This window comes from Triticum aestivum, chromosome 3B (assembly GCF_018294505.1).
Source record: "Triticum aestivum cultivar Chinese Spring chromosome 3B, IWGSC CS RefSeq v2.1, whole genome shotgun sequence".
Lineage (NCBI taxonomy): Eukaryota > Viridiplantae > Streptophyta > Magnoliopsida > Poales > Poaceae > Triticum > Triticum aestivum.
Window position 1 is genome coordinate 234271997 of NC_057801.1, and position 71281 is coordinate 234343277.

A 71281-nucleotide genomic window follows, 5' to 3' on the forward strand; every position below is an offset into this window, starting at 1 on the left:
CGGACGTGATGCCTATATACATGATCATACCTAGATAACCTCATAACTACGCTCGATTCTATCAATTGCTCAACAGTAATTTGTTCACCCGCCGTAGAATTCTTATGCTCTTGAGAGAAGCCACTAGTGAAACCTATGGCCCCCGGGTCTATTCTCATCATATCAATCTCCATCACTTTATTTACTTGCTTTGCCTTTACTTTTTACTTTGCATCTATCTATCAAAAATACCAAAAATATTATCTCTATCAGATCTCACTCTCGTAAGTAACCGTGAAGGGATTGACACCCCCTAAGCGTTGGTTGCGAGTTGCTATCGTGTTGTGCAGGTACGAGGGACTTGCGCATGACCTCCTACTAGATTGATACCTTGGTTCTCAAAAACTGAGGGAAATACTTACGCTATTGTGCTGCATCATCCTCTCATCTTCGGGGAAAACCAACGCAAGCTCGAGACGTAGCAGCGGCCAGGCGCGTCGTTCAAACGGCCGCCTCTGGAGGGCGTCAGCATGGCAGCGACAACAGCTGCGTGGCTACCGTCACGGGATCAGCACTGGTGGCTGGGCCAGGTCGGCCTCGGGCTGCGCGCGGCGACCAGCTGACCGTGTGCGACCGCTTGCGGACTTGCGTGGGGATTGGCCAGAAGGATTTGGAGGATCCGGGTAGGCCCACACCCCCGTGTCCGCTTTTGGCGTCTCGCCCAATGCCACAGACGGATGGGCTAGCTGGGCCCGCTGCTTCCCCCGCTTCGGTGCAGCTTTCCAGGTGGAGGCCGCGAGATGGGCGCCAGCGTTCGAGACAGATCTCTACAGGAGTGGAGAACATTGTGGATTGGTCGCAAGGAAGCGACAAGGACCGTGTCTGTTCGATCCAGGTGGGGTCGGTGCTGCTTGACCTGTCGGGAGAGGTGTTGTCCAATCAGGATGGTGGGCCACCAGTGGGGCCTTCCCGGCCTTGGGATTTCTTTATGGTGAGCCTATCGGAGGATGGGGCTATGCATGGGGATGAGACGTACCCATGCACGCCAGCACGTGAGGCTGTGGACGTGTTTGAACCGGTCAGAGCGTTGGCTGAGGCTCAGCCCATTGTCGTGGGTGATCAGCGGATCGAATCGGTTCCATGCACACCAGTGGCGCAGGCGTTTGTGTACCCGGCGCAGGCTAATGTGGACGTGCTTTGCATGGAGTTGCAGCGATCGCTTTCGCCCATTCTGCCAAGGCCGGAGAGTCGGGCTCCTGCCGCCAAGGGTGGCAAACCAGCAAAAAAGAGGAAACTGGACATGGCACCGGCGCGGAGAAGTGCTAGGATTGCGAAGCATGTGACCACCAAGCAGCAGCAAGTCCTCATCCGCAAGTTGTGCCTTGCGCATGAGGGGGAGGTGATCTCTGAGAAAGCCCTTCGGATGTACGTTGATCTATTCTCCCGCCCCCTCTCGGGCGCTCATATTGCCGCTGTGTTGGCGCTGTTTGGTTGGGAGTCGCCGTCTTTGCCGCTTATGGAGGAGGCAGCGGAGGCTGCAGTGTGGATCGCCCACGTGTGGGTTGGGTGGCTTGGTAGTGTGTGATCAATGAATGCACAGCCTCTCAATATGATTGTGTACAATGTTGTGACCGGTCAGCGGAAGAAGCCATTTAAAAGAACAACTCCGGCCCCGTCCAATTTGGACCGAATACTCGACCGCTCATGTCAGATACATGGCACCCCCGAAAAGCCAGCTAACCACACCAACAGAGATTGTTGGGTATTCAAGCAGGCAGGCAAGTTAATTGCCGAAAACAATGACAAGGGGCTGCATAGCGACGACGAGGAAGAGACCCGGCCGCCGAACAGTAGAGGACAGAAGGGTTTCCCCCCACAAGTGCGGACGGTAAACATGATATATGCAACCCATATACCCAAGAGGGAGCGGAAGCGTGCACTAAGGGACGTATATGCGATGGAGCCAGTCGCCCCGAAGTTCAATCCATGGTCCTCTTGCCTGATCACCTTCGATCGAAGAGACCATCCGACTAGCATCCGCCATGGCGGATTCGCCGCATTGGTCTTAGACCCAATCGTCGATGGATTTCACCTCACGAGAGTCCTGATGGACGGCGGCAGTAGCCTGAACCTGCTTTATCAGGATACAGTGCGCAAGATGGGCATAGACCCCTCAAGGATTAAACCTACAAAGACGACCTTCAAAGGCGTCATACCAGGCGTTGAGGCCAATTGTACAGGCTCAGTCACACTGGAAGTGGTCTTCGGATCCCCGAACAATTTCCGGAGCGAGGAGTTAATCTTCGACATAGTCCCGTTCCGCAGCGGCTATCACGCTCTGCTCGGACGAACCGCGTTTGCAAAGTTCAACGCGGTGCCGCATTATGCATACCTCAAGCTCAAGATGCCAGGCCCTCGTGGAGTCATCACGGTCAATGGAAATACGGAACGCTCCCTCCAAACGGAGGAACATACAGCGGCTCTCGCGGCAGAAGTATAGAACAGCCTTCTAAGGCAATTTTCGAGTCCGGCCGTTAAACGGCCGGACACGGCCAAACGTGCCCGGAGCAACATCAACCAAGACCACCTAGCACGTTCCGAGCATGCGTAGCAATGCGGCCCCGACCCCAGCCCTCGCATGATTGCAAGACCAACCCTCCGCGTATATCATTATGCTCTGGAGATACCATGGGCCTAGGGGGAGGGGCATGACCACAACAGACCCAGAGTGCGGCTCGACCACACCAGGGGCTCACAAGTGTGTCACTCTTTTTTTTTTCTTTGTATACACAGGACTCCGTTCACCAGAGGCCCTGTCCGGCGGCGAACCCGCCGAACTCACGATGCAACAGCCAGGGAGGGAAAAAGGCTACGACGAACACTTAGGTGGTATCCATTACGAGCATTAAATTCGATTATATGCACCAGTCCGCAGCCCACCCCTGGAGGGGGACATGTTTATTTAGTCCAATCCCTTGCTTACCGCACTATTTGTATCCTTCCGCACTCATAGCAGAATTTCTTGAATAAATAATGCAGCACTTTTTGCATGTAATTGCATTACTTTACATACATGTTCACTAATGACATCTTGCACCCATACATTTTGGTATGGCCGAATACACCAGGGGCTTATGTTCCCCGCATTATGGTGTGATAAGTCCGAACACTTTCACAAGTGCGGCACCCCGAACTTATAGCATTATATGAATCGGCTCCGAATCATGTATTGGGTCAATAGTTGGGTTTGCCCGGCTCCCACGTTTTGGTGCCTTACGTTCCGTTCTGTCGGCTAAGGTGGCACTGGGAGAACCACTGCGATTGCGCCCCGGTTGAGTTGGGCGAGCGCCTCAGTGGAGAAAGCTAAAACTGACTGGCATGATAAGGCGAGAGACCGGTCGCTTTTCGAGAGGTCTTTTCGGGTCCCTAAAGACTTATGCCGCTTCGAGCGAAGTACCGGATAATGTCCGAGAAAGGCATGGATAGCGCCCCGAATTCGGTCTTCTGAATACTAGGGGCTTCGCCGAAATTTAAAATTATAGAATTCTATGGCTTAGTGAGAGTGTTCAAGCATTATAAGTCCGGTTGCCTTGTTCGTTGTGTTGAGCGCCTCCCTAGATGGACCCAAAAATGGGAACAAGAGTGCTCAAGTTTATCCCGAACACCCCAGCACTCGTGGCTTGGGGGCTGAAGCCGACGACTTGCCATCTCTCAGATTTTATAAATGGCCGCACAGAAGGTAATATTTTAAATCAAACAAGCGTTGCTTCGCGCATATGAACAAAGTTTTCAGCGCACAGGATAATACATAGCGAGTCTACTCAATAATTACATCTCTGGGGCACTCATCCGCAATCTTGCGGGCACCCTTCAGGACAGTCTTATAGTACATCTCGGGCGTACGATACTCCTTGCCCGCTGGCGGCGCGTCAGTGATGAGCTTCGCCGCATCCAGCTTGCCCCAGTGCACCTTTGCGCGGGCAAGGGCACGGCGAGCACCTTCAATACAGGCGGAGCGCTTGATGACCTCCACCCAGGGGCACGCATCCACCAGCCGCCGCACGAGGCTGAAGTAGCTCCCAGGCATGACCTGTCCAGGCCACAGCCAGACTATGAGGCCCTTCATGGCCTCCTCAACTACCTTGTGGAGCTCGACCAGCTGCTTCAGCTGGTCGCTAGGGGGCACCGGATGGCCGGCCTCAGCGTACTGAGACCAGAAGACCTTTTCCGTTGAGCTCCCCTCCTCGCCACGGTAGAATGCGGCGGCATCGGACACACTGCGAGGCAGATCTGCAAACGCCCCTGGAGAGCTCCGAATTCGGGTAAGTGTCAGGTAGTTTACATTAACATGCTTGCTTTGCATGAAAAATGCCTTACCCGCTGCTATTTTCTTCATATCCTCAACCTCCTGAAGGGCCTTGCGGGCCTCGGCCTTGGTGGACTTGGCACTTTCGAGAGCCGAGGCGAGCTCGGACTCTCGAGTCTTTGAGTCGCGCTCTAAACTCCCATGCTTCTCCATGAGAGCCTGGAGCTCTTGCCGCACCGCCGCCACCCGCGCCTCCTGCTTCTCTCGCTCTGCCCATTCCGCGGCCGCATTGCATTCGGCCGCGGACACAGCCTCCTTTAGGGTTGCCACCTCGTTCGTGGCCCCTGCAGTACCCACGTTATCCTTGTTAGTTTTATTGCAACCGAAATCCTTTTCTGTAAGGTAAATATTTAAAGTGGCGCTACTCACCTTCTTTGTCCTCGAGCTGCCTCTTGGCACAGCCGAGCTCTCGCTCGGACCGTTCGAGATCTTGCTTCAATGCACCGACCTCCGCAGTCAGTGCGGCAGAGGTCAGCAGCGCAGCCTGCAAACCCATATTGACATAATTTATTAGCAACCCTGCGTATATCGTTTTAGATCCTTAGTCCGGCTTTTCTTTCCGAACACCGAACCGAGCATCAGGGGCTATTGTCTATGCGGTATTACATTACATAATTTCAACTTCTTACCTCAAAGCCCGTTAGAAGGCTACTGCAGGCTTCGGTCAGCCCACTCTTGGCAAGCTGAACCTTCTGAATCACCGCACTCATGATGGTGCGGTGTTCTTCCTCAATGGAGGCGCCTTGGAGCGCCTCCAACAAGTTGTCCGGCGCCTCCGGTTGGACGGGGGCCGCCGGTGTCACGGTCTTGCCCTTCTTACGAAGGGGCCGCCTGTCGGACTCTGGAACCACTACAGGTTCCGTCATAGAGTCCGGCGCAAAGTCTGGGAGGCTGCCTTGTGGCGCCTCCGGAGCCTCCTCCTGATGGGTCCTTTCTCGGGACCCCACCTCGGCGTCCTCAGCGGCGCGAGGGGTGGAGGCAGTCGGGATGGAATCTACATCCGACGGAGCCAACGACCCGCTCGACGAAGCGGGGAGATCATCATCGGCCGGACTACAAGCAGTATGCGGCATTAGAAGGACACTATGTGACATAGAAAGAAATTATAAATTACTCAGGAATCCGGATACTTACGATCTCGCCGGAGGCCTGGCCCTTGAAGGCCACTCTTCTTCGCCAACGTTGGCATTGGTGGAACTGTCCGGGGGAATAGTTCTTCCCCTCTTGGACCCTTCGACCTCCCCTGTTGGGGAGGCCTTCCTCTTTCTCTCTCCCTCTTCTGGGAGAGAGTCTTCTTCCTCCTCCTCGTCTTCGGGGGAGGAATCCGCCTCGGAGTCGTCGGACACCTGAAAACGGGAACTCTTTCGAGTACCCGTGGCCACCTTCTTGGCCTTCTTCTCCGACACCACGTATGGTGCCGGAACTAGCAGCCCCGCTAAACGGGCGTCCACTGGGTCCTCTGGCATGGGAGCCGGGCAGATGAGCTGCTCGGCCTTCTTCATCCAGTCCCGTCAAAGGAAAAGGGGGATTGAAACCCGCTTAGGGTCGAACTATTAACAACAAGTGTCCCGTAAAGGGGTAGAATCACTTACCTCGTCAGCTGGACGCTGCGAGTGAAAATCCCGATCTTTCGTCACGGATGTGGGGGCTTCGGCGCCCTTAAATAGCACCCTCCAAGTGCCTTCGTACGTCGTGTCGAAGAGCTCGCTCAACGCCTGGTGTTGTTCCGGATCGAACTCCCATAGATTGAATGCCCGTTCTTGGCATGGGAGAATCCGGCGGACGAGCATGACTTGGACCACGTTAACAAGCCTGAGCTTCTTGTTCACCAGCTTCTGGATACAGGCTTGGAGTCCCGTCAGCTCCTTCGAATTACCCCACAGCAAGCCCTTCTCTTTCCAGGAGGTGAGCTGCGTAGGGATACCAGATCTGAACTCGGGGGCCGCCGCCCACATAGGGTCGCGCGGCTCGGTGATATAGAACCACCCTGACTGCCACCCCTTGACGGATTCCACGAAGGCCCCTTCGAACCAGAGGACGTTGGGCATCTTGCCCAACATGGCGCCTCCGCACTCCGCTTGAGTGCCCTTCACTACCTTCGGCTTGACATTTAAGGTCTTGAGCCACAAGCCGAAGTGGGGCTGGATGCAGAGGAAGGCCTCGCACACGACGATAAACGCCGAGATGTTGAGGATGAAGTTTGGCGCCAGATCATGGAAATCCAGGCCGTAGTAGAACATGAGCCCCCGGACAAAGGGGTGAAGTGGAAAGCCCAGTCCGCGGAGGAAGTGGGGAAGGAAAACGACCCTCTCATGGGGCCTGGGGGTGGGGATGAGCTGCCCCTCGTCGGGCAGCCAGTGCGCGATGTCGCCGGAAAGGTATCCGGCGCTGCGCAGCTTTGTGATGTGCTCCTCCTTAACGGTGGAGGCCAACCACTTGCCTCCCGCTCCGGACATGGTCGGAGAGGGTTGAGACGAGATGCGCGAACTTGGGCGCTGGAGCTCGAGTGCGCGGAGATGGATAAGCAAAGGAGGAAGAAGGCGTAGGTGAGAAGGTGAATCCTATCCCTTATATATAGGCGGACGAAGACTATATGTCCCCACACTGCGTGGTAAAACTCGCTTATCTCCCAAGCGCCACCATCAATGGCGCGGTTGGGTTACCCACGTCCGTATTGATGAGAATCCCGGAATAAGGGGAACACGATCTCTGCTTCGACAAGACGTGCCAAGGAAACCGCTTCGCTAAACGCGCTGAGGTGGTTTAATAATAAAAAACGATTCAAGTAAAGGCTTGGTAGTGGTGTGACGTTATGCCGCAAAATACATCAGCAGATTGAACTTGTGTACATTTTATTCTCTCTACGGTGGAATGTGGAATTTATTTTGCAGAGCCGGACACTATCCTGGTGTTCACAATCTTCTATGGATTATTTGGAGGAGGAACCCGCCTTGCAATGCCGAACATTATGCACGCCGGACTCATCGTCATTGAAGCCAGGTTCAGGGGCTACTGAGGGAGTCCTGGACTAGGGGGTGTCCGGACAGCCGGACTATCATCGTCCGCCGGACTCCAAGACTACGAAGATACAAGATTGAAGACTCCGTCCCGTGTCCGGATGGGACTTTCCTTGGCGTGGAAGGCAAGCTTGGCAATACGGATATGTAGATCTCCTACCATTGTAACCGACTCTGTGTAACCCTAGCCCTCTTCGGTGTCTATATAAACCGGAGGGCTTTAGTCCGTAGGACATAACCTCCATTACAACAATCATACCATAGGCTAGCTTCTAGGGTTTAGCCTCCTTGATCTCGTGGTAGATCCACTCTTGTACTACCCATATCATCAATATTAATCGAGCAGGACGTAGGGTTTTACCTCCATCAAGAGGGCCCAAACCTGGGTAAAACATCGTGTCCCTTGCCTCCTGTTACCATCCGCCTAGACGCACAGTTCGGGACCCCCTACCCGAGATCCGCCGGTTTTGACACCGACAGTGTGTTTGCAAGAAACGAAGTTGCAAGAGGTTTCCCTATCAGTTGTACAATAGTGCCTTGGCAATAAATTTGGGCAATTTTTCTACCTGCCGGCGGCTGGGACTCGTGGAGGAATTTTGGTGGCTTGGGATGACTCGATTACCCAACTTTCAAACCCGCACTATACAGATAACACACTTACGGCGATAGTCAAGACAGGTGGTGATCAGGAGTGGTGGCTCACATGTGTATACGGCCCTAATGATGAGAGCGAAAAGGTGGACTTCCTTCAGGAATTGGTGGATATCAGAGACCTGCATGCTAGTCCGTGGCTTGTGGCCGGCGACTTTAACTTGCTAGTCAACCAGGAGGACAAAAGCAACACGCTGATTAACCGCAGAATGATGGGTAGATTTCGGGCTAAGCTAAATATGCTTGAGTTGAAGGAGTTGTACCTGAATGGTAGGTGCTATACGTGGTCGAATGAGCGGCAGCATGCAACACTTGAGAAGATCGACCATGTGTTCATGTCTAACGAATGGGATGAGGCTTTTTCCCTCGTGTTTCCTCTCGGCATTGGGTACCGCCATCTCGGACCACTGCCTGTTGGTGCTGGACATGAACATGGAGGTGCACATGCGCAGGAGATTCAAGTTCGAATCATTTTGGGTAAAGGCGAAGGGTTTCATGGATACTGTGCAAACTGCGTGGAACTCGGTTCCGGTGGTGTCAAATGCTTGCCTCACGTTGCACGATAAGTTGAAAGCCATGGCCCGGGCTCTCCAGAGGTGGAGTGACAAATGGATTGGCAATGTGAAGCTGAAAATTCGCATTCCTTTGGAGGTGATTAATCGCCTGGATATCGCCATGGATGATTGCCAACTTTCTGAGGCCGAGCTGCGGTTACGTAAGTGCCTGAAAAGGAAGCTGCTGGGCTTGTGCTCTCTTGATCGCTCTATTGCTTGGTAGAGGTCGAGGTTGCTGCAGCTGCGATAGGGGGATGGCAATACCAGGTTGTTCCACCAACAAGCAAGTCATCGGCAGAGAAAGAACACCATCAGGATGGTGCGGCACAATGGGAACATCTTCTCGGGCCAGGATAGTGTGGCGACTGCGGTGGACGACTACTATAGCGAGATCTTTGGCTCCTGTGAGACGAGGAGGCACGCGCTAAACTTGGAGGCCCTTGGTTTGCCACAGTTGGACCTTGCGCATCTCGAGGAGCCCTTTTCCATGGAGGAAGTAGATAAGGTGATTAAGTCAATGCCTCCAGATAAAGCACCGGGGCCGGATGGATTCACGAGCCGTTTCTATGCCACTTGTTGGCATATCATAAGGGAGGACTTCATGGCAGCAATGACATGCCTTTACAATGGTGATGTGAGAGGGTTGGCGACAATCAATAAATCCCTTGTGTCCCTTTTACCGAAGAAGGAGGGTGCTTTAGATGTGGGAGATTTCAGGCCCATTAGCTTGGTCCATGGGGCAGTCAAGATCTTCGAGAAGGTGCTTGCCTCCAGGCTCGTGCTGGAGCTGCCAAACTTGGTTGGAAATCATCAAAGCGCTTTTTTCAGAGGTAGATCACTGCACGATAATTTCATGCTAGTCCAAAGCATGGCCAGGCGCTTGCATGCGTTGAAGAACCCTACTGTGCTCTTGAAGCTAGACATCTCCAAAGCTTTCGACTCTGTTCAATGGCCCTTTCTGCTGGAAGTCATGGAGCAGCTACGCTTTGGCGCCAAGTGGAGATCATGGGTGTGTGGAATCCTAGCTATGTCCACTACACGCATCATGGGGAATGGTGACCCGGGTGGAACTATATACAACTGTAAGGGCTTGCAGCAGGGTGATCCCGTCTCACCAATGCTTTTCATTCTCACTATGGAGCCACTGCACCGGCTCTTTGAGTGGGCTGCCCAGCGTGGGTTCTTGCAGCCGTTGGCGGCATCAGGGATGAAGAAGAAGATCTCAATCTTTGCGGATGATGTCGTCTTGTTTACCAAGCCGGAGCCTATGGACCTCGCTATCTGCAAATGCATTTTTGACCTATTTGGAGAGTCTTCGGGTTTGCACATTAACATGAACAAATCGGCTGCGCTACCGATACGATGTTCGGAGCAGAGCATTGCTTTTGCGAGTCAACAGCTGGGGTGTCCAGTTGGATCTTTCCCTGTGAAGTACCTTGGGTTGCCCCTGTCTCTAAGAGAACAATCAGTGGCTCGGCTTCAGGGCCTGGTGGATCAGATGGCAAACTGTTTGCCAAGGTGGAAGGCGGCCCTCATGCCGAAGAGTGGTAGGCTTACTTTGGTGCTTTCGGTCCTGTGTGCTATGCCCATCCATGCAATGATGGCTTTGGACCTTCCTTCCAAAACACTGACGACCATGAACAAGATTTGTCGAGGATTTCTTTGGTGCCGGAGAGTGGAGGCTAATGGAGGAAACTGTGCGGTGGCTTGGGAGACCGTGTGTACCCCAAAATGGGCAGGAGGGCTAGGTGTGCCTAACTTGAGGTGGATGAACATAGCCATGCAGGCCAAATGGCCATGGTTGCAAAGGACGGATAGGAGTAGACCCTGGAGTGAATTCAAAATCAAAGTTCCATTTGAGGCGATGCAAATCTTTCAATCGGCTACTAGGTGCAGGGCAAGCAACGGGATGAACACATTATTTTGGGAAGATCGATGGCTAGACGGGATGAGGATTCAGGAGCTTGCACCAGCGGTGTATGACTTGGTGCCACGCCGGATTAGGCAGATGTGTATGCTTGGCCAAGTGGGGATGGACGGGTCCTGGGCAGCTTGCCTTGGTCCCAGCATATCTATGGTGGCACTGCAACAGTTCCTACAGCTATGGCAGCGGGTCCAGGCATGGGAACCAGTGGAGAGTGTCTCGGACAGGATAGTTTGGTCTTGGGAGCCGACGGGACAATTCTCTATGAGATCTACGTACGCAGCGAAGTTCTGGGGAAGGGAGGTCATTCCCTCCGTGGAGTTAACGTGGAAATTGAGAGCCCCGTCTCAATGCAAATTCTTCACATGGCTGGCCCTGCAAAACAGATGTTGGACGTCGGACCGGCTAGCTAGGAGGGGGCTGCCACATCAGGTCAATTGCCCTTTGTGTGACCAAGAGGAGGAAACCATTGATCAAGTGTTTCTAACATGTGTTTTCGCTCGTGAGATTTGGGTGGCGATTTGTATGGCTCTGGGAAAGCCAGAGTGGGCACCATCTACGCAGGATGCTCTCAAGCCGTGGGTTTGTGACAAGCAAGTGGCTGCCAATGTGGCAAGGAAGGATCTGCACGCTATACTGCTTCTAACATTGTGGGAGTTGTGGAAGCATAGAAACGCGATTGTCTTTGATGGTGCTTCGCCATCAGCGAGTCAACTGATCAAGAAAATTGTGAACGAGGGTAGAAGCTGGTCGATGGCTGGACTCTTCAAAGGCAATGTTGAGGCTGTGTTTGCAGGCTTAGCTAGGTGGACGAGTGGGGAGTAGTAGTCTAGTTAGCGTGTGCGGTCGTGCGCGATCGTGCGTGAGGTGGAGTTGTACATGGTGTTTGTCACACCTTTGTATATGACTGCTCAAGGCTTTCTATGCCTTTTCCTTCTTTAATATATGATATGCACACTCGTGCATATTCGAGAGAAAAATAGTAACATCAATATCTTCTATCTCAGCAGGTGCAACATCATTCATAATTTCTTGATATAAAGTAAAGGGAGTTGCACTCACACTAGCACCCACATCACATAAGCCATGATCACAATGATCTCCTATTTTAATAGAAACAACAGGCATGCCAATAATAGGTCTATGTTTATCTTTAGTATCAGGTCTAGCAATTCTAGCAGCTTCATCATAGAAATAAATAACATGTCCATCAATATTATCAACCAAGAGATCTTTAACCGTAGCAATACTAGGTTCAACTTTAATTTGTTTAGGGGGTGTAGGTGTTTTAGTATAACTCTTACGAACCACAGCTGAAGCTTTAGCATGATCCTTTATCCTAACAGGAAAAGGTGGTTTCTCAATGTAAGCAGTAGGAATATTAGGATCAACATTATAAGTAACAGTTTCATCTTCAACTCTAATAGGCTCTACTAATTTCACTTTCAATGGGTGGATGATATTAAAACCACTTCTCCTTAGGGAGATCAACATGAGTAGCAAATGATTCACAGAAAGAAGCTACCATCTCAGCGTCAAGTCCATATTTAGTGCTAAATTCACGAAAAGCATCGGTATCCATGAAAGATTTAACACAATAAAACTTAAGGTTTATACCTGACTCATTACCTTCGTCGAGTTCCCAATCTTCAGAGTTGCGTTTAATTCTTTCCAATAAATCCCATTTGAATTCAATATTCTTCTTCATAAAAGAACCAGTACAAGAAGTATCGAGCATGGGTTGATCATTACGAGAAAGTCGAGCATAAAAATTCTGAATAATAATTTCTCTTGAGAGCTCATGATTGGGGCATGAATATAACATTGACTTAAGCCTCCCCCAAGCTTGAGCCATACTTTATCCTTCACGAGGCCAAAATTATAAATATAATTCCGATCATGATGAACCAGATGCATAGGATAAAATTCTGATGAAATTCCAATTTCAGTCGGTTGTAGTTCCAAGATCCAATATCATCACCCAGCCTATACCATGTCAATGCCTTTCCGTTAAAATATAAAATGAAGACCTTCTTCTTGACATCATCCTCGAGCAAACCTGCAAGCTTAAATAATCCACAAACTTCATCTACATAGATTAGATGCATATCAGGATGTAGTGTTCCATCTCCTGCATAAGGATTAACTAGCGGTTTCTCTATCATACCCGAAGGAATTTCATAATAAATATTTTCAGTACATTCAGTAGGTTGAGGAGAAACATCTTGCACTACCAGTCGAGGTGAAGATACCGCGAACAATCCCCTCAAATGATTATTTTCCACAGTGACAAGTGACAGTAAATTTCAACACGTAATATAAATGATTCCTTACCAAATTCCTCTCACCAAAGGCGCTTCACTCCCCGGCAACGGCGCCAGAAAAGAGTCTTGATGACCCACTAGTATATGGGATCTATCATAGTCCTTTCGATAAGTAAGAGTGTTGAACCCAACGAGGAGCAGAAGGAAATGACAAGCGGTTTTCAGCAAGGTATTCTCTGCAAGCACTGAAATTCTCGGTACCAGATAGTTGTGTGATAAGATAATTCGTAATGGGTAACAAGTAACAAAAGTAACTAAGGTGCAGCATGGTGTCCCAATCCTTTTTGTAGCAAAGGACAAGCCTGGATGAACTCTTATATAAAGCAAAGCGCTCCCGAGGACACATGGGAATTATTGTCAAGTTAGTTTTCATCATGCTCATATGATTCACGTTCGTTACTTTGATAATTTGATATGTGGGTGGACCGGTGCTTGGGTGTTGTCCTTACTTGGACAAGACTCCTACTTATGATTAACCACTCTCGCAAGCATCCGCAACTACGAAGGAAGAATTAACATAAATCTAACCATAACATGAAAGATATGGATCCAAATCATCCTCTTACGAAGCAACGCATAAACTAGGGTTTAAGCTTCTATCACTCTCGCAACCCAACATCTACTTATTACTTCCCAATGCCTTCCCCTATGCCCAAATCATGGTGAAGTGTCATGTAGTCGACGTTCACATAACACCACTAGAGGAAAGACAACATACATCTCATCAAAATATCGAACGAATACCAAATTCACATGATTACTTATAACAAGACTTCTCACGTGTCCTCAAGAACAAACGTAACTACTCACAAAGCATATTCATGTTCATAATCAGAGGGGTATTAAATAGCATTAAATATCTGAGCATATGATCTTCCACCGAATAAACCGACTAGTATCAACTACAAGGAGTAATCAACACTACTAGCAACCCACAGGTACCAATCTGAGGTTTTGAGACAAAGATTGGATACAAGAGATGAACTAGGGTTTGAGAGGAGATGGTGTTGGTGAAGATGTTGATGGAGATTAACCCCCTCTCGATGAGCGGATTGTTGGTGATGACGATGGCTTCGATTTCCCCCTCCGGGAGGGAAGTTTACCCGGCAGAACAGCTCCGCCGGAGTCCTAGATTGGTTATGCCCAAGTTTCGCCTCGAGACGGCGGCACTTCGTCCCGAAAGCTCCCTTCTATTTTTTTCCAGGTCAAAACCCTCCATATAGCAGAAGATGGGCACCAGAGGCCTGCTAGAGGGCCCACAAGCCATAGGGGTGCGCCCAAGGGGTAGGGCGCGCCCCCGAAGCTTGTGGCCTCCTGGTGGGTCCCCTCTGGTATTTTCTTTGCTCAGTATTTTTTATATATTCCAAAACAATTCTCCATAAATTTTCAGGACTTTTGGAGTTGTGCAGAATGGGCCTCTCATATTTGCTCCTTTCCGGTCCAGAATTCCAGCTACCGGCATTCTCCCTCTTTGTGTAAACCTTCTAAAATAGGAGAGAAAAGGCATAAGTATTGTACAATAATGTGTAATAACAACCCATAATGCAATAAATATCAATATAAAAGCATGATGAAAAATGGACGTATCAGGCGCCTCGACAGAGCGGGGGAAATCCTCCCCCTTATTATCGGCAGGGCAGGCTTCGGCGGAGCCGGTGATGTCCTCTGCCTCGTTGTTGGCGGGGCGAGGCCTCGGCGAAGCAGGGCCTCACCAAAGCAGGCGAAGTCCTCCGCCTCGGTGCCGGTAGTGCAGGGCCTCGGCGGAGCCAACGATGTCCTCCGCCTCGTTGTTGGCGGGGCAGGGCCTCGACGGAGCAGGGCCTCACCAAAGCCGGCGAAGTCCTCCACCTCGGTGTCAGCGGGGTGGGGCCTCGACAGAGCCGGCATTGTCCTCCGCCTCGTCGTCAATCTCGCCAAATAGCGCCTCGCCCGCTTCATCACCCTCTTTGTAGGTTGTCGCAACCTCCGCCACCCGCACGCGGTACCGCCAGCACGCGAGGCGGCTCTCGCGGGCGGAGCGGTACGACTTCAGCAGCACCTCCTGCTTCGCTTGCTCCACGGTGGTTCGCTCCTCCGCCTGCAGGTGCTCCTGGAGGACATGGTGGTTGTAGGTGGCGTCGGCCTGCACCTCCCAAAACTACTCCTCACGCTTCTGCCTCACCATATCCATGTATTGGGCACGGGCCTCGCCGATGGTCATGGTGCAATGCACCGGCGGGGATGGCGTGGAGGAGGGGGTTGGCGCCGGATCGTTGACTACCACATTCTCCATTGGGACGTCGTCGCCCTCTGGTTGCCTGCCGGCCAGCTTCAGCATACTTGGCATATCCAACAAGCCCATCTAAGCAAATTAGGAAAGTAAGGAGCCACCGGCTTCAGCATACTTGGCATACCACGAGCAGCCAGCCACCAAACATAGTTATTGGGCGCCGCCTCCCCGCTGGACGTCGTAATCAACCGCGACATCAAGGGAGCCGGGAAGATCGTCCCCCATGGCCCAGGTACTCCACAGCTCATTGGCTCAATCGTCCTCCATCACCTATGTTGGGAAACGTAGTAGAAAACAAAAAAATTGCCCTACGAGCACCCATGAACAATTTGAAGATGCATATAAGGTTTGGACCAACAATCATTACTGATCTAGAGTGCACCGAAAGTAGACGAGTTGGTGTAGTTCGTACTTGGAATCCCACGAACAGTCAATGACGATCCCATGGACTGCCCTCAAATGATCCCTCGAACGGAAGGTCGAAAGCATGACCTCTCTACTCGGTTGCAAGTGTACGGTCTTCACCATCCGGTAGCGCTTTGCCGTCCAGAGCTAATCGTCACCTGAGAATTAGAGGGAGGAGATTAGAACTACACTAAGCTTCTAGTTATGAGGATTATAGGAACTAGGCCTACCTCTAATTAGTCAACTAGGACCAACTAGAACTAGAAGTAGATAAACTAGATGAGGCTCCAAAACTTGTGTATTCAAAAGTGCCCAAAACCTCTAGTATGTATAGGTTCGAGGAGGGAAGAGGGGGCATAACAAGAGAGGAAACCTACCCCTTAGGCATGACAAGGAGGGGATTCCCACTCCATTTCGGCCTCCCCTTGGCCTCCAAAAAGGCTAAGGGGTGGTGTCTCCCTTATTGGGCCCTTTTGGCCCAATTATCCTTCCACCAGTCGGTATTTTACGACCCGTTGATATTAAACTAAATATAAAATCCTTCTAACAATTACTAGAGTCTTTTATATATAAATTTATCATCACTGGAAATATTGTCCGCCTATATATTATTTGTCGGGAATACCTAGTATTGCTTGATAAACTCCAAAACCCTTCCGGTGATCCTGAAACACTTCCGGTTCCTCTTGGAACTATTGCAAATATTAATGAAACAACTCCACAAATAAATCCTCGATACTCTCATCCTACTAACATAGTAGATCGTGATTACCATAAGCTTGTGACCCCATAGGTTTGGTAATACATAGACATGAACGAAACACCTTCGCTCAATGACCGATACCGGAACCGTGGACGTCCACATCGATCCCTATGATTACTCGAATAACATTCGGTGAACCTTTGGTTATCATGTGATGTTCCCTTTGCTTCGCAATACTTTACAAAACCCGAGGTGTGTCGGTATCCTCTTGACTCATACACATGCTCACTATACCGTCATTCTCATTGCCGGTTTTGTTCTTCTTTCTTGTTGAACTGTTCCGGCATCCCCGTGAAGAGTCACCTATGTATGGCTAGACGATGATAGATGTCGTCACACTGAGAGGGCCCTAAGAATATATCTCCATTGTCGGAGGAACAAATCCCACTCTCGAGCTATCTACTCTCTTGTCAAACTTTTTGATGAACCTATAAGTTGTCATTATGATCACCTAGTTACATATGATGTTTTAGCAACCCTAAAGTCCACCGTATGGTAGGAAGTGGCCACGATACTATCATGGTCTAAGGAACTAAAAACACATGTTAACACTCCATGTTATAGTAGTTTATTTTAGACAGTATTATCTCAAAGTATAACAAACAAGTTTGGGTCGATTCAATATGATCGTTCTTCTAACGCCATAGTCTCAATGTTCTTTTAGGACTATCCTTACACTTAACGATATTATAAGATCTGGAAAACATGATCACAAACAACACTTGAGCCAATCTTAGAGGCAAGACTAGGAACCTATTCTTTACCATTTATCATTCCACACGTGCATATGAGTTTTCCACTGAATTGCATGTTCCTGGGTCATAGAAGTTATAGTATGAAATATAAACTCTTAATTTTATAACACAGAAATATAATAATACAACATTATTGCCTCTAGGGCATATTTCCAATAGTCTCCCACTTGCACTAGAGTCAATAATCTAGTTAGCACATTTTCTTTTACACCAGTGGCAATCCGATGTTTTCCCATGCTTTTGCTTTGTGTATAGCCTTCGTCCTATCAAATCTTTACAACTTCAGATCCTTGTGTATCATTTCCATACTTATGCATCTATCATGCTTTCACAATCATTCATAATTTATGTGAAACAAGCATAGTATATATTGAATCACTGGCATGACATTTGTTTCCTTAGATTGAGCTATGGAACCACTATTGAGAACAGTGTTCCATTGGCACAATCATCTAGAAACCATACCTTTCCCAACATAAGCATCTTTTAAATTTTCTCCTCCCCTTTGTTAAAATTAAGCACTTCATTTTCAGGGGTATAAGAAACAAACAAAGAACTAGCCATAGTGGCACATCAAATGAGTGAAATAAAATATTTTTGTGTTTTCTTATTTTTTCTAGAGAAGTGGAGGTAGATTAAAAAGAGAGGCAAATAAAAAGTAGAGCAAGTAAATGATAATTTATGTGTAAGAACCTGTAGGTATTAGATGATGTCTCCACGATAACGGTGCTAGAAATTCTTTCTGCTACTTGTGAGTTGCGTTGGGATTTCCCCCGGAGAGAAATGGTGAAGTAATCTAGTAGCGATCAGTATTTCCCTCAGTGAGAACCAAGGTTATCGAACCCATAGGAGAACCACGCAAATTCCTAGCAAGCAGTATCTACACACACAAGAGCAAATGCTTGCACCCAACGCGAGCAAGAGGGTTTTCAATCCCCTTGAACTCGTTACTTGCAAGGATTAAATCTGATAGTGATAGATAGATAAATTGAAAAGTAAAAATAAAAAAGAGTAAAATTGCTGCAAGGTATTTTTGGTTTCAGTAATATGATAAAAGTAGACCCGGGGGCCATAGTTTTCACTAGAAATTTCCCTCTCGAAACATAGCATACGGTGGGTAAGCGGGTAATTGATAGAAAAGCGCGTAGTTATGATGATATTCATGGCAATGATTATGTATATAGGCATTACATCTGTGACAAGTAGACCAAAACAATTCTTCATCTACTACTATTACTCCACCAATCGACCGTTATCCAACATGCATATACGGTATTAAGTTCATGACAAAATAGAGTAACGCTTTTAAGCAAGATGACATAATGTAGACAAAATAAACTCAAGCAATATGATTAAACCCCGTCGTTTTACTATTAATGGCAACAATACAATGCATGCCTCGCTACCCCTACTGTCACTGGGTGAGGACACCGCAAGATTTGAACCCATCACAAAGCACATCTCCCACTGAAGATAAATCAATCTAGTTGGCCAAACCAAATGGACAGAAGAGAGAAATACAAAGCTATAATAATCGTGCATACTAAAATTCAGAAAAGATTCAATTACTTTCAATAAATATTCCAATAATAAACCAACGATTCATCCAATCCCAACAAACACACTGCAAAAAATATTACATCGAATCGATCTCCATGAAGATCATGAAGAACATTGTATTGAACATTAGAGAGAGAGAGAAGAATAAGTCATCTAGCTACTAGTTACGGACCCGTAGGTCTGTGGTGGTCATCGGAAGGCGGCAAAGTTGATGAAGAAGCCTTACATGATCAATTCCCCCTTTGGCAGGGTATCGGAAAACGCCTCCAGATGGGATCACGGAAGAACAGAAGCTTGCGGTGGTGAAAAAAATGTTTAGGGTGGATCTTTGTTGGTTCCGGGATTTATGGGAATTTATAGGCTTGGAATTAGGTCAAATGAAGCTACGTGGGGGCCACAAGCTCAGGTGGCACCCCCCTGGGGGCGTCGTGTGGAGATTGTGGCTCTCTCATATCTCCTCTGTCCTCCTCCCGAAGCTTCTAGGTCCCTTTTAGTCCAGAAAAAATCACCGTAAAGTTTTATCGTGTTTGAGGTTTGTTTGGTATTGATTTTCCAAAAAGACAAAAAACATGCAAAAAATAGGAACTGACACTGAGTTAATAGGTTAGCTCACAAAAATAGTATAAAATTGCATATAAAAGCATATAAAGCATCCAAGATTGATAATATAATAGCATGAAACAATCAAAAATTATAGATACATTGGAGACGTATCATTCTACAACTACAATAGCATTAGTAAGAAGCAACACCAATATCATTGTCATTGTCTTCTTTTGGTTGCTTCTCTAGTACTTAATGTATTGGGTGTGCGGATTGTGTTGTGGCGTGGAGTTAGCCGTGTGTGGCCGCCTTTAAATAGGCCGGACATCCGGGTGCGTCAATGTGCGGTGTTGGAGTGGGTTTCTCGATCGGCGAGCCTGCTTAATGGCGGCATACAGACGAACGGGGCATTCAATGGACGTGGTAGATATTCATCTAGTCCAGTTTAGTAACGCGTCTCTGGCATTGAACAGGCGCGGACACTGGAGATGCGTCGCGGGTGGCACCGCGCCACTTTAATGGCGAAGGCAGCGAGAGGTCGCGTCCGCTCTGAACCGTTTTCAATGTGGAGTGGCGTGCTCTATAGCAGCATGAATGCGGGCAGCTGGCCTTCGGCGGGAACACACGTGGGCGAGGGAGGAGGGGGTTTGGGTGGGCCAGGGTGGTCAGAAGCGGGCGTGGTTGCTGTCTCGACGCCCCGCAAAACCCCCCATGTTTGTTTCCGGTTTGCGGGAGAAAGTACGTATAGATCATCCTACGGACCAATACATGCCCGCATTGGATGTCTTCCACAGTTAGGCGTATGCGGGCAGTTTGAGGGTTGGCGTTGGAGATGTCCTAATGCTCGCAAATCAGCTTCTTCTGGATGTCATTTTCTGTTTGAAGGTAGGAATTTTAATTTCAAGGCTCATCGCTTAGCAAAACACGCTAGCTCTTTAGGTACTGATCGTTATGTATGGCTTGGAACTCCTTATGATCTGGTCATGGTACATGTAAACGTTCGGTTTGAAGTTTAATAAAGCATGTGTTTGCCCAAAAACAGCAATTGCAGAGGCCCACCTCACTCGACATGCTACTATTATGGTATTACCATCACAGAGAAATCTAATTATGCCCCTGAAAAAGATCTAATTATGCATTGACTCAAACACCCATTAACCACAACATGGAAGAAATCCGTGTTAGCATCGCAATTCAGCCTCTATGGACTTTAGCAATCGTCCTTACAACAATCTTAACAATCAAGATTTTGCCTGATCTACTGGGTTGCTCAACATATAACATCAACATACCTAACCTATCACAATACACTTCCCAACCAAATTCCGTCACTTTAGTTTTTTTAGATGGAACACTCGTATTCCATTAAGGCACGGCTAAATCGCCTGTAACATCACATGTTACATCATCTTGATAGTTAGAGAACCGCTTGTTAGGCATTTCAGCAGCTAATCCCGCACCAATAGCAGCTAGCACATGCGCTGGCTTGTTACATTCTCGTGGCGTATGTACTACCATGGCCTGAATAAATTGTGTGGCAAGCTTCATCTTAATCTCTTTAAACATTTGTCCCAGAGAAGACAAGTGATAATCATTCAGAGACATAACATGTTGTAGCACTAAACAATCGATCTCAAATTGGACCCTGCCCACCCCCATTTGATCAGCCCAGTTATCAGCAGTACAAAGGGCCACCGTCTCAACGTGTAAAGCATTGAAGATGGATTGGGATGAGCCAGCTACAGCGAAGAGTATTTCACGGAAGGCATCTCTGCATATTAATCCCCATCCACTATGCATTGTGTTTAGAAAAAGCTTCATCAATGTTAATTTTAATAAAATCTGTCGGTGATGGCTTCCAAGAGCTATGTATGATTATGTGGGTAGCCGCTTTCTTGTTCAGAAACTCATTCCACTCATTCACATGAAAACGAGCAGCATTTGGAATTCTTCTACCGTGGCTCTGCATTCACCATAATTTCCACGGTTTCTCTCATGCCACCAAGACCAAAGGAGAGCAATGTTAAGCATTCTTTGCTCCTCTGAAAGTTGTAAGATTGCATCTACTACTTCCCTTGCCGAATTTTGTTGTGACAGCTGCACTCTCACCTCCTCCAGCATTAACGCTCGTCATCTTTCGCTTCACTCATTTGCATTTCAAAAAAAGATGCCCCCCATCCTCAAATAACTGGCCACAAACAACAAATCGTATATCAAGCTCTACACCCCTTTTACTGACATTCACATACATTGGGTGACTATTATGCGTGAATCTCCACAAGAAATGATGCATCTTTGGAGGACACTCTTGTTTCCAAATAGCCTTGAAAATTTCAAAATCATGTTCTCCATTTGATGAGTTGGCACCTTGCTGTTTGTTATCCTCCCTTATCAACATGTCCACATACGCTTTACATGCTGATTTGACCGAGAAACCCCCTTTGATGTGAAGATGTCACTTTAGTTTGTGTAGGCTTGTTTGACAAGGAACACACTTTGTTGAATTGTAGACATTTAAAAGGGGCCGACGGGTTAGTCAAAAGAAAATCCCAACACCAAAGTCCACTTCCCCCCGTTCCGTTCCGTTCCGTTTCTCAGGTTCTCTTTCCTCACACCATCGACACGAATCGAATCCCCGCGTGTCCCGAGTCGAACCGAATCCCTTCCATCCCCGTCGATCGCCCACGCCCAACATTCGGGGAGGAGGAATAGCGGAGGAGGAGGAGGAGGAGGCCAAGGACCGCCGCCGCCGCCATGGCCGCGCTGCCGGTGATGAAGCTGGGGACGCTGCTGCTCCGGACGCTGTCCAAGCCTATCGCCAACCGCCTCAAGAGCCAGGCCGCCGTCCACCCCAAGTTTCGCGACTTCATCATCAGCATCGCCCAGGTTCGATTCTCTCCGCCCTCCCGCATCTCCTTTCCAGGGCAAGGACGGCGCAGGACGAAGCTGTTGGGATGGCCCATGGGAGGAGATCTGATTAGGTCTTTACAGATTTAAAAAGTTTGAAAACTGATGAATTAGCATTTTGTAGTGTTGCTGCGGTCTGACGACACTTTTGTGCAGTGATTAACTCAGGATGACAATGGTTTCTAATTCCATGACAATGTGCCTTATGTGACTTGGAAAGCACGGTTATGTAATGTGGTTTAGAAAAGAACTTTCAGGTCGCACATCTATCAATCAGGCTTACTTAGTTTATTAGAATTTCATCAGGAATTAATTAGTGCTTTCTTTATCGGTAAACCCAGATACTCTTTATGATAGATTTGATGTCTGTAAGAGCAACTCTAGCAGATGTGCCATATCCGCAGCCTCCAAAACCGTTTTGAAGGGCGCTCCATAAATTATTGAAGGTTGCGGAGACTCTGCACAAACACTGAGCTTCCATAACATTTCCCCTCTTTATTTATTTATTTTGGTTGGATCAACTCAATAATACTTCTAATTGGAGGGATTCAAACAGTAAAACTTGATTAAATTCGAATGCCATTGAAATACAAAGTTCTTATATAGGGGGAAAATGTTGATAAATATATAATATAGGGGGGGGGGCGCTTTTTACTTATTATGTAGCAACTGGATTAGTAGTCCGCGGCGGGTCGAGGACTACATGCAACGAGCCGGGCCGGCGTGGGACTTGTAGGGGACAGGATCAGCCTCATAGACGCGGCCACGGCCCCTGGTAGCGCGGTAGCGCAGAATTGGGCGAGCGCGCCTGCATCCCATGTCGCCCGGGTGCCGTCGTTGTGGTCAGGCGTGGCTTGGCCAATGGGGATGGTCCCAGATGGCGTGCTCTATCTCCGTGGTCACCGTGTGTGCTGCCGCCGCAACATCGTAGTCAGCCCAAATGGCGTGCTCCCTCTCTGCCTCCAACGCCCGTTCTACCACCATCTCCTCGAAAACTACGCTGGCACAGGCGGCATCTTGGACGTAGGCGGTGTGAGGCATCCCAAGCCTCCCTGGCAGTGAGGGAGTGGTGGGAAATCGGATGTGGCCGGGCATCGGCGCGGCGTCAGGCTGCTTTTAACGGGGCCGTGTTGCGGGACTCGTCGAGGACGGACTAGAGGAGGGGATCCTCAACCTTGGGTCGTCCTTGGAGTCAGCATGCTACAACATGTTGTGTGACTCGTCGAGGATGGACTGGAGGGGTGGGTCCTCGACCTCGGGTCCTCCTCGGAGTCAGCGTGCTCCAGTGCGTACCAACGGTCACACTACTACTATTTGATGTTGTCGGCCTCCTCCTACATGACCTCCTTACCCAACTGCCATGCCTCCTCTGCCGTGAGCTCGACCCAATCTGGCCTTGGGTGAAGTTACACGGTCTCCTCGAAGGCTACACCGACCCTGGTGGTGTCGTGGAAGTAGGCGGCGTGGCGTGCTTCCCAAGCCTCCCTGGCAATGAGGGAGCTGTGGAAAGTTGGACATGGACGGGCATCAGCGCAGGGTAAGGCAGCCTTTGACGCGGACGTGTTGCGGGACTCGTCGAGGACCGACCAGAGGAGGGGATCCTCGGTCTCGGGTCGTCCTCTGAGTCGATGTGCTCCAACGCGTACCAGCGGCCCCACTACTACTCCTTGATGCCGTCGGCCTCCTCCTGCGCGGCCTCCTTACCCAACTGCCTTGCCTCCTAAACTTCTCTAGCAATGAGAGAGCGGTGGGAAGTCGGACATGGCCGGGCATCGGCGCGACGTCAGGCAGCTTTTGACGCGGCCGTGTTGCGGTACTCGTTGAGGATGGACTGGGAGAGGGGATCTTCGACCTCGGGTTGTCCTCGAAGTCGGCGTGCTCCAGCGCGTACCAGCGGTCCCACTACTCTTGATGTCGTCGGCCTCCTCCTACGCGCCTCCTCGCCCAACTGCCTTGCCTCCTCCACCGTGAGCTCGACCTAGTCTGGCCTTGGGCGAAGTGACATGGGGAGAACGAGAAGTGGTGTAGCCGGAGAAGGAAGGGGAAAAGGTGGAGAGGGGAAGTGGAGTAGTGGATAGGGACGGGGAGGCGCCGGCCTCTTAATAGCTGCGGGCGGCTGGCCGACGGGAAAATGTGGCGGGAACGGGCGCAGGCAGTTGGACACGTGGTTGCGGCCATTGAATGGCTCATTTCCCGGTGATATAAGCGGCTACGGGATTCGTATGGGTGACTGCACCATTGGAACAGAGAGAAGAGAGAGGAAGAGGCCGCGTGGGCGGATGCCGAGAGAGGTGAAACTTCCCGCACAGGTGGTTAGGTTTGGACCGCGCTCCAAAACATCGCCCCCGGCCTCCAAATATGGTGGCTATGAACCTGGTTTTGGAGTGTGTTGCATACTTTTTCACGATCCAGATCCATATGGCGAACTCTGCTAGACTGGTTTTATCTGGTGTTTCACCGTAAAAGCGGTTATTTTGGCAATCGGATCCTTTTGGCGACTCTGCTAGAGTTGCTCTAAGTTCAAGTATTGTTTGAATCATTAGAAATGTGAGGGGCTGTTTGGTTTTAGGCCTAGCAATGCCACACTTTGCCATAAAATGTTGCCAAACTTGCGTAAGGTTAGTTCTTCAAAATGAGAGCCACAAGTTGGCAAGCCTAAGGGAATCTTGCCACATTTTTTGTGTGTACGTCTATGCCATGTGGGGCCCTAGTGTGGCTTGCCTAAGGTGTGGCTTGAACCAAACACTCACCTAAGTTGGTCAAACTTGCCTAACCTTAGGTGTGGCAATCTCTGGCAATCTTAGTCACAAACCAAACAGCCCCTGAGAGTGAACCTCAGTGGCAGATTTTCTGCCTCGGGGTTATGTGTTTTGGTAGCTGTGAACAACTAGCTATTCCTAGTTACTGGAACAAATGATCTGGAACTAATTATACTCTAGGTCCTCATATTTATTTTCGTGTGATCGCCTGAGAGGCAGGATCATTCCTTCTCTTTTAGTTGTCAAAACAAAGTGAACTGACAATCCCTATAACACATATTGCAGACAAACCATCGTATCACTACAAGGATACAAAGGCGCATTTATGGGCATGCTACTAATGTGGCTATCAGACCTTTAGATGAGGAGAAGGCAGTACAAGCTGCTACAGATCTCATTGGAGAAGGCTTCATCTTTTCGGTATTTTCTAAGCCCTTGGTTAACTTTACGTACCTTGCTGTAATACAAGCAATTGAAATTTCACCAAACAATAATAGCCTTATGCTATGTCTCTGATTGTAGGTTGCTGTCGCTGCTTTAATTTTCGAGGTGCAAAGAAGTGCTAGGTCAGAGGCTAGAAAGGAGGAAGCTCGTAAACAGGAACTTGAGGTAGCACTGTATATTTTTTTACTTTATTATATTATTTCTCTACATTGTCTTATTTCTTTGCTTAGTTCTCTAAAATCAGTTAAATGGACCGTGCTAACATGTCCATGCATGCCATGTTTGCTATTCAGTCCTATAGCGGTTAATTATTATTTTTATCTTGAGAAACACTGCACACCAGAAAACCGTATCTTTAAGCCCCTATTGTGTAGCCATCGGACAGACTCAGTGCTAGAAGCTCCCACACCAGGTGGAATCTGGGGAAGGATTATATAAGGCAGGCCATAGAAATAAAAGAAGTTGTACTTAAATTCTTCAGATAAAGCTCTTTCCGTTGCACATTTTGTGTTAAGAAAGTTTATTAAATGCACAATTTGATACAATTGCAGATAATTAGGATGTCTCTAGTGTCTTAAGAACACAGGATTTTACTAGGTATATTTTTGAACTAAATCTCAAGCAACCCCTCATCCAAACATCCTGATTAAGTGACTACCAGAGACTGATCATATGATCATTCCTAATTTATTATATCAGGTGATAGTTTGTACATGCTATGTTACTATCAGGTACATGGAATGGACATGCAGATACTAATTTAATATGCTAGAAGATTTTATTCAACCATCTGGCCACCATCTTGAACTCTCTTCTGAAAACATGTGGAAGTATGTAAATACCTGGGATGCTAGGAATTAACCCAATAAGCATACTAAGGTACTAATGACGACAACCACAGGCTGTTCTTTCCATTTCCAACTGCATTGGTCATAGTTATAGAGAATGGTTAGTGCCTACAAAATTTAATCTGGTAAATCATATTTTCTTGATATGGTTGACAAATATATGTTTGATGGGTGGAGTATACAAGTTGAAGAATGATGGGGTTGATAAGATAAGTGCAACTATCACAGATTATAGATTTTGCGACTAGTTGTTTAAATGGTATTTGCTCAATATGGAGGGAGAGGAAATCAAATTACCGAATCTGCGCAAAAGTGAGCAAATTCAAAATTATGCTAATTAAGAATGAGATTTCTGTAATCTATATTTGTTTTGTATATTTTTATAAATCACATACAGTCAATTAGAATGTATGTATATTAAAATAATAACATTTTGGGTAGTCGAGAGTACATTAGTTTATTAAATTAATCCCTTGTGGCAAGTTAGTTGTACACATAGGTTTCGATCAGAACACATGTGTTCAATTGTTTTCCTTCCCAGTTTATAATGTTTTTCACTCATCATAGGTCTAATTGTATACATAAGTTTCGATCAGACCATTTAGCTTAATGTTTTTCACTGATCCACAGGAACTGAGACAAAAGGAAGAGATTTTAGCTAAAGATTTAGAAGATCTCAAGGTGAAGCTGGCTGAACTTGAGCGCCTCGCCAAAGGCCGGGGCCTTTCTGGCATATTGAACTTCAAAGGTGTCAATGCAGCAGATAGCAGCAAGGAAGCAACACCTGCTTGATTTGTCGATTCAACTTTGGTCAGGAGAAGGGGCATGTTGTGTTGTTGAGCTTATGCACAAAGCACCTTGAAATCGGCTAATTGGTTTATTCTGTCACAGTTCTTTGATATTATAGCCATGCCCATTCGTTGGGTGAATGGATCAAATTTTATGGTGGTTGATCCATTAGACATCCTGAAATAATAGTGTGATTGTGTGAGGAAAAAGCCCAGGTACTTCTGGGTAAGTGACCACAGAACAAGATATAAAGATGAATGTGTTCTTACTTTGGGCCTTTGGCTCGCTAACACATAAGTGAGAAGTATGATTGTGCTGTGGGCTCCCAACAGATTATTATCCGAAATTTCTCCTCAACCATGTCGGTGATCCATTGTGAGAGACTGATACCAAGTCAGAATGAAACGGTTTGTTTCACCTGATTTTTTTTTTTTTTTTGCTGAGCACATATGTGAGCTCCGGATTTGTAAGCGATTAATCATAATGTTGTGCTGTACAATTGAAGATGGCCTCTCCATTTTTCTGAAGAAGACATACAACTGATGCCATGTTCTTTTCTGCTGATGCATTCTGGAAGGATTTCTGTTCAGGTACAAGATGTACACATCAGTGCTTTCTTATTTTCTTAGTTTAGTGGATCACACATGTCTCATCTTGCAGTGTTTCCTTGAATAAAAATGCATTTTTGTATTGCATAGAAACTGAAGACACGTGGTGCATGCGTCACTCCATGCATGCGTCACGTGACATAATTGCATGGTCTGTGAAATGAAACTACTACGTGTACTGATTATATGTGTGTATGTTTTTGTACGATGTATCAGTAGAAGTTTCCATGGGCCTATCTATTTGTTCGGTGAAATCTTCCTGTGAGCAACCTACAAAACCGTAAACCCTACTTCCACCTTACTATCTTTGGGAGCGCATATATACGCGTAGAATCGTACACACGCATCTCTCTCCTCTCTGCACTGTGCGTAGCCCGGACCGACATGACCGGCGGCGTGAACGGCAACGGCGGAGGCGGGGGTGGGGGCGGCGGCGGCGGGGCGTGCGCGGTGTGCAAGCACCAGCGTCGCAAGTGCGAGCCCAACTGCGAGCTGGCCGCCTACTTCCCGGCCAACAGGATGAACGACTTCCGCGCGCTGCACCTCGTCTTCGGGGTGGCCAACCTCACCAAGCTCATCAAGGCCAACGCCACCGAGGCGGCGCGCCGCCGCGCCGCCGAGACGCTGACGTGGGAGGCGCGGTGGCGCGAGCGCGACCCCTCCGAGGGGTGCTACCGCGAGGTCTCCTGCCTCCGCCGCGAGAACGCCGTGCTGCGCGCCGAGAACGCCGCGCTCAGGCGCCGGGCCGACCAGTGCGCGTGCTGCGCCACCACGTTGCACCACCAGCAGCAGCAGCAGCAGATATTGCTCGTCTCGGCTTACAACAACGGCGCCCGGCCCCCCGGCGGCGTGCTGCACGGCGCCAGCACCGGGGTCGTGCCCGGCGGCTTCTACAGCGGCAATGCCGGCGCCGTCCGTGCTGCCAATGGCAACGGGCCGATGCCCGCGCGGCCTCACGTGTCAGCTCCGGCGCCGCAAACGACGATGGCCGGGTACGCGCAGGGCGACCGGCACCACGCCGCGTCCGGCGGAGCGAACGGCGCCGGCGCGCCGAGGCCCGGGGCAGCTGGTCAGGCGGAGCCCAGAGAGAAGAGCAGCGCGAGGTAAGATGAGGACGCTTCTCATTAATTCTTCCGTTGAGGTGTAGGTTTGCATTGCATGGTGGATATATATATATATATGGGCTTCTTCTATGCGTTGTGTGTTTGCAACTGCAGGTGTGACGCTCAGCGCACGGCTAGCTAGCAGTGGGCTATGGGAGAAGATGAAGGCTGAAATTCAACTGTTTCTTACGAAATTCATGTACTAATTAGGAACGAGCCCTACCAAGTATTGCTTCTGGAATAAAAAAAATAGGTTTCGCTGTTGCTTCATCTTTTTTGTGCTTTTCTTCTGCCTGAGCAGTGAGCAGGATGTCGAAAGTTCAGTGTAAAACCCCAGCTTTGTATAACTGGTGATTTTTCATTTAATTAGAAGCTAGAAGATGACCCATGCATCTTAGAGAATGTTCTAAGCCATGCTTGTTGATTTAAGCAGCTGGTCATCCTGGTAGAACTTCAGTTTCTTTCACTATTATCCATTTCGGGAAAGTACATAGGGATTAAAAACACATGAACAGAGAGTGTTTTTTTTAATGCGTGGTTTTGTTTTAGGGAAGCATCACCTTTTTTTGAACCTGAGGGAAGCATCACTTGAGAGGCATTGCCGTGATGTATGTCTCAGATGAAATCAATAGCAAAATCATCTAAACTTCCGAGTTCAGGCACTGGTTTTTTTGACGGTGCTACGGCGGGCTTACGCCGGCCTGAACCTTTTCATTGATAACCAGACACTATTTACAACAGAGGAACAGAGGGGGGGGGGGGGGGAGGAGCAGGAGTATCCGGCTTTAGTTTACAATCTCATAGATAGGTGAAACAACATGGTACCCCATTCGCGCAGCAAACCTTGCGCTTGCTCATTAGTACATCTGCTAGACCAAAGCAGAATATCATCAGCGGCAGAACGAGCGATGAGGTGAACCGGTTGAATGTCGTCCCTGAAGACTTTTGCATTCCTTCTTTTCCAAATGTTCCAAAGGATGGCGATGATTATTGTAGAGCGAACTTTATTCTGCATGTCGTTGGCCCAAAGATCCGAAAGATCTGCGGGTATATCTGGAGTGAGAGAGGAGAGTTCTCTCCACAGAGTAGTGAGCTCCGGGCAGTGCAGAAGCAGGTGGTTTACGGACTCTGTCCCCGGACAGAGAGGGCAAGCCGGAGAAGTAGCGATGCCTCGACGAAAACGCCGTTCGTTGGTGAAGAGACGATTCTTGTTTGCCAGCCAGAGGAAAATTCTACATTTGTTTGGAGCGAAATTCTTCCAGATGGCCATTGCCAAGGGATCGACAGGCTCTCCCTCCCACATAGCCTTGTATGCCGCGTTGCAAGTCAGCGGCTTGCCATCAAATCGACCTGTTCGGCGGTCTAGTTCCTGCAAATTCAAGGAAACAGAAGCCAGCAAGTTGCGTAGGCAGCCCAGTTCAAGTTCAGCAGCATTAGTTAGGCGTGGAGCGAGATCGAGGCACAGATCCGGAGAGCTTAGAACCCTGGCAACAGAAGCCGAGGGTCGGAGAACATGAGAGAACAGAGCAGGGTACCGTGAAGTGAGAATATCTGTAGAGCGCGGAACCCAGAGATCAAGCCAGAAGGCAGTGGAAGTGCCGTTGCCGACGTCCACTTGCGTTAAGCTCCGCAAGAGGGGGATCCCCTTGGCGATATCACGCCACACATGGGAATCATGAGCATGAGTAGTACCTAGGTCCTGGTCTTCGGACCACCCATATCTAGCAGCCAACGGAGAAACCCCGCGAGCCGTAGATCGTGAGTGAATCTTGGTTAAATGAGAGAGAAGGAGGCAGGAGTTGAGGTGTTGGAGAGAAGAGAAACCTAGTCCCCCACGAGTGAAAGGTGCACACACAAAATCCCAAGCAACTTTGCATTGGCCTCCCGAAACTTTGTCTTGACCCGCCCAAAAAAAGGCTCTGCAGCGTTTATCTAATTCAACGACAACACCCATTGGCAGCAGCAGAGAAGTCATGGCATATATAGGTAGGGCTCTAAGAACAACTCTAACCAGGATAGCTCGCCCAGCAATAGAAAGAAGGATCCCACGCCATCCATCAAGGCGGCGGTCAATCTTGTCGATAATGAAAAAGAAATCGGCGATGCGAAGTTTGTGGGTAGATAGAGGAAGGCCGAGGTAGGACTGGGGGAAAGAAGCAACCGGGCAACCAAAAATGTTGGCTAAATCGTTGGCTAACTCAGGAGGCACGTGGATGGGGGCAAACGTGCTCTTATGGAAGTTGATATGCAACCCCGTGGCTTGAGAGAATTGAAGCAGGATAGCTTTTAAGGTCTGAAGTTGAGCAGCCTCCGCCGGCAAGATGATCAACGTATCGTCAGCGTACTGAAGAACTGGGCAAGGAAGCTCCTGATTAATTGGGTGAGCTAACCTACCATCATTGGAGGACTGGTAGATCAGACGCTGAAGGACATCAGCAACAATAATGAAAAGATAGGGAGAAAGCGAGTCGCCCTGTCGTAGCCCCTGTTTGCAGTTGATCCAAGGGCCAGGCTTGCCATTCAGAACAACAGCCGACTGACTAGAACGGTTCAGGCTGTCAACCCAATTGCACCAAATCTCGGGGAAGCCCTTGGCAAGCATGATAGCTCCCAGAGCGGTCCAGGAGACCGAGTCAAATGCTTTTTTGAAGTCAAGTTTAAGCACAATAGCTGCTTTTTTGCGCTTAAAGCACGTTTGAACAATATCAGCGGCATACGTAAAGTTATCCGCAATGCTTCTACCTTTGATAAATCCAGATTGATCCTGGTGGATGATAGAGAAGATAAATGGTTGGACTCTAGAGGTAAGGCATTTGGAGCTAAGCTTGATGGTGCAATTTTGAAGGGAGACCGGACGGAAGTTGTCCGGAGAGGTAGCACCTACTGTTTTGGGAAGAAGCACGATGAAGGCTTTGTTAATACGATTTAGTTGGACAGTACCCTTATGAAACTCTTCCATAAGGGCCAGAAGATCAAATTTCACAAGGTCCCAATTGGCCTTGAAGAAAGCCGGGCCAAAACCGTCTGGACCCGGGCTTGCATTCGAGTTCATGGCCAGAACCGCCGCACGAAGCTCATCCATAGAGAAAGGCCGAGACAGGGAAAGCGCCTGAGAGTGAGTTAGCTGGGAGTCGCGAAAGAGATTCGGAAGATCGAAGTTGAAGGAGGATTGGGCGGAAGTGCCAAGCAAGTCGGTGAAGTAGCTATGAAGAACGCGTTCTTTGCCTAGGTGGGAGGAGATGTCTTGGCCATCAACATGAAGAGTCTTGATTTGATTTTTGCGAAACCGAACGGAGGCACAGGCATGCATGTAGGCCGAATTCTCATCTCCAATAGTGCACTCTCGCAACTTGGCCCGTTGCCGCCAGTAGTCCGCCAGGCTTTTATTGTAACGATGAAGCGCTACCTTAACCGCCATTCGGAGACTAAGCTCAAGAGTTGAAAGGGGTCTAAACTCCTCCAGCTTGTCGAGGAAATCGATGGTTGTAGTGCAGTTTGTAGCCAGACGCTTTGGGGTTTTAGCATTAACTGCCCACTTTTTCGCAACATTTCTAGACCGTTTTAATTTTAGGCAAAGCTTGCCCGCGCTGCCCAAATGGGAGTGGCGAGGACCCACGCTAGACCAGGTGGTTGAGATTTGCTGCAGAAACGAGTGGTTAGACAGGAGACAGTTATTAAGCCTGAAGATTGAGGGTTTTGGTATGTCCGAGGATGCATGTAACAAAATCGGGACGTGATCCGAGGTAGTCCTTGTCAAAGAAGAGAGCGTGGAGTCCGGGAACACCGATGACCAAGCCATGTTAACGAAAGCCCTATCTAGCCGGACTAGAGTAGGGTTGTCTTGTTGATTAGACCACGTGTAGAGACGGTCTAGGAGCGGGATTTCTTGGAGCTGCATGGAGTTAATGGCCGAAGCAAATAGCCTAGCTTCGTTAGAGTTAAAGTGGTTGGAAGATTTGTCTCTTGGGCGAAGAATAAGGTTGAAATCCCCGAATACCAGCCAGGGGCAAGTAATCGTAGACGATGCAAGGATTAGGGAGTCCAAGAATTCTTGTTTAAGGGAAAGATCGCACGGCCCATATACGTTGGTAATAGCGAAGGAAACGTCAGTTGCCCGGAAGGAGAACCAACACGTGATGAAGAACCGGTCTAGATGAACGTTAGTGCACTCTAGATTAGCGTCGTCCCAAGCGATTAGCAGCCCCCCGGATGCCCCAACCGACGGGAGGTAATGGAAGTTTCTAAGGCCGATCGGCAGAAAAGAGACAGCCTTAAAAGGTGGAATATCTTGCAGCTTAGTTTCTTGAAGGCAAAGGATCGAACCTTGGGCAGATTGTAAGGCTTTTTTTACATCAACACATTTGTTCAGGCGTCCAAGACCCCGAACATTCCATGAGGCGATGTTAAGGCTTTTAGTCATTGGATAACAGATTAGGCGACGAGGGACAGATATAATAGCAATAGTGGTAGATAACGATGCCCGTGCGGGGCCAGGTTACAGCGGATAGCAGAAACGAACTGGGGTCGAAGCTATCTAGGGAGAACCCTAGAACTACAGAAAGAGATACCCCGATGACAGCACTAGCACAGCTGCGAGATACGAATACATAGGGGGGAGAGAGACAAGGCGGCATGCTACAACGGTAAAAGACAAAGTTGCTACAACTAAAATTGCCCAGGGAGTTGCAGCCGCAGGGAATGAAAGACCGGTAGCAGCGCCGTTGCCGACCGAAGAAGATGAGGCTGTCACACATCGGAGAACTCGGGTGCCACCTTGTTCAGGTCGATCTCGGAGACCCCGCAAGCTTCCGCCAGCTCCAGCACGTCCGGGCGAGGCAGAGGGGACGGCTCCTTCGCCGCCAGCTCCATGAGTTCGGCCGCCGGCAGGAGCCCAGGGGAAGAAACTTTCTGCCTGAGCCCCTCCAGCTTGGACTTCTTGAACAGCATGGCCTTCTCGAGCATTGACATGCGCCTGGGTTCTTCCCTCTCCTTGAGACGAGCGCTGCGGCGAGTGAAGACGATGGAAGTTTTGCCCTTGGGAGGCAGCACCGGGACGAAGGTGGGGGAAGAAGGCGGCGGCGTAGTAGGCGAGGCCGGCGGGGCCTCGAGCAGCAGAGGCGCTGGAGGGGGGGCTAGGGGGGCGCCCGAGTCAAAGCGCTCGAGGGCTTCCATGACCTGGGCCTCCCCGGAGACGATGTTGCCGAAACTGCGCCCACGCCAGTCCATGCAGAAGATGTCGGCGTCGGTGATGGGCTTGCGCCTCTCCCCCACCGTGCCAACCTTGTTTAGGTATCCAATGGAGCAGGAAGCAAGATTGGCAACGATGAGGCGCGGGGAGCCTGCTGGGCGCATGGGGATGCGGTAGAAGCACCTCTCGTCGTTCCTGCCGGTGATGCGGATGTCGTAGAAGCCGGTGAACAGCTTGACGTCGACAGCGGCCGGACGAGCGTCGAGGGGGACCACCACCACCATTGGCTTGTGGTTGGCCATCATGGTCTGGCCCCCGGGTAGAACCACCACGCGGTCGCGGTAGAGCGCATCCGAGGGCGGTGGAGGGGGCGGAGCCATGGCCGCATCCATATCAGCAGGGAAGTCTCCATCTCCACCGTCACCCCCATCATCGCCTCCATCGCCTCCCCCATAACTGGTGTCGGAGTCGGAGTCAACAGGGAAGGCGGGGTTCGGTGGCAGCTCCTCCGAGCGTACCACCAGGACCGTAGCGATCGCACCGAGGCCCGAGAAGCCGTGGATGGGGATGGAGTGAGGGACATCGGTGAGGGTCCTGCTCTTGACAGAGACGAGGACGGCCGAGTAGTCAACGCTGGTGAGGCAGATAGGATCTATCTGGATGGGACAAGCAAAGGGGACCACGGAATTGGTGATAGTGTCGGCGAACCAGTACTCGATGGGAAAGTCTTCGATGTTTAAGGCGGAAACCGTGCCCAGGCGAAAAAGGAACCTGTTGTCAGTGTCCTCGTGGCGGACCAGCTGGACAGAGTTAACTGGGCAGTTGAAAGGGCTGGAAAGGCAGGAGATTTCTCGTTCATAGGCTGAGCCAAAGATGACGAGGCCCGCTCCATGAGAAGAAGCCCTAATGGCCACCTGGGGGTCCCCCGCCCCGGATTGGAGAGCTCTGCGGATGGAGGCGTGGGGAGATGGGCACGGTGGGTTGACAAAGGCAAAGGCAAGGTTCTGGAAGTGCTCAAGAGGAACATGTGGCATGAAGACATTGGAGTAGTCTCGACAATGTCGCGGAGGAGAAGGAGGGAACATGGGTGGGATTGCATCCGAATCAGTGGATTCCTCCCCTGATTCGAATTCAATCTCCTCCGGATCCTCTTCCTCCTCGTCATCTTCGGCGGCATCAACTTGCTCAGGGAAGGCGAAAACGCGTGGTGGTGGGGAGGCCATGCGGGGGGGAGAAGGAAGCTCGCCATCCTCGGAGGAGGAGGAGATCTCGAAGGGCACCGGGATGAAGTCAGCCATTGGGGCTGCGATGGAAGAGGAGGATCTACCGGGAGGCGGAGCAGGAGGAGAGCTAGGCTCGGAGGGTGTTTGCGGGATGTGAGAAGGGGTGGATGAGGAGCCGAGGCTTGGGGGTGGTAAAATAGCCACGCAATGGCGCTGGGCATGCCCCACCTGCCAGCATCTCCGGCATCGAAACGGGTCTCAGCACTCCTGCACGAAGTGATCACGCGCAAGGCAGCGATGGCAGCGCATGCTGAAATCAGGGTTTCTGGGGATGTAGAGATGGAATGATTTCAGCCGAGGAGGGGTATGCATGCTATAGGAGGGGGAGGAGAGGACACGGGCGTAGGATTCTTTGCCGCCACCAATGGGTGTGGAGCGCACGGGGTTTGAGGAATTGGCAGCCGGCAGAGGCGAGGAAAAGGTTTCGGGAGGGACGTAGTCACATCCCGTGAACAGAGCCCTAGTTGGCGTTTGTGGGTTGGGCTGGCAGGGTGGCATGCATGCCGGATACGACAGCCAGGGAAGAGGGCCTTCAGGCCTTGGCAGTATTCCAGGCGCCAGCAGATCGATCGGGATCACCCTGCGCGAGCGAATGGGCTTGGGAGCGAGGCGAGATGTGGTTGGCTGCATGCTGATCTCCATGCAGCGGCCTACGTCCTGGGAGCGATCGTAAGTAGGCCATGGCAGCGGGCCTAGGGGAGTGGGCAAGATTCCACATGCAAGGACGTCCAAAATGACAGAACGCATGGCAGGTTTCACTGGGCGGGTCGGGCACGCGGTACGGGACTGCACAGGAACTAATTGACTATAGACGAGGTGACCATCACGGGGGGGACTAGTACGAGCATGGGGAGCAACAGCCAGTATGTCAACTTGCTCCTGTTGAGGGGAGGCCGAGGGAAGTGGATCAGACGGCAAGCCCGAGGAACTGGCGAGACGGTCAGCATCGGCAGCGCGCGTGGAGCGTTGGTCAGAGCGCGTTGTATCAGCGAGGGTCAAAGGAGGTGAGGGAAGGGAAGAGCTAGGCGGGAAGGAGGGCGCAGCCGGCAATTCGAACTCAGCCACGAAAAGCCTCGGAGGAGCGTAGGCACGTGCCGGAGGATCGACGTGGAATGAGACGATAGTACCCTGATAATTGATACCCTCCAAAGAGACAATGAACTGGGCAATACGCTTACTAGCAACCGAAACCGAGAATAAGCAAGCACTAAACTGACGACAAACAGGGGTTTCGAAAGCAGAGCCTAACCAAGACTTAAGCAGGGCGGCAATGGAGGAGGCGGCGGGCGGTGGCGACGGCAGCAACACTTGGACCCATACCAAATCCGGAGATGTCGAGGCCGGCGCCGGAGTGAGAGGGAAACATACCGGCGAGGAGAACTGAGTCAGCGAGTAGTGAAGAAGGGCATCGCCCGGCGTCCGAAGAAGCGGAGGCGAAGTCCCAGCCAGCCGACGACGCAGCATGGACGGAGTGGAGGCGGCGAGGAAGCCCGGCCGGAAGGGCGACGCCAAGAGCAGCTCCTCCTTCGACGCGAAGGAGATGGAGGGAGGGAGCCAAACTCCGGCAGCGTCCGTCCCTCCAAGAGAAGCATCACGCGGCCCGAGGACGCCCGAGGCAGCGAAACCCCCCGGCGCTCGCGCAAGGGCAGCTCGCAGGCCGATCTCCATGGAGGCAGCGGCGTCTAGGGGAGACCGAGGAGGTGGCCGCCGCGGCCGGAGTGGCCGGCGGCGCATGCGAGACGTGGATCGCCTACCTAGACGCTCGCGGGAGTGACAGTATCACCTTCAGGCACTGGTGGAAGTGGAACTCATAAAAATTACTCCCTCTGTAAATATAAGACCTTTTTTGACACTGATACACTGATAGATCAGTGTCAAAAAAGGTCTTATATTTTGATACAGAGGGAGTACTCGCCAAAAGTGACAGATGCTATAATTTGATGCTATAACTGACTTGTCTCAAATTACGCAAATTCTATGTTGGCACAAACTAGAGCTGACTAACAATAGCAAAGCGCTGAGACTAATTGGATCAAACTGAGGGTCATTCTTCACTCAGATGAACAATGATGACAGAAATAAATGTGTCCAATATTTTCTCGAGTGGTATCATATCAAATATCAACATTTGGATGGAGACGCAAGTTACATTTGATATTTCTAAAAGGAATAGAACATTAGGCTTCCTTCTGCTACAACATCAAAAAGAAACTGAAGATTCTACCATGAAGCCATACGATTCAAATGTTCACCAAAACCAAGCAGGATACTGCGGAAACAGCCATAGGGATTTAATGAGTCTCATCGGGTACTGCTGCTTCACCGTCTCTTACCAAACCAGCATCACCATTGCTAATCAAGATGAACCAAGATAACTATATCAGTCAATTCGTATGAGCATGACATTATAACCAGCAAGATTGCAACAAAACATCACAGTAGGTTGAAGATAGGAGACCTCACCTTGACTGACCAGAGCCTTGCAGGGAGGGTGAGTCAACTTGCATTGTTACAGGGCCATCATTTACCAATGAAACCTGCAAAAGTTCTCAATTGACATGCATTCTGGAAAGTGTAATGTGAGACAAGTCAGTTATAGCATCTGTTACTGGGGGGCACCTTCATCATTGCTCCAAAAATGCCATCTGCCAAGAAGAGTTGAAGTAGGGACAATTGTTAGGAATAGTCCTTCAAATGTGCAGGAATAGTTATCGCAAAAAAAAGAGTACAGGAACAGATAGCAAAAACACAAATAGCAGCCTCGATACTGTATTATGTGAAAATCATATAATCCATAAACTGACATACTCATGGCAAGGTATCAGGGGGTTACAAATCTGAACAAGCAGAAAGTACTCTTAACTTACTAATATAACAGAATATGCCGTAAATTGAGTTTTACTTTATAATGGAACAGTCGGACAGTCCGTGCAGGAACAATGGGAAATATGAAAAAGCATCCATACATCGGTTACCATGTGAAAACCTCAATAGGAATACAGGTGAACTATGTAAACAAGATCAACTTGATAATGAAGCACTCAAGATGGCCAACTTCGTAAATGTATTATGCAATATTAGAAGCATGAACATATTACCTTTAACTGAATCAGTTTTGTACGACTTTTGAAACTTCTCAACCAAAGAAGCGTAGAAAGGTTTTGCTTTCGCAGGCGGCATAGCCACATGGAAATCTGGCTTGCTACCCTTCAGGATTCCATATAAGGTAAATTGGCTCACTGAATAGGATAACAGCTTAGAAAAAGAATAAATAACAACATATCAACTGTTAAAGCTTACGCCATTGCAGACACAGAAGTAGAGAGAGCAAGTTGCATTGTATTACCTAACAGGACTTCAAAGTTCCGCTGCATAACCTGAAGAAAGTGAGACGTAAAATAATGTTCAGGAGGTAATCAACATGCTGAATGCTCTCCTAAGCAGAATTGCTTATAGATGACTCTGAGGCTTACACTCTGATCCCATGCTTTTCCAGTCTTCTCATTAGTAAACAGCCTCATATTCAGGACCTTCCGACAGCTACGGAAATAGAGTGTTAGCATGAAACAGACACCATCACAGCGAGATATATTTACTGGACATTTCAGTATAAACAAATTCTCTGTTGTCAGAAAAGCAACGGTGACAAGCAAGTCATTGGTACATGAATTGCACATAAGTTAAGCAAAACTTTCCAAATTACAGTCTCACAACAGAATCCTTCAAGCACCAGAATACAGCACCAAGTCTAGTTACTAACACTGTTTATTGATACGCTAACGATTGTCATCTTAATCACTCAATCCACCAAAAGGAGTAATCAATTACACATCATTCACGGAGATTCCGGTGGAAAACCTCCCTGGGAGAGGGAGAGGGTGCCGAGGATTAGGAGGGAAAGGTCAGAGGTGGGTTCATTACATGTAGTCGGCGTCGGAGCTGGTGTCAGCCTCGTGAACGCCGACGAGGACGAGGAGGCCCGGGCCGATCGCCGAAACCACTTGCCCTTCCACCTGCGACCCCCGCAAAGACCAATCAGCGCCCATCTCTCCCAATGATTCCGTGCAGGATGCAGCGGATGTGGCGAATTGAAGAGGAAGCGATCACCTCGACGCTGGCCGAGAGGACGCGCTGCACCACGGCCCTCATCCCCTTCCTTCTGGCCTCCGCCGCGGCGTAGCTCCGAGCTTCCTGCTAGTGGGCGAGTCGCCGGAGACGGCAGTCGGCGACTGTGGTGGGCGGGTGGGCGGAGCGAGCAGCGGAGGCCTCAGCGAGGGTCGACGGGCTGTAAAAATGCCCATGATTTATTGGGTCTAACAGGCCGGGCTTTGCCAGGATTTGCACTCTTGACATTTTTTTTTCCTGTTAGAGCTTGACTTTTTTTGCCACTTGTTAGAGCTTGACTTAAAAATATTGAAAAATAGTGTTTTGACAACATGTAAAAGATACAGTATCATCACCAAATTTATCTCACTGCCATGAAATTTACGTGGAAAATAACACTAATTCCATAACATACATGAGTGTGGGTATATATACGTACAGATTGTTTGGTAATCTTACATCTTTACACCTGTTTTGTCCAAGAAATGCATCTTACAACATGCTCGCTCACCTAGCCTACGAGTGCAGCGGCGCACAGCACACTGCTGTTCGCCACATTCTACAACCACCTCTAAATCTTTATTCTTCACCATATGAACAACAAGCACATACTAGAAATCTTTACCAGTTGCTGATCTTGTATCTACTCTGATCTATGAAGTCCGAGTAGTAGTGTTTTCTGCTTCCACGGCCACATCCTGCACATTGCCATCTTCCGTTGTCGGATGGACATCCATCGGCTTACCCTCTATTGTAACAGGCCCTTCGTTCACCACCACCTCACGTCCATAAGCATCGGCCTGCTCAGGGACATCGTCCCGTCTCTTCATGGAGATCTTCCTGCTCAGTGTGCTTGTCAGTGATCTGCCCGGCTCCCCTGCGTTCTTCTCCACCACCTTCGCCATGTCTTCTGTCAAACTTCCCGCGTCTCCTCCTTTGGTTGCATCGTCGCTCACGACAATCTTTATCGATGTCCGCTTCTCGCCAAGCTCCTTCAGGTTGGGACGTGGGGTTCGGGGGAGCTTCGGATCAAGATCCGGCGAACCTTGACGCGGGGTCCGCGGGAGGTTCGGATCAAGCTCTGGTGCACTCTGAGGACCAGGACTTGTGGGGATGATAGGATCAAGATCGCGAGACTTCTTCGAGTTCCTCCGGAAAAATGAGCCCATATTGAACATACCGCCACGACCACTCTTTGGGGTAGGAGCAGGAGGGGCTTCCTTTGATATGTCAACCTCTTGGAGGATCTCCGTGTCTGGATTGCGCGCCCGCCCTTTCCGGGATTCCCATGTCTGGGGAACTCCAGTGCCAGGGCGATGTACATATACCCCTCCAGGTTGCTCTTGTCCATCAAAGTCAATGTGCTCAACTTCATCCATTATGACTTTCCTTTCTTGAAGCAGCTTAGCAGCATCCGACTTGCTATCAGCAGAGGTGGGCAGTGGCAGTTTCGCATCAGTTTTCGCCGGTGATTCTTCCAAACTCGTTGTTGCCTCCGTCTCCTTCAAAAATATTCGGGATAGAGTTATCCTACAATAATCATGTCCTCGTGAAGAGACGGTAATCTAGTTTTACCATTCATTGAGGTGCTACCTTGCTACCATCGTCAGATGACCACCAAAAAGGTCTTGAAAAACTATGGCCAAAAAGTTAAGAATGTTATCGCCAACCTCTGATACATCTTCAATCGTTATAGCCAGGTGGATCCTTCCTTTCTTGACATTCTTCAGCGATATCCATTTGTCATGTCTTTGTCCACCTCTCAGTTCATTTACGTCTACGGTACATTCTCTGTAAGCAAATTGGAATTCATCATGTATTTATTTTTCTTTCAGTGAAGGACCAAATATATCTGTTCAGTAAGAAACAGCACACAAGGGCCAATTTTCAAGCCGAGATAAAACAAATGCCAGAACTCATCTTTTAGGGACCACAGCAGAATCACAACATTGCTCATTGCAAAAAAAAAAAAAATCGAGAAAACGCAAGAAGCTTTGCATATCAATGCATTGATAGAAGAAAAGGTTATGTACATGTTCATTGCAAATATAGTTCTACAGAAAATTAAGGATCGAGTGTCCAAAGATTGGCATTTAAAGATTTGCTAATTGCTCCTCCATGTCTCAAATACAAGACAATACATATGTCAAGATGAGTTCAGAAAAAAGAACATACCCAAGCGAGTCATCAAACATGTGGTCCTTATCGCGAACTTCCATAACAAGTTCATTTGATGCTTCCCACGACGTGATGGGTATCTTGAATTCCTCAAACCATTTAGGAGATAATGTTTTCCTCTGTATTTGAGTTTGGAATTTAAAAAGACCAATACGACCTCTGACATAAGGGTCCGACAGCCCTATAAAACAGAACATTAAATGTTTGAAACAAAGGATGAATAATGCAAACATTTCGACAGAGGCAGCCACAGCCGCATGTAATTCTCACCGTTTATATCAGCTGGTTTCATGTCAAGCCCTTCCAAAATCTCAAGTTTCACATATGCAACAGGAGGTCTCTCCTCAATGTTGAACCAGTTATTTTCTGCAGAATATTAGATATTAATGGAAAGCAAGTAGATAACATAGCAGAAAAGGGTTAGAAGATTTATCATACAAAAAGTATTAAAATGAGAAGTATCATTCTTCCAAAAAGTAGGACAAAGTACAGATGTTATTTAACTTTAAGCATGATCATATTAGTTTTACTTGTGCCAGCACACTCAACTAAATAAACGAGTGAAAAAATGTTGGTTCATATTAGCCTGGCGCAGTGGTGGAGTCTCTCCACTTGTGGCCTGGAGGTCCTGGGTTAGAACCAGCCTCCTTGCAGAAATTCCCTTCCCCAGACCCCACCTTGTGTGGGAGCTTTCAGCACTGGGTACGCCCTTTATTGACTCTACACCCTATCTGAACTACTTGATACTACTAGTATTTAGTGAAGTAATATTTCTGAAACTGTAATATTTAGACCAGCAGGAAGAAAGGATGATTTCTGAAACACAAGCATGACACGGAAGGTTACTTCTTACCAGAAGGAGTAGATGAGAACTTTTCCATGTTGATGACAAGCATATTGGGCTGGAAAAAGAAAAGATGCATCAGCAGTTAAAATATCATAATTAAAGGTAAGGTCGGTATTTCTGAATGGGGGCAGAATGATCTAACCTCAACTAATGTCTGCCCAAATGCAGTATCCATCAACTTATCCTGGACAAAGAAATACGGGAGACCAAGTGAGCACTAAGAAACACATTCAACAATGTCACCAAAAGGTCTAGAAAAAGGAAAAATATGACATGTGGGGCGGTTACCAGCCATCCTGAAATTCCTGGAAACTCGGTAACATCAAGTCCGTGGCCAACGAGTGGTTTTACCGTCATTTGAAAATAAGGAGGCTCCACAAAGCATAGTCTTAGACGGCCAAGAAATGGCCAACTCCGAACAAACTTCACACCAAGTAAAACCTGCAGTGAACATATTTTTGTACCGAGAACAAGGTAAGGATAAGGGGAACAAACTGACTGGTGACTCTAATGAATGATAATTTACTGAAATTCAGATTGAAACCTTTCCTTCTCTTCTGTTTACTCCAGAAGGATTTTGCATATCTTTTACAACTACATCAGTACACTTTTAAAAGTTGAGGATCTCTTCTTTTTTTTCCCCTTCTTTTAAGAAGATACATGTAGGCCACTGCTGGCTCCAAAGTTGTCGTTGGCTTCATTAGGATTATATCAGTACTAGCAATCTACCTACAGATGCAAGAATAATATTTGTTTCCATTCACTCTACAGGGTAGCCACTGAGCAAACTAGCCTCCACCATGGTGAGAAATGGCCATTCCATTCCTCCACTGAGCAAACTAAATCTAGGTGTTGTGTCTATGTTGAGTAAGGAAAAACAGGCAGCCTTAACCAATTTTGAGCAAGAGGTATAATAAAAAATAATGTGTTATTTTTAAGGAGCAAAAGAATTCTGCTATACATGTGTATTTGCTTAGTCTTGTAAATTTTCTCCATATAATATCCAAAGAACCAAGTTGCCAATCACTTGATTAGTGATAGAATGATGGTGCTAACTAGGTGACTTGCCTTTCCTTCGACATGCATCCTAGTCAAATGCATGTTTGCGGTCATTCCAAGTCCCACACTCTTATGCAGCTGCATGGCAAGCACAACACTCATATCTTCAGCAGATAGGAAGTTCATCCCTAGCTCCAAAACCTGGGTCAATCGATCGGATGGGCATACAGATCATTACAAATGTACATCCCACAGAAGGGAAAGGAAAGAATCAGATCAAAAGGAAGTAACGCCCACCAAATGGTCATCATCTGATGTCTCAGGCAGAACTCTCATCGTGGTAAATATTGGTGAATCCCTACCCATGTAAAGCTCCTGGACACTTGCTTTACTCTGCACAAAAACTACATGAATTGAGCCATACTCACTTAAGGTGACTTCAAAAAACAAGGTTGAACTAGCAGTTTTAAGTTAAAAGCCATGCAATAGAACATCATCATGAATGTAAGACATTAGTGGAAAGGACGTAGATAAAATAGCAGGAAGATATAAAACATACAACTATCCAAGGTTTGAACTTATCCAAGAACCACGGTATGATGGGCCGTAAAAGTTGTGAAACAATCTTCTCCATACAGATAGGCCACATCTTTTTGACTGCATGATTTAACCAACGTACTGATTCTCCATCAGAAAGCAGCTGATAGAGAAAACAAAATGAGTTTAGTGTGGCCACAGATCACAACAAAGTTAAAAGCAAGAAAGGGTACGCTAGCCTAGTCAACCAAGTTCATCCTTGTAATCATTGACACAAACATTGATTTTGGATTGCAGAAAAGGTGCATACTCTTCGCTGGTAGGCAGATTTCATTTCCGCATGTTGTATTCGCTTCCGCAGTCTCATTGCGCAGCGGGCATTTACCTACAATAAAAACAAGCATAGTTTAAATTTTAGTTCTGGAACCAAACAGCCAAAGTTATGTTTAGTTCTGATTTTCTGGTATCTAGCCATATTCATGCAAACATCTAAGCCATCATCTGGAAGGTTAAAATTTGTGCATCTGAAGCTAGAACTTAGTAACAAAAGTCATATAGAAGAAAAAAACATTTCAAATGGAAACAGGGGGTAAAATAAGGAAAGAAAATTAGTGCAGTAAAGACAGCTCAAAGCAACTACTGATTGGCGTTGATTGGCAATACCAAGGCGTATTTAATAAAGTGACAAGGCAGCGTTATCTCAAATACATTACATGCTTTAATTATTATAAAAGTGAGGTTAGTCCAGAGAAATCACTGGAAATTCATTGATCCTGCTCAATGCTTATGAAATTCTATTGTGATTTACCAATCCTTAAAAGTTGGTGCCTTGCACTGCATAGAAATCCTAGGGAGTAGGGACACTAGCTCACCATATCAAATTGTTGTAGCCACAAAACATGGATAGATGATAAATTTTGCTGGAACAAGTAATATTTCTCAAACGAAGACATAACTTTCGTGAATTACGAATTTATATGCTTATATTTCATTTAAGGCAACAAAATTTCCACTGTATCATGTAACATGTTTAATAACTTTTCCCCCAGAGATCTAAAAAAAAAGTATTCAACAAACTAAAAGTCAAATTCACATTTTTTCCCCCTGGAAGCATAGAACCATCAGGTTACAATTTATATAAAGAAAACATCATATATTGCAGAAGCTGGGCTACAGCACGGCGTCCCCAATAAATGCCCAAGAAAACGCATAAGAGTATGTCTGTCACCTGTTCCAAGTACTATGCCCAACCATAGTATCCTACAAACTCAATTTCACAGAGCATCAGAAACATCATACCAGACCAAATATAATTCCAATAAAGAAAACAAAGTCAAACAGAGCGACTATAACCCGCAAGCATAGCCAGAATCATGCACGGTGTGCCTTAAAAAGCTCTGTAACCACCAGCTACGTCACCAGAGACGAGTCCAAGGCACCGGCGAAGTGGGGAAAGAGCAGGAATCTGGGAGCCAAAGCGACGCAGTGTAACGGTGCGGTATAAACACGGATGCAGCAGGAGAGCACGCGGTTCTAGGAACGAAGCCGTATCCCGGGAGGGGCGAGGCGGCGGGGTTGAGAGAAGTAGCAGCAGCAGCAGCATACTTGCCATGTATAGGTAGAGGAAGGCGATGAGGAAGACGACGGAGTGGCAGCAGCCGAAGGAGGCGGCGGCCCACAGCGCGAGCAGCACGAGGCCGATGTGGTGCACGATGGAGAGGTCGCCGGCGTCCATCCCTGCGCCGCGCCGGCCGGCGATCTTGTTTGCTGCCGCGAAAAGGAGTTGCAAGTGGCGGGTTTGTGAATCTGGGTGGAACTGGAACGGACGAGGGGGGGAGGCGAGCGAGCGGGTGCTTGGCCCGGGAAAGGGATTTCTGAAAAAGACGGGGTGGTGAGTGAGAGATTATTGTCATCCATGACTGACCCGAGCCGACACGTAAGAAAGTGGCAAGTGGCGCGGTGGCTCGGGTTACGCACGCGCATTGGGCCGAAAATCCTACACCTACGTAGGAGTAGTATATAACTGACCCTACGATACTACTCCTACGACAATTGTGCTTCTCAAAGAAAAATCCTACGAAAATTGTCTTAGGTAAACGCGTGTCTTGCTCTTATCAATCAGGCCCCCCGAATTTCAGGGCGGGCCCACCTTCCCGCTAATCAAAAATTGCCAACTGATCTCGTACGTAAACTTTCATAACTATTTTATGTATGTGTAGCAAAGCTCCGCATTGCGCTCCGGTCCTATTCAGGTAATCAGGTATGCTACCCTTTGGTCAGAGCAGCGCCGACGCCCAGCATCTTCAATTTGAGTATGCCACGTTTACCGCGGTCACGGCCTTTTTTTTTTAGAATCATAGGGTATTTATTCCAATGGGTGCTAGAAAAAATAATTGTTCGTTGCCCCTGTTTTAGTAAGTTTTTTTTTGCGATGGGTTTTAGTAAATTTTTGTGGTCAAAACATAACCACTCGCCATATGTAAATAGCTTTGTTGTGTCCTTTGTAATTTAGGTTTTCGGTGGACCTACATGAATTGAGACGGCTTACATGGTCTTTGAAGTTTCTATAGGGCTTATCGGCGTTTTCTTCTCTGAATCGCGGCAACACCACTGTCTCCTCGTTTGTATCAATAACTACCCGTCGCTGCTTCTACAAACTCCTGGGTTAATTAAAGTTCACTTCGTCAAGGCCGAGGTTCAGAGATGACATCGAGCTATGTTCATGACGCGCCGCAGGTGGATGTAGGAGGACGCAATGGCACTAGGCGATAGGTTCCCATGTGGCCTTAGGGCCATGGAGGGGTGGATCCCAACCCTTGCCAATCAGAGGACTCCATTTTTTGTTTTTTGTTTTGGTTCATAGGATAGGAATAGTATAGGAATAGAAAAATCATAGGAAGTGAGATAACATGCATCTCAAATCCTATAGATAAAGAGATGTCATTTGATGCATAGGATAGGAATTTTTCCATTGAGTATAGGCCAATATTTTTTTCCTTTGAAATGTGAAGGATTGATTCCTATCCTACACAGGAATAGGAATTCATTCGTACAAACCAAAGGGCCCCAAAGGAATTTTTCCTACAAAGTTCCTATCCTTTACAATTCCTACAATATTCCTATGAACCAAAGGAGGCCTTAGGCCTCCTTTGATTTACAGGATTTGCATAGGAATTTTACAGGATCGACACCCTCTGGAATTTTTCCTTTACATGTTGTTTGATTCGCAGGATTGCATTCCTTAGGAACCAATCCTATAGGAACTTCTTAGTTCATTTTCACAGGAAAACAAGCATGAGGTTGGACTTCATGGAAAAAAATCCTCTGTTTTGCTACACGACATAGGATTTCAGTGGACAGTACATCCTATTCCTGTGCGTTTCCTATTCCTACACTTCCCAAACCCTGTGAATCAAAGGAGCCCTTAATTTGTTAGGTTTGTGTCTTGCTTAGAAAGGCGAGACAGCGAGGTCGATGGAATAATGTTCTCTCCACCTAGCCCCTGTCCCCGAGGTGCTTTGGCGTCGACGGAAGGCGTGTAGAGGTTTGACTCTAGCGGATCTCGGGGGACTCAATCAGTGCTTGTCTTTTGACGGATCTGCTTGGATTAGCTCTTTGTTCGTCTGTGTTCGTGTGTCTACAGGTTGGATCCTTTCGATCTATGCTTCTCTTCATCGGTGTTCTGGTACGATGGTCCTATGGGGCCTTAGCATGACGACTTTTTGACTGTCTATTACAATAAAGTTTGCCGGGCTCTGGCAAAGGAGGGCGGTGACAACGGCATGCCTTCAGCTCGCCCCAGTGCTTGTATTCGTTGCTAGGTGGTCTACGGACATGAATGTGATTTTCCACTTCTGGTGTTCTTTGTACTATCCTGACAATTGACGAACTGATAGAAAGTTTTCCTCGAATAGAAAGACTTTGGCACTCTCAGGGATTTGATTTTTAATTTTATCTTTCTATGCGGGTGTTTGTAAGGACCTGTAATACTTAACATATAGAATTTGGCCTTTTCGCAATAAAAAATGTTTTTTTTTGTGATATTGGCGTCGATGATAGATGAACATTATATGGTTTTTTAATAAATAAAAGTTCTGTGTATAACTCTTCTTGTAGAAAAAATTGTTGCGTCTTGAATCCATCTTCCTTATAGGAACCACATTCAAACATGAACCGTATATTCTTTTCTTGAAAAAAATTCAAACGCGTCCAACGCGGAAAACAATTTCATGCATATCTCGGTACTAAATTATTCACTTGACTCATTGCATTAGTTCTTCTCAAATGCGGACTTCATGAAAGTACTTTCTGCCATTTTAGTCTCATCTGGATCAAAGGGGGAACATGTAATTTTGGAGGATAATTTTTTTTTGGTGCGTCAGGAGCACGGAGCATATATACCAAATTCCTATGAAATAGCACATTCCGCAAGAATTTTGGGGGAAATAAAATATGTTCGCGCGTACTGGCATTCAAAACGACATTTCTTTTTGAGTAAAAAATGGTGACATGCCAATTCTTGTCGTTTTTGTATGCCTAGGCTTTGTTTTTCTGCATTCTTCGGGAAAAGAGTCTAAAAAATGTCCCTCGAGACGAAATGGTGTAATTTGGTGTGGATCAGAGAGCACGAGGGCCCAATCATCCACGTGGACCCACCCGGCCGACGCGGATTGGATGCCAGTGCCGTGCCACCGGCCATCGTGGGATCAGCTGCCTTCCCGTGCCGACACTAGGAAGGAAGGCCAATCCACCTGACCTGTTGGATCTAGATCTGACAGCAGGGGCCACGTTACCGATAACTCATTTTGTTTCTCCATCCAATTAGGCCACGTCGTTAATGGCACGAGGCTTCGATTCCTTTGGCCAAACAATCATGCAACGTGGGTGTTATCATCAGTCACTTCGGCCATGTGAGGCCCACGCGATCCCTTTGTTCGACCAGCTACGAAGTTTCTTCTGCGCGCGGTGAGCAACGAGTAATTACTCCGTTCTAGTCTGGACGCTGGAGATACCCTATCAGCAGATTCAGAAAACGACGGAAAGTTGGACTTATACGCGTGCCGCAGGGAACCAACCATTCACGCGCAAAACTGTTTTCTTGTGAGTGATCCACCGGCAGTGGATTCCCGTCGATGGCGCCGTCTGGGTCTGGCAGTACGTCGCTGCATGCTGAAAAGGTTTTCTGTTAGGGCAGTGATCTGCGCCGGCGCACCGGCCCAAGCGTTGGGCCGGTCAAGACCCAGCCGTCCGATCCGCGAGCTCGAGCCGTCAGATTTGTTCCTCGAGCCCCCTTCCCCCCGCGTTGACTTCTTCCTCTTCTTCTTCACCGCGTCCTCACCCCAGCCGCTCCTTGTCGCCGACGACTAGCCCCCTCACCTGGACCTCCTCCTCCCCCCTCCTAGTCCCACGCTGCTGGATGTGCTCTCCGTCCCTGCCGCCGCCGGCCGCCGTCCCCGTCCCCGTCGCAGCATCTGTACTCGCCCCCCGGTCCAGCAAAAAGCCCATCGCCCCCTCGTAGCAAAAAATGGCGCCGTCTTGAAGCACACCCGCACCCCTTGTCGTCGCAGCACCTAGCAGCCGCTGTCGTCGCTGGACTGTCGTGTCGCCGACGCAGCTCTCAACGTCGCTGCTCGCTGCCATTGGCGAGTCAGGTTGAAGCTTTTTATCTCATCGGTTGAAGCTTTTCTCTATGCCTGTTGAAGCTTTTCTCGCGGATTGAAGCTTTCCACCATGCCAATTGAAGCTTTTTTCACCTGAGCTTGAAGCTTTTTTCACAAAGTGTTGCAGCTTTTTACTCTGCGGTTGCAACAAAAACACAGAGAGACGCCGTGGTCGTCGTCGAGGAGGATTTTCTCAATCTCTGTTTGAAGCTTTTTTCATCTGTGGGTTGAAGCTTTTTGTCAAACCGGTTGTAACTTTTCCTGTATTTCGTTGTCTGGTTGAAGCTTTTTTATCTACTGGATGTAGCAAAAACCTCCAACGGTAGTAGCAAAAGCCTGCTACGGTTGCAGCAAAAAAATCATTGTCGTCCTCGCGAGGTCGTAGCTCTGTCTGATGGATGTAGCAAAAAGCTTTGCCGGTAGTAGCAAAATCCAACAACGGTTGCAGCTTTTCCTTGTTGTGCAATGCCATTGAAGCTTTCTATGCCTATGGTTGAAGCTTTTTTCAACGGCTGTTGAAGCTTTTCTAGGTGACGGTTGCAACACTTGTATACGCGGGAGGATCCGGGCATGGCTGCAGCCATGGCGGCCGGCGAGGGAGCGCCTGGCCGCCGGCGATGGAGGTCGTGGTCGCCCAGTCACAGCCCGGGGGGAGGGGGAAAGGGGAGGGGGAAGGGGGGGAGGGGATGCGCTCGCGTGAAGGCTTGAGGTAGGGGATGGATCTGGCCATGGCGGCAGGCAGCCATGGCAGTCGGCGAGGGGAGTCTGGCCGCCGGCGAAGTAGCTCGTGGTGGCCCAGTCGCAGCTCGGGGAGAGGGGAAGGGATGGGGAAGGGGTGGAGAGGAGGGGGCAGAAGAAGAGGGCTACCGCGCGCCCCATGAAGGAGACGCGAGGAAGAGGGAGACCGGCCCAATGTTTCCGCCGGTGCCCCGGCCCCAAACGTTTCCCTTTCTGTTATTGGCACTTTTTTAAGTATACGATACAAATCCAGCAATCCTATCGCTTTCATCTTCTCATCGCCAACCGATCCCACGGAGACAAGTGGCATATTGTTGGTAGTAGATCTCAAGTCGTCCACCATGTCTTGGCAGTCTTGGGTTAGATGGTTGGCGCTCTCTCAATGATCTCATCACACGTTTTGTACGTCTGCTGCTCGCTGAATGTTTCAAGGTCGGTCAGGGCAACCCGTAAATTTTCTCCTGCAACCGTTCATGGATGGGGGACCAGTCCGTGGACACAGATGCGGGAGCCGGTCATCTAATGTTGTCCGCATACATTTCAAACAACTTTTCGACAAACCGGACGAAGTCCAACCAACACCGCGGATTTTTATATAAACCGGACAAGATTCATGCAAACACGCCGGACTTTTATTACATTTCGAACATGTAGAACAAACCTAGGGATCAATTATGATAATATCTAGATAGAACATGAATGGAATACAATAAGGCAGCTCTGCTAGATGGGTTTAATATAGAGTTTTATCAGCACTCCTACTCCTAGGGTACTGTAAAAAATGATTTATTTGCCTTGCTAGAAGACTTTTATGATAACATCTTGGATATTGACCGAATCAATTATGGTGTGATAACTTTGATCCCAGGAGGTAGTGATGCTGATAGGATTACAGACCCATCTGTCTTCTGAATGTCATCTTTGAAATCATTACAAAAAATGTCATCTTTGAAATCATTACAAAAAATTTGGTCAACAAGTTGGTTAGGGGGTGATTAGAAATACCCAGTATGCTTTCTTGAAGGGGAGATATATCTTGGAGGGTGTCTTAAATTGACATGAAACTTTAAAACTCCTTGCATAAAGAAAAGAAACCAGGGGTGCTTTTCAAGATTGATTTTGAGAAAGCCTTTGGTAAAGTCAAATGTCCTTTCATTCTTTAGACCATGCAAATGAAAAAAATCCTGACAAATGGAATGATTGGATTATGAAAACAATTTCTGGCGGGAGTGTGAGTGTTAAAGTAAATGGAGAGGTGGGACCTTTTTTCAGGATCCATCGGGATTTGAGACAAGGAGATCCACTCTCTCCTTTTTTTTATCTGGCAGTAGATGTTCTATCTATCTTGCTTGGACGGGCTGTTGAACATGGTCTGATCTCTGGTCTTGCAAAAGATAACAAAGAAGGGGATATTGCCATATTGCAATATGCAGATGATACAATATTACTCTTACAAGATGATTTAGAGCAGGCAAGTGTGATGCTCCTGATTCAATCGTACACTAATCATACATGCAAATGTGTACGATCAAGATCAAAGACTCACGAGAAGATATCACAACACAACTCTAGACACAAATTAAAATAATACAAGCTTTATATTAGAAGCCAGGGGCCTCGAGGGCTCGAATACATCAGCTCGAATACAACGAGTCTGTGAAAGCAACAATATCTGAGTACAGACATAAGTTAAACAAGATTGCTTAAAGAAGGCTAGCACAAATTAGCAATGGTCGAAAAGGCAAGGCCTCCTGCCTGGGACCTCCTAACTACCCCTCGAAGCCGAACTCCGCGTAGAACCATCCTCGGGATCCTATGGCTCCTGGACTCCAACATCTGGTTGCGACATCCAAGAAGAATGGAAAAGGGGGAAAAGAGGGAGCAAAGCTGAAGGAAATATGCCCTAGAGGCAATAATAAAGTTATTATTTATTTCCTCATATCATGATAAATGTTTATTATTCATGCTAGAATTGTATTAACCGGAAACATGATACATGTGTGAATACATAGACAAACATATAGTCACTAGTATGCCTCTACTTGACTAGCTCATTAATCAAAGATGGTTATGTTTCCTAACCATAGACATGTGTTGTCATTTGATTAATGGGATCACATCATTAGGAGAATGATGTGATTGACATGACCCATCCCGTTAGCTTAGCACATGATCATTTAGTATTCTGTTATTGCTTTCTTCATGACTTATACATGTTCCTGTAACTATGAGAATTATGCAACTCCCGTTTACCGGAAGAACACTTTGAGTACTACCAAACGTCACAACGTAACTGGGTGATTATAAAGGAGTACTACAGGTGTCTCCGAAGGTACATGTTGAGTTGGCGCCATTTCGAGATTAGGTTTTGTCACTCCGATTGTCGGAGAGGTATCTCTGGGCCCTCTCGGTAATGCTCATCACTTAAGCCTTGCAAGCATTATAATTGATGAGTTAGTTATGAGATGACGTATTACAAAACGAGTAAAGAGACTTGCCGGTAACGAGATTGAACTAGGTATTGGATACCGACGATCAAATCTCGGGCAAGTAACATACCGATGACAAAGGGAACAACGTATGTTGTTATGCGGTTTGACCGATAAAGATCTTCGTAGAATATGTAGGAACCAATATGGGCATCCAGGTCCCGCTATTGGTTATTGACCGAGAATGGTTTTAGGTCATGTCTACATAGTTCTCGAACCCGTAGGGTCCGCACGCTTAACGTTTCGATGACAGTTTTATTACGAGTTTATAAGTTTTGATGTACCAAAGTTTGTTCGTAGTCTCGGATGTGACCACGGACATGACAAGGAGTCTCGGAATGGTCGAGACATAAAGATTGATATATTGGAAGCCTATATTTGGACATCGGAATGGTTCCGGGTGAAATCGGCATTTTACCGGAGTACCGGGAGGTTACCGGAACCCCCCGGGGGGTTAATGGGCCTACATGGGCCAAGAGGGAGAAGAGGGAAGGAGCCAGGAGGGGGCCGCGCGCCCCTCCCCCTCCTAGTCCGAATAGGACAAGGGAAGGGGGGCGGCGCCCCCCCTTTCCTTCCCCTCTTCCTCCTCTTTCCCCCCTTCTCCTACTCCTACTTGGAAAGGGGGAGTCCTACTCCCGGTGGGAGTAGGACTCCCCCCCTTGGCGCGCCCTCTAGGCCAGCCGCCTCCTCCCCCCTGGCACCTTTATATACGGGGGCGGGGGGCACCCCAAAGACACACAAGTTGATCTACGGATCGTTCCTTAGCCGTGTGCGGTGCCCCCTTCCACCATATTCCACCTCGGTCATATCGTCGCGGAGTTTAGGCGAAGCCCTGCGCCGGGAAAACATCATCATCGTCACCACGCCGTCGTGCTGACGGAACTCATCTCCGGAGCCTTTGCTAGATCGGAGGGCCGGAGATCGTCATCGAGCTGAACGTGTGCTGAACTCGGAGGCCCCGTACGTTCGGTGCTTGGATCGGTCGAATCGTGAAGACGTACGACTACATCAACCGCGTTGTGCTAATGCTTCCGCTTACGGTCTACGAGGGTACGTGGACGAACACTCTCCCCTCTCGTTGCTATATCATCACCATGATCTTGCGTGTGCGTAGGAAATTTTTTGAAATTACTACGTTCCCCAACAGTGGCATCCAAGCCTAGGTTTTATGCGTTGATCTTATATACACGAGTAGAACACAAGTGAGTTGTGGGCGATACAAGTCATACTGCTTACCAGCATGTCATACTTTGGTTCGGCGGTATTGTGAGATGAAGCGGCCCGGACCGACATTACGCGTACGCTTACGCGAGACTGGTTTCACCGTTACGAGCACTCGTGCTTAAAGGTGGCTGGCGGGTGTCTGTCTCTCTCACTTTAGCTGAATCGAGTGTGGCTACGCCCGGTCCTTGCGAAGGTTAAAACAACACCAACTTGACGAACTATCGTTGTGGTTTTTGATGCGTAGGTAAGAACGGTTCTTGCTAAGCCCGTAGCAGCCACGTAAAATTTGCAACAACAAAGTAGAGGACGTCTAACTTGTTTTTGCAGGGCATGTTGTGATGTGATATGGTCAAGACGTGATGCTATATTTTATTGTATGAGATGATCATGTTTTGTAACCGAAGTTATCGGCAACTGGCAGGAGCCATATGGTTGTCGCTTTATTGTATGAAATGCAAACGCCCTGTAATTGCTTTACTTTATCACTAAGCGGTAGCGATAGTCGTAGAAGCAATAGATGGCGTAACGACAACGATGCTACGATGGAGATCAAGGTGTCACGCCGGTGACGATGGTGATCATGACGGTGCTTCAAAGATGGAGATCACAAGCACAAGATGATGATGGCCATATCATATCACTTATATTGATTGCATGTGATGTTTATCCTTTATGCATCTTATCTTGCTTTGATTGATGGTAGCATTTTAAGATGATCTCTCACTAATTATCAAGAAGTGTTCTCCCTGAGTATGCACCGTTGCGAAAGTTCTTCGTGCTGAGACACCACGTGATGATCGGGTGTGATAGGCTCTACGTTCAAATACAACGGGTGCAAAACAGTTGCACACACGGAATACTCAGGTTATACTTGACGAGCCTAGCATATACAGATATGGCCTCGGAGCACGGAGACCGAAAGGTCGAGCGTGAATCATATAGTAGATATGATCAACATAGCGATGTTCACCATTGAAACTACTCCATCTCACGTGATGATCGAACATGGTTTGGTTGATTTGGATCACGTGATCACTTAGATGACTAGAGAGATGTCTGTCTAAGTGGGAGTTCTTAAGTAATATGATTAATTGAACTTAAATTTATCATGAACTTAGTACCTGATAATATCTTGCTTGTCTATGTTTGTTTGTAGATAGATGGCTCGTGCTGTTGTTCCGTTGAATTTTAATGCGTTCCTTGAGAAAGCAAAGTTGAAAGATGATGGTAGCAATTACACGGACTGGTTCCGTAACCTGAGGATTATCCTCATTGCTGCACAGAAAAGTTACGTCCTGGAAGTACCGCTGGGTGCCAGGCTTGCTGCTGATGCAACTGACGACGTTAAGAACGTCTGGCAGAGCAAAGCTGATGACTACTCTATAGTTCAGTGTGCCATGCTTTATGGCTTAGAACCGGGCCTTCAACGACGTTTTGAGCGTCATGGAGCATATGAGATGTTCCAGGAGTTGAAGTTAATATTTCAAGCAAACGCCCGGATTGAGAGATATGAAGTCTCCAATAAGTTCTATAGCTGCAAGATGGAGGAGAATAGTTCTGTCAGTGAACACATACTCAAAATGTCTGGGTATAATAATCACTTGATTCAACTGGGAGTTAATCTTCCTGATGATAGTGTCATTGACAAAATTCTCCAATCACTGCCACCAAGCTACAAGAGCTTTGTGATGAACTATAATATGCAAGGGATGAACAAGACTATTCCCGAGCTCTTCGCGATGCTGAAAGCCGCGGAGGTAGAAATCAAGAAGGAGCATCAAGTGTTGATGGTTAACAAGACCACTAGTTTCAAGAAAAAGGGCAAAGGGAAGAAGAAGGGGAACTTCAAAAAGAACGGCAAGCAAGTTGCTGCTCAAGAGAAGAAACCCAAGTCTGGACCTAAGCCTGAAACTGAGTGCTTCTACTGCAAGCAGACTGGACACTGGAAGCGGAACTGCCCCAAGTATTTGGCGGATAAGAAGGATGGCAAAGTGAACAAAGGTATATGTGATATACATGTTATTGATGTGTACCTTACTAATGCTCGCAGTAGCACCTGGGTATTTGATACTGGTTCTGTTGCTAATATTTGCAACTCGAAACAGGGACTACGGATTAAGCGAAGATTAGCTAAGGACGAGGTGACTATGCGCGTGGGAAATGGTTCCAAAGTCGATGTGATCGCGGTCGGCACACTACCTCTACATCTACCATCGGGATTAGTATTAGACCTAAATAATTGTTATTTGGTGCCAGCGTTGAGCATGAACATTATATCTGGATCTTGTTTGATGCGAGACGGTTATTCATTTAAATCAGAGAATAATGGTTGTTCTATTTATATGAGTAATATCTTTTATGGTCATGCACCCTTAAAGAGTGGTCTATTTTTATTGAATCTCGATAGTAGTGATACACATATTCATAGTGTTGAAACCAAAAGATGCAGAGTTGATAATGATAGTGCAACTTATTTGTGGCACTGCCGTTTAGGTCATATCGGTGTAAAGCGCATGAAGAAACTCCATACTGATGGGCTTTTGGAATCACTTGATTATGAATCACTTGGTACTTGCGAACCATGCCTTATGGGCAAGATGACTAAAACGCCGTTCTCCGGTACTATGGAGAGAGCAACATATTTGTTGGAAATCATACATACAGATGTATGTGGTCCAATGAATGTTGAGGCTCGTGGCGGATATCGTTATTTTCTCACCTTCACAGATGATCTAAGCAGATATGGGTATATCTACTTAATGAAACACAAGTCTGAAACATTTGAAAAGTTCAAAGAATTTCAGAGTGAAGTGGAAAATCATCGTAACAAGAAAATAAAGTTTCTACGATCTGATCGTGGAGGAGAATATTTGAGTTACGAGTTTGGTGTACACTTGAAACAATGCGGGATAGTCTCGCAACTCACGCCACCTGGAACACCACAACGAAATGGTGTGTCCGAACATCGTAATCGTACTTTACTTGATATGGTACGATCTATGATGTCTCTTACTGATTTACCGCTATCGTTTTGGGGTTATGCTTTAGAGACGGCCGCATTCACGTTAAATAGGGCACCATCAAAATCCGTTGAGATGACGCCTTATGAACTTTGGTTTGGCAAGAAACCAAAGTTGTCGTTTCTTAAAGTTTGGGGCTGCGATGCTTATGTGAAGAAACTTCAACCAGATATGCTCGAACCCAAATCGGAGAAATGTGTCTTCATAGGATACCCAAAGGAGACTATTGGGTACACCTTCTATCACAGATCTGAGGGCAAGATTTTCGTTGCTAAATTCGGATCCTTTCTAGAGAAGGAGTTTCTCTCGAAAGAAGTGAGTGGGAGGAAAGTAGAACTTGATGAGATAATTGTATCTACTCCCTTATTGGAAAGTAGTTCATCACAAGAACCGGTTCCTGTGACAACTACACCAATCAGTGAGGAAGCTAATGATATTGATCATGAAACTTCAGATCAAGTTTCTACAGAACCTCGTAGGTCTACCAGAGTAAGATCCGCACCAGAGTGGTACGGTAATCCTATTCTGGAAGTCATGTTACTTGACCATGATGAACCTACAAACTATGAGGAAGCGATGATGAGCCCAGATTCCGCAAAATGACTAGAGGCCATGAAATCTGAGATGGGATCCATGTATGAAAACAAAGTATGGACTTTGGTTGACTTGCCCGATGATCGGCAAGCTATTGAGAATAAATGGATTTTTAAGAAGAAGACTGACGCTGATGGTAATGTAACTGTTTATAAAGGTCGACTTGTTGCAAAAGGTTTTCGACAAGTTCAAGGGGTTGACTACGATGAGACTTTCTCACCCGTAGCGATGCTTAAGTCTGTCCGAATCATGTTAGCCATTGCTGCATTTCATTATTATGAAATTTGGCAAATGGATGTCAAGACTGCATTCTTGAATGGATTTCTAGAAGAAGAGTTGTATATGATGCAGCCGGAAGGTTTTGTTGATCCAAAAGGTGCTAACAAAGTGTGCAAGCTCCAGCGTTCCATTTATGGACTGGTGCAAGCATCTCGGAGTTGGAATAAACGCTTTGATAGTGTGATCAAAGCATATGGTTTTATACAGACTTTTGGAGAAGCCTGTATTTACAAGAAAGTGAGTGGGAGCTCTGTAGCATTTCTAGTTTTATATGTAGATGACATATTGTTAATTGGAAATGATATAGAATTTCTGGATAGCATAAAGGGATACTTGAATAAAAGTTTTTCAATGAAAGACCTCGGTGAAGCTGCTTATATATTGGGCATCAAGATCTATAGAGATAGATCAAGACGCTTAATAGGACTTTCACAAAGCACTTACCTTGACAAAATTTTGAAAAAGTTCAAAATGGATCAGGCAAAGAAAGGATTCTTGCCTGTGCTACAAGGTGTGAAGTTGAGTCAAACTCAATGCCCGACCACAGCAGAAGATAGAGAGAAAATGAAAGATGTTCCCTATGCTTCAGCCATAGGCTCTATCATGTATGCAATGCTGTGTACCAGACCTGACGTATGCTTAGCAATAAGCTTGGCAGGAAGGTACCAAAGTAATCCAGGAGTGGATCACTGGACAGCGGTCAAGAACATCCTGAAATACCTGAAAAGGACTAAGGATATGTTTCTCGTATATGGAGGTGACAAAGAGCTAGTCGTAAAAGGTTACGTCGATGCAAGCTTTGACACTGATCCGGACGATTCTAAATCGCAAACCGGATACGTGTTTATATTAAACGGTGGAGCTGTAAGTTGGTGCAGTTCTAAACAAAGCGTCGTGGCGGGATCTACATGTGAAGCGGAGTACATAGCTGCTTCTAAAGCAGCGAATGAAGGAGTCTGGATGAAGGAGTTCATTTCCGATCTAGGTGTCATACCTAGTGCATCGGGACCAATGAAGATCTTTTGTGACAATACTGGTGCAATTGCCTTGGCAAAGGAATCCAGATTTCACAAGAGGACCAAGCACATCAAGAGACGCTTCAATTCCATTCGGGACCAAGTCCAAGTGGGAGACATAGAGATTTGCAAGATACATACAGATCTGAATGTTGAAGACCCGTTGACTAAGCCTCTCTCACGAGCAAAACATGATCATCACCAAGACTCCATGGGTGTTAGAATCATTACTATGCAATCTATATTATTGACTCTAGTGCAAGTGGGAGACTGAAGGAAATATGCCCTAGAGGCAATAATAAAGTTATTATTTATTTCCTCATATCATGATAAATGTTTATTATTCATGCTAGAATTGTATTAACCGGAAACATGATACATGTGTGAATACATAGACAAACATATAGTCACTAGTATGCCTCTACTTAACTAGCTCATTAATCAAAGATGGTTATGTTTCCTAACCATATACATGTGTTGTCATTTGATTAATGGGATCACATCATTAGGAGAATGATGTGATTGACATGACCCATCCCGTTAGCTTAGCACATGATCGTTTAGTATTCTGCTATTGCTTTCTTCATGAATTATACATGTTCCTGTAACTATGAGAATTATGCAACTCCCGTTTACCGGAAGAACACTTTGGGTACTACCAAACGTCACAACGTAACTGGGTGATTATAAAGGAGTACTACAGGTGTCTCCGAAGGTACATGTTGAGTTGGCGTATTTCAAGATTAGGTTTTGTCACTCCGATTGCCGGAGAGGTATCTCTGGGCCCTCTCGGTAATGCTCATCACTTAAGCCTTGCAAGCATCATAACTAGTGAGTTAGTTATGAGATGACGTATTATAGAACGAGTAAAGAGACTTGCCGGTAACGAGATTGAACTAGGTATTGGATACCGACGATCAAATCTCGGGCAAGTAACATACCGATGACAAAGGGAACAACGTATGTTGTTATGCGGTTTGACCGATAAAGATCTTCGTAGAATATGTAGGAACCAATATGGGCATCCAGGTCCCGCTATTGGTTATTGACCGAGAATGGTTTTAGGTCATGTCTACATAGTTCTCGAACCCGTAGGGTCCGCACGCTTAACGTTTCGATGACAGTTTTATTATGAGTTTATAAGTTTTGATGTACCGAAGTTTGTTCGGAGTCCCGGATGTGATCACGGACATGACGAGGAGTCTCGGAATGGTCGAGACATAAAGATTTATATATTGGAAGCCTATATTTGGACATCGGAATGGTTCCGGGTGAAATCGGCATTTTACCGGAGTACCGGGAGGTTACCGGAACCCCCCGGGGGGTTAATGGGCCTACATGGGCCAAGAGGGAGAAGAGGGAAGGAGCCAGGAGGGGGCCGCGCGCCCCTTCCCCTCCTAGTCCGAATAGGACAAGGGAAGGGGGGGCGGCGCCCCCCCTTTCCTTCCCCTCTTCCTCCTCTTTCCCCCCTTCTCCTACTCCTACTTGGAAAGGGGGAGTCCTACTCCCGGTGGGAGTAGGACTCCCCCCCCTTGGCGCGCCCTCTAGGCCAGCCGCCTCCTCCCCCTGGCACCTTTATATACGGGGGCGGGAGGCACCCCAAAGACACACAAGTTGATCTACGGATCGTTCCTTAGCCGTGTGCGGTGCCCCCTTCCACCATATTCCACCTCGGTCATATCATCGCGGAGTTTAGGCGAAGCCCTGCGCCGGTAAAACATCATCATCGTCACCATGCCGTCGTGCTAACGGAACTCATCTCCGGAGCCTTTGCTAGATCGGAGGGCCGGAGATCGTCATCGAGCTGAACGTGTGCTGAACTCGGAGGCCCCGTACGTTCGGTGCTTGGATCGGTCGAATCGTGAAGATGTACGGCTACATCAACCGCGTTGTGCTAATGCTTCCGCTTATGGTCTACGAGGGTACGTGGACGAACACTCTCCCCTCTCGTTGCTATATCATCACCAGGATCTTGCGTGTGCGTAGGAATTTTTTTGAAATTACTAAGTTCCCCAACAAAAGCAACCGTGAGTACTCATCCAAAGTACTCGCAAGCAAGGATCTACACTACATATGCATCGGTATCAATGAAATGGTAGTATTTGTGGTCTGAACTGCAGAATGCCAGAATAAGAGGGGGAGAAGCTAGTCCTATCGAAGACTACGCTTCTGGAAGCCTCCATCTGAAGCATATGAAGGAAATATGCCCTAGAGGCAATAATAAAGTTATTATTTATTTTCTTATATCATGATAAATGTTTATTATTCATGCTAGAATTGTATTAACCGGAAACTGGGTACATGTGTGAATACATAGACAAAACAAAGTGTCCCTAGTATGCCTCTACTTGACTAGCTCGTTAACCAAAGATGGTTATGTTTCCTGACCATAGACATGTGTTGTCATTTGATGAACGAGATCACATCATTAGAGAATGATGTGATGGACAAGACCCATCCGTTAGCTTAGCATAATGATCCTTAAGTTTTATTGCAATTGCTTACTTCATGACTTATACATATTCCTCTGACTATGAGATTATGCAACTCCCGAATATCGGAGGAACACTTTGTGTGCTATCAAACGTCAGAACATAACTGGGTGATTATAAAGATGCTCTACAGGTGTCTCCGAAGGTGTTTGTTGAGTTGTCATAGATCAAGATTAGGATTTGTCACTCCGTGTATCGGAGAGGTATCTCTAGGCCCTCTCGGTAATGCACATCACAATAAGCGTTGCAAGCAATGTGACTAATGAGTTAGTTGCGGGATGATGCATTACAAAACGAGTAAAGACACTTGTCGGTGACGAGATTGAACTAGGTATAATCATACCGACGATTGAATCTCGGGCAAGTAACATACCAATGACAAAGGGAATGACGTATGTTGTTGTGCAGTTTGACCGATAAAGATCTTTGTAGAATATGTAGGAGCCAATATGAGCATCCAGGTTCCGCTATTGGTTATTGACTGGAGATGTGTCTCGGTCATGTCTACATAGTTCTCGAACCCGTAGGGTCCCCACGCTTAATGTTCGATGACGATTTGTATTATGAGTTATGTGTTTTGGTGACCGAAGTTTGTTTGGAGTCCTAGGCGAGATCACGGACATGACGAGGAGTCTCTAAATGGTCGAGAGGTAAATATTGATATATTGGAAGGTTACATTCGGACACAAGAATGCTTTCGAGAAGTATCAGATAAGTTTCAGAGTACCAAGAGGTTACCGGAACCCCCCGGGAGGACTATTGGGCCTTCATGGGCCCTAGTGGTGAGAGGAGGACGGCGGCCAGGTGGAGGCGCGCGCCCCCAAGCCCAAACCGAATTGGACTAGGGGTGGGGGGCGCGACCCCCCTTTCCTTCTTCTCCTCCACCTCTTTCCCCTTTTCCCCTTCTCCGAAAAGGAAAAGGGACTCCTACTAGGATTGGAAGTCCTAGTAGGACTCCCCCCATGGTGCGCCCCCTCTAGGATGACCACCCCCTCCCCTCCTCCTTTATATACGTGGGCAGGGGGCACCCCAAAAAAATAACAGTTGTTTCTTAGCCGTGTGCAGTGCGACCCTCCATAGTTTACTCCTCCGGTCATAGCATCGTAGTGCTTAGGCGAAGCCCTGCGCGGATCACATCACCAACACCGTTACCACGCCGTCGTGCCGACGGAACTCTCCCTCGACCCTCTACTGGATCAAGAGTTCGAGGGGCGTCATGGAGCTGAATGTGTGCAGAACTCGGAGACGCCGTACGTTTGGTGCTTGATCAGTTGGATCGTGAAGACGTTCGACTACATCAACCGCGTTAAGCTAACGCTTCCGCTTTCGGTCTATGAGGGTACGTGGACACACTCTCCCCCTCTCGTTGCTATGCATATCCTAGATAGATCTTGTGTGATCGTAGGAATTTTTTTGAAATTGCATGCTATGTTCCCCAACAGTGGCATCTGAGCCAGGCCTATGCGTAGATGATATGCATGAGTAGAACACAAAGAGTTGTGGGCGATAATAGTCATACTTCTTACCACCAACGTCTTACTTTGATTCGACAGTAATGTTGGATCGGATGAAGCGGCCCGGACCGTTACATGACCGCGTTCATGAGACTGGTTCTACCGACGTGCTTTGCACACAGGTGGCTGGCGGTTGTCTGTTTCTCCAACTTTAGTTGAATCGAGTTTGACTACGACCGGTCCTTTTTGAAGGTTAAAACAACACACTTGATGAAAAATCGTTGTGGTTTTTGATGCTTAGGTAAGAACGGTTCTTGCTAGAAGCCCATAGCAGCCACGTAAAACTTGCAACAACAAAGTATAGGACGTCTAACTTGTTTTTGCACAACATGTTGTGATGTGATATGGTCAAGACGTGATAAGATATAAGTTGTTGTATGAGATGATCATGTTTTGTAAGAGTTATCGGCAATTGGTAGGAGCCTTTGATATGTCTCCAATGTATCTATAATTTTTGATTGTTCCATGCTATTATATTATCATTCTTGGATGTTTTACAATCATTTATAGTCATTTTATATCATTTTTTGGTACTAACCTATTGACATAGTGCCCAATACGAGCTGCTGTTTTCTGCATGTTTTTTATGTCGCAGGAAATCAATATCAAACGGAGGCCAAACGCAACGCAACTCCTGGAGGATTTGTTTTGGGCCAGAAGAAAGCCAATGGGCCAAGGAAGCACCTGAGGGGCTGCTCGAGGTGAGCAGCACCCACCAGGGCGCGCCAGGAGGCCCAGGCGCGCCCTGGTGGGTTGTGCCCACCTCGGGTGCCCCCCGAACCGCCTCTTTGCTCTAAATACCCAAATATTCCAAAAACCCTAGGTGAGTCGACGAAATATTGATCCAACCGCCGCGGAGTCCAGAACCACCAAGATCCAATCTAGACACTTTCGTGGAGGGGTTCACCACTTCCATTGGTGTCTCTCCTGTGATGCGCGAGTAGTTCTTTGTAGACCTACGTGTCCTTAGTTAGTAGCTAGATGGTTCTCTCTCTCTCTCTCTCTCTCTCTCTCTCTCTTTCTTGATTATCAATACAATGGTCTCTTGGAGATCCATAAGATGTAAGTCTTTTGGCGGTGTGTTTGTTGGGATCCGATGAACTTTGAGTTTATGATCAGATCTATGTTTTTATCCATGAAAGTTATTTGAGTCTTCTTTGGTCTCTTATATGCATGATTGCTTATAGCCTCGTATTTCTTCTCCGATATTTGGGTTTTGTTTGGCCAACTTGATCTATTTATCTTGCAATGGGAAGAGGTGCTTTGTAGTGGGTTCGATCTTATGGTGCTTGATCCTAGTGACAGAGAGGGAACCGACACGTATGTATCGTTGCTACTAAGGATAACAAGATGAGATCTATATCTGCCGCAATAGATAAACGGATCTCGTCTACATCATGTCATCGTTCTTAATGCATTACTTCGTTTTCTCATGAACTTAATACACTAGATGCATGCTGGATAGCGGTCGATGTGTGGAGTAATAGTAGTAGATGCAGGCAGGAGTCGGTCCAGTAATCTTGGACATGATGCCTATATAATGATCATTGCCTGGATATCATCATGATTATTTGAAGTTCTATCAATTTCCCAACAGTAATTGTTTTCCCACCGTTTGCTATCTTTCTCGAGAGAGCCACTAGTGAAACCTATGTCCCCCGGGTCTCTTTTCATCATATTTGCCTTTGCGATCTATTTCTTCTTGCATTTATTTTCAGATCTATAAAACCAAAAATACAAAAATACCTTGCTGCAATTTATTTGTTCCGCGATCTATTTATCCTATCTACCACTTTTTACCTCACGTTATTTGCCCACTAGAGGCGCCGTACCCGAAAAGGATTGACAACCCTTTTAACACATTGGGTTGCGAGTATTCGTTATTTGTGTGCAGGTGCTGTTTACGTGGTGTGAGGAGGTTTGCCTACTAGTTCAATAACCTTGGTCTCATCACTGAGGGAAATACCTACCGTCGCTATACTGCATCATCCCTTCCTCTTTGGGGAAATACCGACGTAGTTCTAGCATACATCAAAAGGAATTTCTGGCGCCGTTGTCGGGGAGGATCTTCAACATCAACCAGGTTCCTAATCACAAATCTCATCTCCTCGCAATTTACATTATTTGCCATTTGCCTCTCGTTTTCCTCTCCCCCACTTCACAAAAATTTGTCATTTTATTCGCCCTCTTTTTCGTTCGCCTTTTTCTCGTCAGATCTCTTCTTTGCTTGTGTGCCATGTGTCTTCTATTTGCTTGCATCTTTGCTTGCTAAATATCTCTTGATATGGATCCTCATCCACTTTCTAATCTTTTCAAGAGATCCAATTATCATGAACAAATTTCTAGTGATTTGAGTACACTGGATTATCTTTATGAAGTTTTGCTTGAGATTCGTGAATCTGAAAATTGTGATGAAGAAATTTGTGAAGTGATTCATGATAGCTCTTTGAATGAAAAGCATGATTGCAATGATTTTACTATAAATTCTATTAATGTCAATTGTGCTAATAATATGCAAAACCCCAAGCTTGGGGATGCTAATTTTGCTATGTCCACTACTTATTGCAATGATCATGATTGGGGTGCTTCTTTTTATGATCCTGAAAATTTATTTAAGCCCCGTGATGAATATGAGATTGATAATAGTGTTTGCAATAATATTGAAAGTGGATTTGAAAGAGTGTCAACTTTAGATCCCACTACTTTGGTGAATGTTCAATCTTATGAATTTTTTTATGAAAGTGGGTTTGGAGAGGTCATGACTTTAGTTAATGTCAATCCCACTATTTTGGAAGAGTGTCAACTTCGCATGCATGTGGATCATGTTGAAAATATGTTATGTGATAGCTATATTGTTGAATTTTCTTATGATCCAACATGTAATTATTATGAGAGAGGAAAATATGGTTATAGAGATTTTCATGTTACTAAATTACCTCTCTTCATGTTGAGATTGCTAATGTTTCTTTCTTCTTCCTTGCATATGCTAGTATTTGCTTGCCTTGATAATTTGTTTGCTTATAAAATGCCTATGCATAGGAAGTATGTTAGACTTAGATTTGTTTGTCATGTGATAGATGATGCTCTCTTTGTGCTTCAATTCTTGTCTTTCATGAGAGCATCATCAAAATTATCAATGCCTAGCTAAAAAGGCTTTAAAGAAAAGCGCTTGTTGGGAGGCAACCCAATGAATAAAATTTATTTTTGCTTTTTGCTTTCTGTTCTTGACTGTTAGCACAATAATGCTACTGTTATGATTGTGTTTTTTGTGTTTTAGTTAGTGTTTGTGCCAAGTAATGCCTTTGGGAAGACTTGGGTGAAAGTTTATTTGATCTTGTTGAAAAACAGAAACTTTTGCACTCACGAGATTCGCTGCCACTTTTTACAGAAGAGTTATTTTAAGTTGATTCTTTTTGAAGAGGATTAATAGATAAATTCCTCACGTCCACCAATTTATTTCATAATTGTTGGAGTTACATAAGTATTCGAAATTTTCAGATAGCTACAGATTGTTCTGTTTCTGACAGATTCTGTTTTCTTTGCGTTGTGTGCTTGTTTTGACGATTCTATGGTTTTCTTTGATGATTTTTTGCCATAGAAAAATTGGAATACAGTAGATATAATGCAAAAACAAAATAGGAATAGGTTTTCTACAGTACTTATAGTAGTGGTTTGGTCTCTTATACTAACGGATCTCACGAAGGTTTTGTTTGAGTTTTGTGTGATTGAAGTTTTCAAGTTTTGGGTTATCTTACGATGGTTGAAGGAATAAGTATAATAAAAAGGCTAAGCTTGGGGATGCCCGAGGCACCCCAAGATAATATTCAAAGAAGTAGCAAGCAACTAAGATTGGGTATGCCCCTGAGTGGCATCCCTGCTTTCTTCTAACAACCATCGGTATTTTACTTGAAACTATATTTTTATTCGTCACATGATATGAGTTTTCCTTGGAGCATCTTGTATGATATGAGTCTTTGATTGTTTTGCTTTGTGTTTTAAGTGTTGAATCCTTGCTTGACACACCCTTTTTAGAGAGCCAAAAATTATGCTATGCTTGCTCCTATGCTTAATTAAATTTTTAGAGCCATGGACTTGCTCTAGTACTTCACTTATATCTTCTTGAGCATGGTGTGCTTTGTTAATTTTGAAGAAATGCTCTCATGCTTCACTTAGATTTATTTGGGAGTTAGTAAATTTTTAAGAAATTCTCTCTTGCTTTACTTAGATTATTTTGAGAGAAAGAAAAAATTTATGCTCATGATCTTCACTTATATTTGTTTGAGCTTATCAAAAGCAACATATGAAAATAGTCCCAAAGTGATAGATATCCAAGGAGGATATAATAAAAACTTTCATGAAGATCATTGGACAAAATAAACTTGATTCTTAGTAATGGTTTTGAGATATGACGATATGATATGTGAGTCATGTTGATGAGTAATTGTGCTTTAGTAAGAATATTGATGTTAAGGTTTGTGATTCCCTATGCAAGCACGAAAGTCAATAGTTATGCAATGAAATTTATATCCTACTTATGGTGCATTATTCGGTGTTACTTATGCTTAATGCTTGGGTACGAGATTTTTTGCTTTTTGGTTGGTCGCTTCTCAATCTTTTTGCTAGCCTTCATTTTGCACTAAGTATGATCACTACTTGTGCATCCAAAACCCTTTAAACCAGTTTTGCCTTATGAGTCCACTATACCTACCTATATGCGGTATTTCCATGCCGTTCTAAGCAAATTTGCATGTGCCATCTCTAATGTTCAAAATAAATTTCTCTTTTGTGTGCTCTACTACTCGCGAGGCGGTAAAGGGTAGCCAATATTTTCCATGCTAGATGTGTTATTCTCACGATGAGTGTTTATTCACTTGTCATTGCACGAGAGTACGACAAAGGTACTAGGGATGCCCAGTCCCGAAATGAATAAATGAATTTACTTTATGTTGTCAAATAATAAATTCCTTGGAAAGTGTTGGTATGGAAGGCACCCGTGGATACGGCTAGCCATGGAATGTGAAAGTTATGGTGGAAAAAGGAATACACTTTATTTTCTATTTGGGAACCGCCTATGATGTATCTAGCATGGAAAGTGTTGGGATGCTCCAAGTCATTTTCGTTGGTAGGAAAAGTATGCCTCTCAAAAATAATTTTATCTCTCGATTTAGGCTTTGAGCTCTGGCACCTCTACAAATCCCTACTTCCCTCCGCAAAGGGACTTTCTTTTACTCATGCAATTTTTATTTTGAATTTGAGTCTCCAACTTCTCTTATAAAGCACCAACTAAGGGGCACTATGATCGTATTTGAGCATTGGGTGTAGCTAATATTCGAGTGTGTTTCATGAATGGATCAATGATTGAGCATGATGGGCTAGGGATAACCTGCTTTAGTGTTGATATTTTGAAAGACATGGTGCTTGTTGGTATGCTTGAGTATTAAAGTCTTCATGTCAAAACTAGACTATTGCTTTGAATCATATAAAAGTCCATATGTCCATGCTATAAAGAAAAGAATGTGATGAACATGTTAGGCAGCATTCCACATCAAAAGTTATGTTTTTATCATTTACCTACTCGAGGACGAGCAGGAATTAAGCTTGGGGATGCTGATACGTCTCCAACGTATCTATAATTTTTGATTGTTCCATGTTGTTATATTATCATTCTTGGATGTTTTACAATCATTTTATAGTCATTTTATATCATTTTTTGGTACTAACCTATTGACATAGTGCCCAGTGCAAGTTGCTGTTTTATGCATGTTTTTTACATCGCAGGAAATCAATATCAAACAGAATCCAAACGCAAAGCAACTCCTGGAGGATTTTTTTGGGCGAGAAGAAAGCCAATGCGCCAAGGAAGCACCTGAGGGGCTATTCGAGGTGAGCAGCACCCACCACGGGGCGCCAGGAGGTCTAGGCGCGCCCTGGTGGGTTGTGCCCACCTCGGGTGCCCCCCGAACCACCTCTTTGCTCTATAAATACCCAAATATTCCAGAAACCCTAGGAGAGTCGACGAAATATTGATCCAGCCGCCATAGAGTCCAGAACCACCAAGATCCAATCTAGACACCATCATGGAGGGGTTCACCACTTCCATTGGTGCCTCTCCTATGATGCGTGAGTAGTTCTTTGTAGACCTATGGGTCCGTAGTTAGTAGCTAGATGGCTCTCTGTCTCTCTCTCTCTCTCTGTCTCTCTCTCTCTCTCTCTTGATTATCAATACAATGGTCTCTTGGAGATCCATATGATGTAAGTCTTTTGGCGGTGTGTTTGTTGGGATCCGATGAACTTTGAGTTTATGATCAGATCTATGTTTTTATCCATGAAAGTTATTTGAGTCTTCTTTGATCTCTTATATGCATGATTGCTTATAGCCTCGTATTTCTTATCTGATATTTGGGTTTTGTTTGGACAACTTGATCTATTTATCTTGCAATGGGAAGAGGTGCTTTGTAGTGGGTTCGATCTTACGGTGCTTGATCCCAGTGACAGAAAGGGAACCGACACGTATGAATCATTGCTACTAAGGATAACAAGATGAGATCTATATCTGCCGCAATAGATAAACGGATCTCATCGATATCATGTCACGTTCTTAATGCATTACTCCGTTTTCTCATGAACTTAATACACTAGATGCATGCTGGATAGCGGTCGATGTGTGGAGTAATAGTAGTAGATGCAGGCAGGAGTCGGTCTACTAATCTTGGGCGTGATGCCTTGCATGGATATAATCATGATTATTTGAAGTTCTATCAATTGCCCAATAGTAATTGTTTTCCCACCGTTTGCTATTTTTCTCGAGAGAAGCCACTAGTGAAACCTACGGCCCCCGGGTCTCTTTTCATCATATTTGCCTTTGTGATCTATTTCTTCTTGCATTTATTTTCAGATCTATAAAACCAAAAATACAAAAAAATACCTTGCTGCAATTTATTTGTTCCGCGATCTATTTATCCTATCTACCACTTTTTACCTCACATTATTTGCCACTAGAGGCGTCGTACCCGAAAGGGATTGACAAACCCTTTAACACGTGGGTTGCGAGTATTTGTTATTTGTGTGCAGGTGATGTTTACGTGGTGTGAGGAGGTTCTCCTACTGGTTCGATAACCTTGGTCTCATCACTGAGGGAAATACCTACTGTCGCTATATTGCATCATCCCTTCCTCTTTGGGGAAATACCGACGTAGTTCTAGTAGACATCAGCCTTATGGTTGTCGCTTTTTTGTATGAAATGCAATCGCCATGTAATTTCTTTACTTTATCACTAAGCGGCAGCGATAGTCATGGAAGCAATAGTTGGCGAGACGACAACGACGCTACGATGGAGATCTAGGTGTCAAGCCGGTGACGATGGAGATCATGAAGGTGCTTTGGAGATAGAGATTAAAAGCACAAGATGATGATGGCCATATCATGTCACATATTTTGATTTCATGTGATGTTTATCTTTTTATGCATCTTATTTTGCTTAGTACGACGGTAGGATTATAGTACGACGGTAGCATAAGTGTTCTCTCTGAGTATGCACCGTTGCTACAATTCGTCATGTTGAGACACCACGTGATGATAGGGTGTGATAAGCTCTACGTTCACATACAACGGGTGCAAGCCAGTTTTGCACATGTAGAATACTCGGGTTAAACTTGACGAGCCTAGCATATGCAGATATGGCCTCGGAACACTGAGACCGAAAGGTCGAACGTGAATCATATAGTAGATATGATCAACATAGTGATGTTCACCATTGAAAACTACTCCATCTCACGTGATGATCGGTCATGGTTAGTTGATATGGATCACGTGATCATTTAGATGACTAGAGGGATGTCAATCTAAGTGGGAGTTCTTAAGTAATATGATTAATTGAACTTTAATTTATCATGAACTTAATACGTGATAGTTTTTGCATATCTATGTTGTTGTAGATCAATGGCCCGTGCTATCATTCCCTTGAATTTTAATGTGTTCCTAGAGAAAGCTAAGTTGAAAGATCATGGTAGCAACTACACAGACTGAATCCGTAACTTGAGGATTATCCTCATTGCTGCACAGAGGAATTACGTCCTGGAAGCATCGCTAGGTGTTGGGGAACGTAGTAATTCAAAAAAATTCCTATGATCACGCAAGATCTATCTAGGAGATGCATAGCAACAAGACGGGAGAGTGTGTCCGCATACCCTCGTAGACCGAAAGCAGAAGCGTTTAGTAACGCGGTTGATGTAGTCGAATGTCTTCACGATCCAACCGATCCAAGTACCGAACGTACAGCACCTCCGTGTTCAGCACACGTTCAACACGATGATGTCCCTCATGCTCTTGATCCATTTGAGGACGAGGGAGAGTTCCGTCAGCACGGCGACGTGGCGACGGTAATGATGAAGTTACCGGCGCAGGGTTTTGCCTAAGCACTACGACGATATGACCGAGGTGTTAAACTATGGAGGGGGGCACCGCACACGGCTAAGAGATTGTCTATTGTTGTTTGGGGTGCCCCTTCCCCCGTATATAAAGGAGGAGATGGAGAGGCTGGCCGTCCCTGTAG

At 46.7% G+C, this 71281-nt stretch overlaps 4 protein-coding genes across 4 annotated transcripts; 2 read left to right on the forward strand and 2 right to left on the reverse strand.

Annotated features, from left to right (window-relative positions):
- The first annotated feature begins 21651 nt into the window (after positions 1 to 21651).
- LOC123069484 (OPA3-like protein) lies at positions 21652 to 27186 on the forward strand. Its single transcript, XM_044492359.1, has 4 exons — positions 21652 to 21996; positions 25062 to 25196; positions 25299 to 25385; positions 26699 to 27186. The coding sequence occupies exons 1-4, from the start codon at positions 21865 to 21867 to the stop codon at positions 26858 to 26860; spliced, it is 516 nt and encodes a 171-aa protein (XP_044348294.1). The 5' UTR covers positions 21652 to 21864; the 3' UTR covers positions 26861 to 27186.
- A 618-nt stretch (positions 27187 to 27804) lies between these two features.
- On the forward strand, positions 27805 to 29034 carry LOC123069483 (LOB domain-containing protein 2). The gene is made up of 2 exons (XM_044492358.1): positions 27805 to 28568; positions 28683 to 29034. Exons 1-2 carry the CDS (start codon positions 27850 to 27852, stop codon positions 28708 to 28710), a joined length of 747 nt encoding a protein of 248 aa, XP_044348293.1. The 5' UTR covers positions 27805 to 27849; the 3' UTR covers positions 28711 to 29034.
- Positions 29035 to 37109: 8075 nt separating this feature from the next.
- Positions 37110 to 39323, reverse strand: LOC123069486 (D-aminoacyl-tRNA deacylase). Its single transcript, XM_044492362.1, has 8 exons — positions 39147 to 39323; positions 38961 to 39052; positions 38513 to 38579; positions 38386 to 38416; positions 38138 to 38278; positions 37659 to 37684; positions 37503 to 37576; positions 37110 to 37391 (listed from the first exon to the last, which is right to left on the reverse strand). The coding sequence occupies exons 1-8, from the start codon at positions 39186 to 39188 to the stop codon at positions 37331 to 37333; spliced, it is 534 nt and encodes a 177-aa protein (XP_044348297.1). The 5' UTR covers positions 39189 to 39323; the 3' UTR covers positions 37110 to 37330.
- A 200-nt stretch (positions 39324 to 39523) lies between these two features.
- On the reverse strand, positions 39524 to 45608 carry LOC123069485 (C2 domain-containing protein At1g53590). The gene is made up of 12 exons (XM_044492360.1): positions 45314 to 45608; positions 44015 to 44089; positions 43727 to 43867; positions 43465 to 43560; positions 43237 to 43368; positions 42457 to 42609; positions 42311 to 42352; positions 42175 to 42223; positions 41592 to 41687; positions 41319 to 41502; positions 40814 to 40934; positions 39524 to 40645 (listed from the first exon to the last, which is right to left on the reverse strand). Exons 1-12 carry the CDS (start codon positions 45437 to 45439, stop codon positions 39797 to 39799), a joined length of 2064 nt encoding a protein of 687 aa, XP_044348295.1. The 5' UTR covers positions 45440 to 45608; the 3' UTR covers positions 39524 to 39796.
- Between the last annotated feature and the right edge of the window lie 25673 nt (positions 45609 to 71281).

Coding starts and splice junctions, on each gene's coding strand:
- LOC123069484 (XM_044492359.1), top strand. CDS start 21,865: ATGGCCGCGCTGCCGGTGATGAAGCTGGGGACGCTGCTGCTCCGGACG. Junction 21,997..25,061: donor TCATCATCAGCATCGCCCAG/GTTCGATTCTCT, acceptor CACATATTGCAG/ACAAACCATCGTATCACTAC. Junction 25,386..26,698: donor CTCGTAAACAGGAACTTGAG/GTAGCACTGTAT, acceptor ACTGATCCACAG/GAACTGAGACAAAAGGAAGA.
- LOC123069483 (XM_044492358.1), top strand. CDS start 27,850: ATGACCGGCGGCGTGAACGGCAACGGCGGAGGCGGGGGTGGGGGCGGC. Junction 28,569..28,682: donor AGAGAGAAGAGCAGCGCGAG/GTAAGATGAGGA, acceptor TTGCAACTGCAG/GTGTGACGCTCAGCGCACGG.
- LOC123069486 (XM_044492362.1), bottom strand. CDS start 39,188: ATGAGGGCCGTGGTGCAGCGCGTCCTCTCGGCCAGCGTCGAG. Junction 38,279..38,385: donor GAACTTTGAAGTCCTGTTAG/GTAATACAATGC, acceptor TATCCTATTCAG/TGAGCCAATTTACCTTATAT. Junction 37,577..37,658: donor TTTTTGGAGCAATGATGAAG/GTGCCCCCCAGT, acceptor GAACTTTTGCAG/GTTTCATTGGTAAATGATGG.
- LOC123069485 (XM_044492360.1), bottom strand. CDS start 45,439: ATGGACGCCGGCGACCTCTCCATCGTGCACCACATCGGCCTCGTGCTG. Junction 44,090..45,313: donor CCTTCCTCTACCTATACATG/GCAAGTATGCTG, acceptor TTTTTATTGTAG/GTAAATGCCCGCTGCGCAAT. Junction 43,369..43,464: donor CATCAGATGATGACCATTTG/GTGGGCGTTACT, acceptor CGATTGACCCAG/GTTTTGGAGCTAGGGATGAA.